At 32.2% G+C, this 72,089-nt stretch overlaps 1 protein-coding gene across 1 annotated transcript; it reads left to right on the top strand.

The window, feature by feature from the left end:
* Positions 1-33,016: 33,016 nt before the first annotated feature.
* Positions 33,017-70,822, top strand: LOC143226744 (uncharacterized). The gene is made up of 19 exons (XM_076458114.1): positions 33,017-33,148; positions 33,916-34,333; positions 35,678-35,760; positions 36,591-36,711; positions 37,409-37,660; positions 38,316-38,434; positions 40,023-40,124; positions 41,973-42,099; positions 45,206-45,407; positions 48,412-48,556; positions 49,714-49,878; positions 51,137-51,204; positions 60,544-60,625; positions 61,098-61,167; positions 62,096-62,318; positions 62,684-62,774; positions 63,942-64,055; positions 65,021-65,211; positions 67,600-70,822. The coding sequence occupies exons 2-19, from the start codon at positions 34,046-34,048 to the stop codon at positions 67,698-67,700; spliced, it is 2,544 nt and encodes an 847-aa protein (XP_076314229.1). The 5' UTR covers positions 33,017-33,148; positions 33,916-34,045; the 3' UTR covers positions 67,701-70,822.
* The last annotated feature ends 1,267 nt before the right edge of the window (positions 70,823-72,089 follow it).

Raw genomic sequence — 72,089 nt, 5'->3', positions numbered from 1 at the left:
TCGTGTGGCGGCATAGCAACGGATAACACTTTTCTGTACATTCAAGTAACCTTTAAATTTTCCTGTCTTCTAATCAAAATATCTGAGAAGTTTGAAACTATGTTCCTGTTGTATTTCGATGTAAACTGTATTGCAGGATTTACAACATTCGCATGTCTGTTGAAATCGATTAAGATGTTAATGTGTCATTGTCATGCTACTACACATGAAACGTGTCATCAAACAAATCTGTACTTAATGCCTTTGAGTCAAACAAATCTGTACTTAGTGTCTTTGAGTCAAACAAATCTGTACTTAGTGTCTTTGAGTCAAACAAATCTGTACTTAATGCCTTTAAGTCAAACAAATCTGTACTTAGTGCCTTTGAGTCAAAATTAAACACGAACAAGTCGCAGAGGATTTGGTGAATCCAGAGAACCTACTGCCAAACATTTTACTTGCTTATATAAATTTAGAATGCCTATATAGTAACTTTATTATATCCTGTGTTTCTTCTGCCAAGAAACCTTTTGCTGCATACTAATCTGTGTGAAGTCTTCTTAGCTTCCTTATTAGTTAAAATAAAATCCAGAGAGTTCTTAACCGTATAGATGTGTGAATTACGTAATATGTTTGAACAATACACATAACAACTGAGATAACGATCTCATGTTATCTATGGTATACCAATTTTAGGTACTGTAGGTAAGATGTAAAATCTAGGTAGAACATAACATCATAAACAAAATTCTTTTTTTCTCATTAGTTCTTAACGTTTTACAGTTTTTAACTATATCTTTTTATTGCATAAAACCATAGCCTGGTCCTTATTTATTTTAACATATAATAAACCATTTACTTTAGTAACATCGTCCTCTTTATCTTGTATAACAATATGCCCCATTATTAATATAATTCCGTTTATTAAGTAAAACAATTTGTTTTCCTTTATTCGCTTTCGTGATAAGTGTATTATTGTTACCTTTCCTAGAAGTTGGCCCAGCATGGCCAGGTGGGTTAAGGCGTTCGACTCGTAATCCGAGGGTCATAGGTTCGAATCCCCATCACACCAAACATGCTTGCCCTTTCAGCCGTGGGAGCGTTACAATATGACAGTCAATCCCACTATTTGTTGGTAAAAGAGTAGCCCAAGAGTTGGCGGTGAGTGGTGATAACTAGTTGCCTTCCCTCTAGTCTTACACTGATAAATTAGGGACGATTAGCGCAGATGGCCCTGGAGTAGCTTTGCGCGAAGTCCAAAAACAAACAAATTCAAAACAAATCCTAGAAGTTAATTGTCTAAACTCCTGGACAGTAAGATTACTCCTTACATCTAAATATGATGGATTTCTTGCTACCCATGCTCTAATATTAAGAAGTTCTAAGATAATTTCAACCGCTATAATTTCATCTTCTTTAATGAAGTCATTCGCACTTGTTTCTCTCCTTTTAAGAAAAATATAGCTTTAAGAATTGTAAAGAGATTTCTGTGTGATACACTTCATACTATTATTTTAACTTACATTTTACTTTTAAATCAAGTAGGAATCACTTCATAGTTCTTACAATTCACTAAAAAAGTTAGCTGCGTTGACTTTATTGTGTGAGTATTCTTCGGTTTGCTGAATATATAGCTCAAATGTTCGTTGTCTTCAGTCATTAAATTAAAGTAGGCAATAATCCAATGTGAGGCCTTAGCCCTTTCTAACTTTCTAGATATCATTAGTTATAAGACGATGTGGGTAACTGGGATAATAAATAACCTCCAATTTTCAAATGGACCCATCTTTCTATATGACATTAGTTATAAGACGATGTTCGATGTGGGTAATAGAGCTGATTTATAAACTCCGATCTTCATATTTACCCATCTTTCCAGACAATATTAGTTATAAGGCGATGTTCGATGTGGGTAACAGAGCTAATCTTTCTACTCCAATCTTTCCAATCTTCAAATGAACCCAACTTTCTGAAAGTGTTGTTTCAACTTGGCTTTCCAAATACGTGGCAGTAACAAGCTATTTTATAAGTCATTAAAATGATCCACATTTTTATCATCAAAATTGGTTTATTATTCCTGTCACTACTGCTCTCTGACAGATCAATAATTAAAATAAAGTTATAATATCAGGTATCATGTAAAATGCTTATTAAAAACTTTATACAAGTCATCAGAACTAACTTAAAAAGCTTCTACTTGCTTCTAATATACATATCAATTCGATCTGAATGTCATCTTCACCTCTGTAGAAAGCAGTGCAACAGAAAAGTAAAAAGTCTTGCACTGATGGCTATTGTTGAGAGCCATTGTCCAGTCGCGTCTTCGTATAAGCTTTAATGATGGTAGAGTGTGTGTGTTTCCTTATAGCAGAGCCAAATCAGGATATCTTCTAATTCCACAGAGTGGAATCAAACCCCTGATTTTAGCGTTGTAAATCCATAGACTTACCGCTGTACCAGCAGGGGACTAATGATGGTAGAATTGGGTTTTCAGTCAGTGGGGAACAGACAGCAGAAGCATAGTTTACTTACTGTCATTCATGTTATTCGTTTACATAAATAATCGATTTCAACATTTGTGTAGTAACGTTTACAATCCCAACTTTTGGTGAATAATACATCATACCTGCCAATTATATCCTTGAAATTTCTGTTACCTGCAGAACTAACTTACACGTGAGACTTCTAATAACAAAAATATTACAGAAAGAATGTGTAATTTATACATAAATTGCGCTTTCCAAACGATAAAAATTATTATATCTGTTATGTTTTTTAAATGCATCTTCTACAGTCATTCTTAGAAAAGAATATAGAAAATCAGATATTCACAATAAAGAGTATAAGATCAGAAATATTTATAAAAAGATCTCTCTAGATTTGATCATTAACCAGTTAGGTAAATAAATATAAATAGATAGAGAGGTGGAATATCAGTTAGAAATAAGTAAGATAGAGTAATAGGTAGGCAGGTATAGATTTAACTATCAATTAAGATTTATAATAAAAGTTTTATGTAAGCATAAAGTCCGTCTGCATGGAGCACACGATCATTAGAAATTATATATTTTCCAATAATAACTACAAATACGAGAGAACATATAGCACTGACAGATGGGCTAAATTATACGCCTCAGCACAACAACACTCCACTGTCCTCCGGATAATACGATCAGAAAGCTTGACAAATGCGTATTTGGCGCATCGCATTCAAATAGTAGATTAAAATCTTGCCGCAGCTACATTTAATTCATCCAACTGAATGAATGTAAAGGAAATACCTTTCTAATAAGAGAGCCAACAATAGAGGCTGTCTGCATATAAGCGTAGTACCAAGAGCAACTTAATCAACCTACGTAGGAAACTATCTCTCTAGATACTCACATCTCTGTCCATGATTAGTTGAGAGGTCCCGTTCAAGCCCACAGGATCTCAGCTGAGATCGATTTCGGGTAAAAGCGTTTTCTTGTTAGCGGTTACTGCGACCTGAACGCCGAGATCTCGCCATTCGACGACCTGGCTTATCACAAAGTATTGAAGCAAAGCCTGTGTAATCACCGACAGACAGATAGACGTTGTCATTTGCACTCTCTTGTCGATAGCACTTATTTGTATAAACATATCAAAGATTTTTGTTTGTTTTTACAACTTAAAAAAACAACAAAGATATTTTCGTTAAAGATGAATATTAAATAATGTGCAACATTCCGGTTGTTGAAAGTTATATACAATGAAAATAAAGTCATTAGAATCCTGTGATTGCATAAACAAAACGTGGTGGGATTTTTAAGTTTATTGAGTCTGCTAACCATTCAATATGGTAACTGGTTGTTTTTTTTATTATTTGTTTTGGTTATTTTTGAACTTCAAGAAAGTATACATAATTATTGAGTGTTTACAAAAAGATAAAACTAGACAAAGTAAATACTTTAAATATTAAAGCTTACTGTAATTCTATAGAGGAAAACAACTGTGTACAGAAGTTTCAGAAGTTCGACAACTGGAAAGAGAAATGTTTGTCTAGTGAACGTTCTTACTCGTTGCACATCAAAATCTACGTCTCTGTTCTATTTTATCCTACACCACAGGGTTTAAATCAATGACGTAGTTCATTCACTGCTTAAATAATAGAAAAATATTCTTTTAACACAAGATATAACAGAAGAAATGACGAAGGTTTTTTAATTTATATAATTGTTAAACAATATATTGCAAACTAATGTCTGAATATTCAATATATTCAAAGCAACGAACCAAAATATTGTTAAGAAATAAACGTTTTGCTCTTACTTTTATTTAAAAAAAACAAATCTTTTTGCAAAATACAAACCTCAAGCCTACTTACGGGTCACTTAGTGGGGAAATATTTGTTTATTTTTACTATTAAGCACAAAGCGAATATCGAAACCCAATTTATAACTTAAAATCCCTCAGACTTGCCGCTGAGCCCTCGAGGGGGACAATTTGGGGAAGGAAAACTTCTATTAATGGTAAAACGTCAAAGAAAAATATGTCTCATTAATGATACGAACATAAAATTATTTTGTCGAGCTTTAATCAAACAGTTGGAATATATTCCGTTAAATGTTTAGAATGTTTACATGCAAGGTGATAAAGTATTCATATTTTTAGAACATTTTTCCGAACTGTCTTGTCATTTAAAATGAAATAAAACGTTTTAGCTTCATTTTCACTGAAACACACCAAAAGGTTTAAATGTCATAAATTTATGGGAAGTTCACTTCTATTACGTCATGGTCATGTGAGGATTATTGTTTTCATTATCTCAAAAATTTCAAAACTAAATAATATATAATTACTTGTATAAAACATACTTTCAGATCGGTTTTCCAAAAATATAACAGCAAGTAATTTTTATTCTTAAAATAGTTGTGTAATAAAAAGATTTTGTTTAGTTATTTGAAGTTATTTAAGTTTATTTCAGATTATTTTTATTTGATACGTTAAGTGTGATTTTATTTGTACGTTTTATGTCATATAGTTAATAAAACTTTTCATTCATTAAAAGTTACTTATACAACAATTGCAAAATTAAGCAGTTCGCTGCAAAAGGTTTGTGGTGTCGTGATCTCAAAGAAATTCACAGAGTTCAATGGGAATTGATTTAGATAAATATCCATAGACGATGAAGACATGTATTAATATATAGTCATCTTGTTGTTAAAAAAAAGCAAAATTTACACGGTGTTGTTCATCTTTATTTGGTAAAATTTAGTTTAGAATAACTTGAAACTCTATAGCGCAATACTTTTCTTGATAAACGAGCAGATAAACAGACAAATGTGTTCGTACATGTCTATATTCGAACGGCAATGTTTCTAACAGGATATATTTTTAAATTTGACAGCCAAAGAAATTATTTTCATATATGTTATATTAAAATTTTCGTCCTACAACTACTTTTTTTTGTTGTTGTTGTTGTATAAGACTAGAGGAAAGTCAGCTAGTCATCACCACTAACCACCGTTTCTTGTTTACCACTCTTTTTACCAACGAATATTGTGATTGATCGTAACATAATAACGCCCTCACCGCTGAAGGGGCGAGATTTGGTAGGACGGTGATTCAAACCTGCAATCCTTAGGGCTTGCTATTTTTTAAGTGGAAACCTTGTATTGCTAAGAATTTTTTCAAATCCTTATTAGTTTGACAAGAAACTTGAATGTAAAGGTAAAATAAAACATAAAAATGATTTATTTCCTAAAACTGGTTTAGATATCATGTTTGTTTGTTTTTAACGTAACGTTCCTATAGTACGTTTAATAAGCAAACCTTCTGATCAATATTTTTAAAAAAAAAAAACAAGAGGGAATCCTCAGTAGCTTTGGCGATTGATATTCTTTCAGGAAGAATTAGAATAAATTAAAGCTGCGGTGAGCGGCTCATAGAATGGCTCTGATTTTTTTTTCTCAAGTAAAACACTTTATCTCATAGCTCTGTTATTTCATGAACAATGACCAGGCATGGTCAAGCGTGTTAAGGCGTGCGACTCGTAATCTGAGGGTCGCGGGTTCGCATCCCCGTCGCGCCAGACATGCTTGCCCTTTCAGCCGTGAGGGCGTTACAAGTGTGGGTCAATCCCACTATTCGTTGGTAAAAGAGTAGCCCAAGAGTTGGCGGTGGGCGGTGATGACTAGCTGCCTTCCCTCTAGTCTTACACTGCTAAATTAGGGACGTCTAGCACAGATAGCCCTCGAGTAGCTTTGTGCAAAATTCAAAAACAAACAAGCAAATTCTTGAACAATTTAAGATTTAATTACAATTTTCGACCCAGGAAGTCAAACACTTTCGACTGGTTATTCGGACACGCCCAAGGCCTTGTGGATTTATTCACTCTGATATTGCCCATAAGAATTTCAAGTTCCACAAATATTAAGGATTCCCTCCTGCTTATTAGCTGTATTTTTGTGCTCCAGCAGTACTATCCTTGGGGGGCGCGTATACCCGATTCAGTTTTATTACTCATCAGGATTTCTATAAAGCCACCCTCAAACTGAAACTCTTTTAGGCAGGATTAAAATAAATTAATCTATGAGACTTTGAACGTGATGGAATACATCAGTTGAAAGGGTTTGACGACATGAGTCGAAAATCCTAATTAGAACTCAAAGTACTCAAGAGATGACGGAGTTGTGAGCTAAAAGTTTGTTCTTGCAAAACAAAAATAAAAAGCAATTCAAAACCGTTCTATGAGTCGCTATGCTGCGGCTAATATAAGAACTTAACTATTAATATTACAGATTAAATTAGCAGTTGATAGCTATAGAATTCAAAAACATTATTATTAATAACATTTTATATTATTGTAAATTTTATATATAAGTATTAGAATGATATAAAATTATTAGTGATCTTCCATTACTCAGTATGACAAAATATATATTTAGAGAAATACCTTACACATAGTCATTTACATATATAACTGAATATTTCTCTGTTTGTTTGTTTATCTGACGCGTTGCTGACACAGGTTACACCTCACACGAATATGTGCAAACATTTTTCGTTTTTATACGCGTCTGTCGTCTGTTACAGAACCGGTAATTTTAAAGTTAACATATACATTACACGAATGATTTCTACGTAGACTTGACATTGTTTGAGTTAACAATTAATTTAAAAAATTGCATTATAGTCCTATTTAATTACAGATTATTAACTATACATCTACTAATACATAATATATTTAACCTCACACACAAAATAAATGTATGCAGAATTGGAATGGTGTTTGTGAAAGAGCAAACAGTAGGCCTAGCCTATAAAATATAATTCTTATTTTATTAGCATTATTCTGTGTAGGCCTATATAGTTAAGGATTATTAATTGTACATCTACTAATACATCATATATTTAATCTCACACACAAAATAAATGTATGCAGAATTGGAATGGTGTTTGTGAAAGAGCAAACAGTAGGCCTAGCCTATAAAATATAATTCTTATTTTATTAGCATTATTCTGTGTAGGCCTATATAGTTAAGGATTATTAATTGTACATCTACTAATACATCATATATTTAATCTCACACACAAAATAAATGTATGCAGCATTATAATGGTCTGTGTGAAAAAGTAAACAGTAGGCCTAGCCTATAAAATAAAATTATGCTGGCTTCCATAAAGTAAACTACGTGAAAAGCTTTACGTTATAATACTTATTATGTAAAATGAGATCAAAGTTAAGTCAACGAATGTATTTTATTCTACATTTTCTTTTCTCTAGGTAGTTTGATGTCTAGAAATTGATTTTTTTCCTTTTGATACTTATAAAGTATGATATTGTATTCTGTTTGTAGTTTATTTCATACGTCAATGTGAATTCTGTATCACATTCATGAAAATATTTTAAATTTACATTTAAACAAATTGAAGATAATATGATATACATATTTACCTTTGTAGTTTTAATATTTGAGGAAGAACGACATGGAGGATGTGGGCTTATCCTGTAACAGGATATGTTCATACATATATCGAATAATTTTGTCAGTAAAGGAAAAATCATCGCCAATAAGGAAGCTCAGATTTAAAACAGGTTCGTTGTTTATTTTCAAAAATCAAGCCTGCGGTTGTTGTTTATTTCATAAATTCCCAAATATGGAACGGGGTAGCAGAGAAAGTAAGGTTTATCTTCCAAAACTCGGTCAATAACTGGAAATGCTGTTAGTTAGTTATAAATACGAAATATCTATGAAATGTCTGATTTACAGTTATCGTACTTTTGGATTGATGTAGACCTTAATAACAAATATAATTTACGTTATAACTGTGTTTCAGCTTTTGTTTATAAGTTTATTATTACTGATAACTTTACAATTGTATAAATTATAATTTATAAAACATTCTTGAGCAATAATATAAATACAGAGTATATATATATATAATGTACACACACGGTTTAAACTTTGTAAATTGTGACTTTATGGTGTTACTACAAAATAAAACTTAGATGAATATATGTATAATCAAACGAAACCCTATCACAGGTTGGAGCTGGTCATGGACCAGTGATAAACATGCCTGGATTGTAAATCCAAGAGTTTACAGTTGCTCCATAACCACGCTCTTCACTCTGGGGCCGTAGGCATGACACAAGAGTAAAGGTCAAATCCCACTATTCGATCAACTACAGAATAATCCGCTGGCGATGTATGATGTTGAGTAGTTGTCATTCCTCTACTTTATAAATTGAAAATTAGAGACAGCTACGCGCAAATAGTATTTGTGTAGCTATATTTTGCATATACTGGAAATGCTTTATTGGTGTTTTACATAAAGTTAATCAAAGGGTTAAAAAAAGTTACCTCAAGGGACCCAATCATTACATTTGTCTTTTTTTTCAGCTTAAAAATAGATTTATTTTAACACTAATAAAAAACAAAGCACATGCAGTTTTGTTTAATTATAAATATGTTCAAACCATAATTAAAGAGGTAGGTCCTATTAATACTCTATCATATGTCATAACAATTTAGCTCAACAAGTTTGCCTGTTTTGTTTTGTTTTTAAATTTCGCGCAAAACTACACAAGGGCTATCTGCGCTAGCCGTCCCTAATTTTGCAGTGTAAGACTAGAGGGAAGGCAGCTAGTCATCACCACCTACTGCCAACTCTTAGGCTACTCTTTTACCAACGAATAGTGGGAGTGACTGTCACCATTATCACGACCCCAAAGCTGAAGGAGCTGGCATGTTTGGTGTGATGGGGATTCGAACCCGTGACCCTCAAATTACGAGTCGAGTGCGTTGATCACTTGACCATACGGGGCCGATTTATCTTCTACAAGTTAGAACTAGAATTGTTCAAAATTCTTGAAAACATATTTTCAATGGGTCATGTTTTAACATCCCAGACTATATGTAAAAGTTAGACATGACGTTGGTACTCTAATATCTTTTGTAATTAATTAATGTTAAAGTAGTTTCTGTATGAGCTAGAAACTGGAATTATACGAAAATTGTTTCAATCCTTAAATTTGACTTCAGACTTTAATATCGAAAAACTGCTTTGAACAACCTACTCGCGAGCTTTAAATACATTGGTTAATTCATTATCATTTCATAACATTAATTTCTTACTTTGTTTCTAATTGTAAAATTTATAAACTCTTATCTGTTCCTATATTTATAATAACATTCTTAAACTTAAAGCTTACAGACAGGTTATAAATATTTCTATAGGTGATAATTTTTCTTAACATTGATAATTTACCTCTGTATATTTTTGTGAAAGTTTATTTATGAAACAAAACCCTTAAATTCTGATTAATTTACCTTTTCAACAAATACTTTGACGATGTAATTAGTTTAAAAAAATGAAAGTAATAATAACTACATTTGTATCGTATATCTCAATGAATAGAGAAAATATTTAATATCTCATTTTTAAATATGTTTCTTAGACATAACTGATCTCGCGGATGGACAACAGTAAGTTTACGGACTAAATATGGTGGTCAATAACCTAATGTGGCTTCGTTCTAAAACAAACTTAAGACTTAAATATGAGTAATAGTTCTGTGGATAAATATAATATATTTAGAAAACTAAAAATTTTCTTCAGCTAATAGAAACATTGCATCATTTATACGTGAAAATGTCGTAATTTATCAGCTACTTAGATATTAGGAATTTATATTAAACTGGAGTTTCTTGTCACTAATGTCTATCTAACTAAAAGTTATAAGGCTTAACAGCGTGTATGATTATTTAAGATTGTCCATATAATTGAGTAACTTATGCTTTTTGTTTTTGAGTCCCGAGGCGGCTCACGACCCAGATAATGATGCATCATTAGTGATTCTTGAGCAGATAGCAGTGAACGAATAAAGGAAAGGCAACTAGTTAACATCACCCACCGCCAACTCTTGGGCTACTCTTTTTCTTTTTTGAACAGTGGGATTGACCACACATTATAACGCCCTCACGGCTGAAAGGGCGAGTATGTTTGGCGTGACGGGGATTCGAAACCACGACCCACAGATTACAGGTTGAGTCCCCCAACCACCTGGCCATGCCGGGCCTACTCTTTTATTGACCGTTATGTTATAATGTCCCTACTGTGTCGGGTATTCGAAACCGTGACTCACAGGTTGCGTGCGAGTCGAGCACCCTAACGACAAGGCAAATCCATGCCAGGTACCTGCTTACTATAGAACTTATGATTACGGAGAAGGGAAGATGCTCTACTGATATGCACCCTTGTGCAAATTAATTGAAACAAAACGGAAAATTCTAGATTCTGAGAATCCAAAAATTACTCACAAATTAATACATGATATGACCGCCTTTATTTTTCAGAAGATCATTAATCCGATTTGGCATCGAGTCCACGAGTTGACTGCAATCTTTACTAATTATTGGATTACGGTACCACACCAAAATTATGGCCTCACTTCACTTAGCTTTCGTAGTACAGTCTTTTCCTTTTGAATTACTTTACATCTTTACAAAAGATTTTCAATAGGATTTAAGTCCGGAGAGTTTCCAGGCCAATCCAGCACCTTTATTTACGTTGTAGTAATAAAATTCTTCACATGTTTTGATGTGTGGCACGGAGCCAGATCTTACTGAAAAATGCCAGATCCATTTGGAAATATTTTTTTTCAATTCTGGAACGTTTCTTCTCTGCAAAACTTCGATGCAGTGTGGTCTTCGCATCATACCTTCTACGATATGTAAGCCTACGACGCCATAGGAGCTAAAAAAGCCCCAAAACATCTTCTTTAAGGGATGTTTTACGAAGTGATTGATGTGAGATTCTCGAAGTTTCTCACATCGAGATCTGCGAACATGCAGACTTCTTTGACCCTGTACGAAGAAATGAGTCTCGTCACTGAATAACACCTTCCTCCATTGTTTTCGCATCCAGTTCTTGTATTTCAGACCACATTGATACCGTTTTTTAATTCATTGAGTTCGTAAGAAGTTATTTTTTGACTGGTTCCTTGCCTTTCAAACGCAATTTCGAATGACGTAATATTCCTCAAAATTTCGTCATATATCCCAAAAATAGATCGACCGTACTGCAAAACACAACTAATGACGCCGTCTGTGTGAAAAATGACTATTAAAGGAAATCAGCGGGTTCAGCGATCCTACACCGGACACCATGTTGAAAATATTGTAAAATGACCATTTGTTTCAATTAATTTGCACAAGGGCGTATATATATTTTAATTTTGCGCGTATGTTCCCTTTTATATTCCTGTACTAAAAGCAATTACTAACCAAACTTTCCTAGGTTTCACCATGCTACTTTAAAGCATACAAAATATATAGGCTTTAATATTAACTAGGAGGTATATTTTACTTATAATCCTTCGGTGATCTCTCTATGGTAATTAATTACCTTTTCTGCTTGTATGTCTCATTATGAGTAACTATATTCATACATCTGGTTGCAGAAGTGAATAATAATTTTAAAGATGACGCTTTGTCAACTTTAGTAGCTCTGTCTGCTCCTCGTGTTTTAGTTCTAATGACATTTTACATATGAGGTCCACATAAAGAGGTAAAATATGATAGTTTCTGGTACTATGAGAGTTCTAATTCTGTAGACATTTTTCATATCGATGTGCATTCTATCTTTCCACATTACGGCTCGTACCACAGTATCTGGAAGCTGTTAAAATCATCTAAGGTAAGTGGTGGTCCTGATGAGTCATACTTCCTTCTCGGTAGATGTTAAAATTTACATCCACGTATACGTGCACGAAATAAATATGACAATTTTCTGACATAATATGATAATGAAAAGCCCTTTAAAGTACAACATTTATGAACACTTGGTAGTATTTTTTAATGGGAAACATTTTGTTACAAAAAATTTTAAAAAGGAAAACATATAATTTAGAAAAACTTTTATGATAGTATAATCCCTTGCGTCTTTTCAACAGTACATTTACCTTTGTATTCAGGAAGTGGGTCATCCAGGACCTTTGTCTTCAGTATTGTCCCAATGGAGGCCCTGTTGTTATGGCGACAATGTGTGAGTGTCCTCTGACCTTGACCTACACTTCCAGGTTTTCTATTCAGACTTGACGCACCTCCAGTGAAAATTCAGGAGTAGTTCATAGATCTGTACATAAAAGAACCAAGCAGGACAAATCTTCTTTGTACAAAGAACCAAGCAGGACAGATCAGACCTTCTGTGAGCAATACGTAACTGAAAAAAATCAACCTTTGGAGTTGCCTCCATCTGGAATTCCCTGTATTTTTTGGAAGATATATTGGCCAAAATACACTAACCCATTAGCACATAAAAGTACATGGCCTTCAAGAATTCAATGGTGGTTTTGAAGTAATATTATCATAGAAAGTTCAGTATTTGCTGATGCAAATTAGTCATATATCTGAATTATGTAAAGACCTTGAAGCTAGTAATAAGAACTTGATTAAGTGTAAGTTTACTAAAACCAAATAATCACATTATAACTTCAAAGCATTTATGTTTTTTCTTTTCCATTCTGTGGATTTACCAATGATAATGTTACAGTATTTCATTTATTGGTGTGTTCTGTTTGTTTCAGGTTGTACAGAATATGTTTAATGATTCCATATACTACTGTGATATCTCAAAAAGGTACATTTTTTTTATTAATGTTTGGTCATGCTTTTATAACTATTAATATCAGACCTTTATTATTAATGTTTAGTCATGGTTTTATAACTGTTAATATCAGACCTTTATTGTTAATGTTCAGTCATGGTTTTATAACTGTTAGTATCAGACCTTTATTGTTAATGTTCAGTCATGGTTTTATAACTGTTAATATCAGACCTTTATTGTTAATGTTCAGTCATGGTTTTATAACTGTTAATATCAGACCTTTATTGTTAATGTTCAGTCATGGTTTTATAACTGTTAATATCAGACCTTTATTGTTAATGTTCAGTCATGGTTTTATAACTGTTAATATATTTTAGATTAAAGTTTTTTGAATACTTCAAAACACAAGTTTTAGTTTTTTTCATTTTTTCTTTTCAGATCCTCAATCTTTTGTCTACTCTATCTCTCTCAAAGCCCAGCAATGAGTAACCTACGTTATTTATTTTCTAGATTACAAACGGAATTTTGTGTTTTATGTGGACAAATAAAATTTTAGACTCTTCACAATATTTCCTTGAAACAGAAAGGGAATTGCTTATTATTAAACTCAATACATTTATCATAGCCATAAAAATATTCTTTTCACTATTGGCTTTTGCCCAGATATGATTTAAATATTAGTGTTTATAATGTTATTCTACAATATCATGTTTTAAACATTTTTACAAAAGGATAGTTGCCATTATTTTTTTATTAATATAGTAATGTTCAGTTAAATCTGCTTTTATTATATAATGTTGTGTTTCAATTCCACTGTATTAAGGTGTTTCTCTGTCACGTGTTTCTGTCATGAGCATTTTCATATCACAGACATATATTCCACTGTGTATATCTTGTGATTTGTGAGAAGACTTATTTCTTTTATAAATGGTTATATCAGGCTAATGTTATAAGCTCATGTCTTTGTAAATAGAACACATTGATTACATTTCATTCTATTGGTTTATTATAGTTTATTGTAAGGTTACCAAATTTGAAATGTTGAGACTGTTGTTGATATGTAAGACTTTAAAACCAAAGTGTTCGCTCAAGTGTTTTGTATGGATGTTAATGTGTTATTTTTTGAATTATAAAGAATTATGATTGTTGGTTGTTTAGTCTTTCGATCAAAGGAATATATTTACATGCGATGTGTAGTTTAATGAGTTTTGGTTCACAATTACTTTACCAGTTCTAAAATATAAAACATGTAAATATATATATATACATGTATTTAATCTTGTATACTTATAGTAAAGAAAATGGTGTGTACGTAATTAACCTGTACTTATGCTCTATTCAGTTCATACAAAAAGACAGTAACTTTGTTGTTGAAAAAAACCTTCTTCAAGTGACAGAGATGTATGTTCCTTTTTTTTTTTGTTTTTGTGATAACACAGTGCCATCGTTTGAACTTACAATGAGTTTCATTGGTAGTTTGTCAGTGAGTATATGTACACACTTGTAGAATTTCACAGAGATGCATGAACTTACAAGTTTGCAACATTTTTTTTTTTTTTGTTGTCAGTTTACAGATTGTTTATCAGCATCTTGTAGCATCTTTGTTATAACAGGAATATAAGAAAGCTGAGAACTAGTACAAGTTTGCAACATTTCTTCTCTCTGTTATTGGTTGTGTTGTCATTTTAGAAACTTGTTGTTTATCAGTTAAAGTTTGCAACATTTCTTCTCTCTGTTATCGGTTGTGTTGTCATTTTAGAAAATTGTTTATCAGTTAAGGTACGTGTAAGGTTACGGCAAATTTTGAAACTTTTTATTGTTAAGTCACTAGCAGAATATCTTGAAAAAAATGTAATTAATTAAGTAAATTACTGGCTAATGTCATGGGCATTAGTTACCAGTTAGTTTACTTGATTAACAGAAGTTGACCTTTATGAAAATTAAAATGATTGGCTGAATAATTTAATAATATAAGGTTGATTTTTTTCTCTAAGTAGTGTAAGAGCTGAAGTTTTATAATGATTACAAAAATTATAAGTGTTTAAAGTTTGACAAATAGCAAAGACTCTTTCAGTTCTAAAATTAATATTTGAAACAAAGTTTTATTTATGTACATTCACAAATTTGAAACAAAGTTTTATTTATGTACTGTTTTGAATCAGCTATTTTTGGGATAATATCTGTTTCAGAACTTTATATGTGTTAAAAATATGGGTGGGTAGCTCTTAAACATTGTCTTCTCATTTTATTTTCCAACTGCAAGCCTAATTACGTAAATTTCCACAGTCTTCAAGGCTGTGTTTAGCTTTCTTTTTGTTTTCAGTTGAAAACTGTTCTTTGTTGTGGATTTCAAGATCTGTTTATTTCAAAAGAAGTTCCATGACTTCTGATTGAAATCCTTTAACTTATATATGTAAAAACAGCTTGTTTGGGTTGAGAAAATATTTTATGTAGAGGAGCCAATTTTACATATATATTTTTCTCTGCAAGTGGGTTTCTCGACATCACTGATCCTTTAACTTATCGCTTTAATGAGCATTAACAATTTAAATATGATATTTCTTCTGACTACAAAACTATTCTTTCTCATTATCAAAAGAGTGTTTATGACTTCAAGACTACTTTGAAAAATGAGATTTAATATATATATATTACAGATCTTTTTGTTTTTCACCAAATCTCACCAAATGAGAAAGAAAATATGTGATGTAAAAGCCTTGACTTGCCATATCCTCTTCTGTGGACTGCAGAAGCTGTTAAAGCTCATCAGCACAATTGGGGTCAGCAAACCAAATATATAGAATTCGACCTGTATTATAGTGGTCTTTAAAAAAACAAAACAAACACATAGGTATTAAGACTTGATATAATTCTTGTTGTTACTGACACTTTTCAATTTCTTTGACTGGAAGACACCACATGTTTTTCTCTGACTGAATTATTAGACCTTAATCTGCTCTTTTAATATTGGTTATCTCAGTAAAAACTGAATGTTATATTTGTCCTTGGTAGAATACCACTAGTTTACAGAAAAAGCTTATAATTCCTTGATGTGTTCAGTTTTAAAATTATTTTAATTTGCTTGTGTTTATCTCCTCAGTCAAGAATGTGTCAAGTGTCTTAAAGCTCATCTCTTGCTGTACACATTTTAGGTTTGAAGCACATTGTAAATATGTTAGCACTGAAAAATTATTAAAATAGAAATAAAATATATGTTTTAAATAAGTGATGCCTTGTGTAGGGGAACACATGATATAACACAGTCTGGTTCAGAAGTAGGGAAGCACACGATGTAACACAGTCTGGTTCAGAATGTGTTGAACTTTTCTGTTATTTCTTGTTTTAGGCTAGAAATTCAGGCATAAGTATGTCAAAAAACAATGGCACATTCCAGTTTTTGTGTGGAAAAGAAAGTATTCTGGCTATATTGAAGAAAGCCAAAAACCACAGTTTTCTTCATAGCTCAAGTTAAAGGCTTGTGAAAACTCACAATCTTTTATGTGGTCAGTATAAGTGCACTTAATGTTTATGTAACAAGGTTAGATGTTTGAAATCTAGTTTTATAGAACCCAACCTTCACATAAGAGGAAATGTAAAGTGTGATTGCAACTTATTATGGCTAATAAGCTTCAGTTTAAAGAAATTCGTTTTCTTTGTAAAACTAAAATCTTTTTGAAAGAGTTTCCATACTTATGAAAGTAGCTGTTAGATAAAATTTCATTTAGACTATTGTGTGAGAACAACTTATCATAATTAAGTGTTATAATAATTCTGGGGTAGCTCATTTTCTTGGTTTGTATACTGTTAGAAAATTACCTAGTTTGTAAAGCCACCCCTCAACAGTGCTTTGAGTTTATGTTTTGCTTTGGAAAGCATGTAGGCATTCTTTTAACTTGTATATCTGGTTAGTTTAAATTGTCGAATCTAGGAGCTGAAGGACTGTTGTTAAACAGTGATTTAATTGGCAGAACTTGGGTTACAATGCTGGGCTGCATGATATGAACAGTTTAAAATTCTCTGTTTTCCTGACTTTAGTTGTATCTCTGGTTGTAGTTTGAATACATTTGGAAGCAGCTTGAATGAATAAAGTGAAACCAATATTGTTCTGTTTGAGTGCAATTAACACACTTCAAGGGTATTAGTACATACAAATTAGCACAGGTGACTCTACATACTGTAGATTTCTGAATATTCATTATACATGAGAAAAATGTTCCGTATTTGTATGTGGGAACTCAAAAACTTATTAATCAGCTAAACTGCTTCACATTGAAGTCTATCTATTCTCCAGCAGATTTTATAATTATGCATTCTGTGTGCTGTTGGAAATTGTTGACATGATTGTCAGTGGTCTTGTAAAATAAGGCAGTGACCAAGATATCTGTTGGTGTACAGATCACATTTTCAGAGTCTGTTAATTTTTGGCACTTTGAAAGGAGTTTATATTTCCTCATTAAAAGTGTTTATATGGTGTCACAATATTTGTTAAATGTTATATAAATATTTTATTGAAAAGAAAAAGTTCAAGAGATGGTTGTAAACATTAAAACTTTAGTGTAATTTGTGTGGTAAATAGATTGAACAAATTTGGAATTAGTGTCAGGTGATTATTAGTGGTTAGAATTGTATGTATGTGTGTGTGTGAATGCTTGTATGTGTATTTACGTATACCATTTTTCATAAATATATGAACGTAACACAATACCACTATTGCTAATAAAAATTTCTTCCTGGAAACAATTAACAGCTTTATTCTTTGTCACCTTAAGAACATATAGAGTAAGAGTATGTATCATTTTATCAGATTGTTCAGAATTAGGGCAACATGAAAAAAAAAAACACTTAAAAATCTTGGAACTTTATAATAAATTTTTTTAATGAACAATGACATAATATTTAACAAAAAAGTGTATTTCAGCATATGCTGGTCAGGTGGTGTACTGAATTTTATTATAAAGTGGTGCATAGAACATTTGTATTATAAGCAAGAATTACAACTTCACAAAGTTTTGTAATTTAAAGTTTGTAAAGTTAAAGTTTCAAAGACTGCCACATAATGCACCTTATTAAAAGTTCCAACACTGCTGTATTGCCATGTAATGTTTGTGTAATTTTTCCAATGTTAAGTGACACATTGTGTACTTTATTTCATTAATCAAGAATTTTGTGTAAATCAGCCAAAGAATACCAGAAGAAATCCTTGTTTGTAAATATTAATAATGAGAGTTCATTTAAAACCTAATAAGGTTTTGTTAGTCTTGTTTAGTGACAGTAGATTTATGTACATGTGTTGTTATTTTGTGTTTACTGTTGAATTTATTTCTGCAGTGAGCGGTATATATGTGTTTATCCCTACAACATATATTAAAAAACAACTAATTTTATGAACATTTTTAGAATAGTAAAACTTTAATTGTGGTGGGTGGGTAGAGTAATCTTACTTTTTCTTACTGTGTTACTTTTAGTGTTATATTAAATTACAGGAAGTTAGTTAAGAACAGGAGATTCTCTTATAATGAGTTGAAAGTTAACAGATGGGTAGTGACTGAAAAACAGTAAAAGAGAAGTGCCATTTTTATGACTAATACAAGAGAAGGTGATATTGGGATAGAGTGTAAGTAGAAAAGTAATGGTTTATGTGCATCATTGTTAACTGAATAAAGTCATAGATAGTGATGGGATTGATTGTTATCAGAAAGAGGTTGAAGTAGTGGTTTGTGCTGCCATGTATATGCCACAAGCGTGCTGCATCCCTACACGTATTGGAATCAAAGTTGTATGATGCTTGTGATTCCTTCTGTGCAATAATACCAAACCATCACTTCTCATCTGGCAGAGCTCAGGTTAAGACATCCTTCTTTCGTTCCAGTTCTGCTTTGATTGTTTTCCTTAGTTTGACTTGCACTTTATTTTCAAGAAATTTTCCCTTTTATATTGCAAGCATTTACTTACCTGCATTTTGTTGCCAAATATTTTGCTTGTTTTCTCAATGTCAAGCATGAATCCCGCAGTTAATGTTACCACTTCAGGTCCATTTTTGGTCATCTGATGCTATTACTTCAAGCCACAAGTGTGGGAGACCCCTGTGGGAATTATCAACATTTATTCACAGAGAGATTGAACATTATATGTGACAACCTTCATCTCCTCCCATTGTCTCTCTTTTTCCTGGTCATGCTGCTGGCAAGGGCTTCGGCTGTTTGTCCCCACCTCCGAGATTGGCCGTGCCCTCCCACATCCTGCTTGAGGATCCTGTTCAGATTTTATTTCTCAGGCACGTGATGTCTTTTCTGTTGCTTCTGTTTCTCATTTTATGTAATCCTGCATTCTTGCCTTATTTATTTTTTCCCACATGCCCTGATATTCAGGTTCACAATGGAAGTTTCATCTCCCGGCTGTGTGGCAGCATTTTTATGCCTTATTCCACACAGGCTTTGGATTAGTCTGCTGTCTCTTATCATTGGGTGGACTTTCCTTATCTGGATCAACAGTTGTTGGGTTTGGTTCTGCCTGTTTGGAGGGCAGGTCCAAAATGTCTCATCTGGCAGCCTTCATTCATCAATGGAGCCCTTTCATATCCAGTATTTGTGTTCACAGTGTATTGTTTGAATGTTGCAAACATCCCATTTTTTTACACCTCCTCCCATATCTAGCATGCCTGTTTCCTTTCTTCCTCCTCAGGATCCCTTGTCGTGCCAATATTTTTCTGAGGTCATCTCACACAACAGGCTATTGAACCTTTCTCATACATTTCAGGGAGGTTTTCTGCCTCTTTGTGGTTCACAAAAAAAACAGACTGGAGGCCAGTCATCAACCTACCTGTTCTCAATCAGATAGTTTATGCCCCACAATCCCCATGGAATCCACCTTATGCTTCACTGGGTTTTTTTCTCTGGGTCTTTGAATGACCAAAATGTACGTCTCCAATACTTATTTGCATATTCCCATCTTGGAATGTTCTTGTGCTTATCTTTAGTTTGTCCATTGTGAATTAGTGTACCAATTTTGCACCCTATCCTTCAAGCTTGCTTTTGTACTATACATATTTTGTCAGGTAGTGAAAACCTTTGCTCCCCTTTTGTGCTTTCACTTCTACATGGACTACTGGCTTTTTTTACTCATTCCAAATAAGAATTTGCTTGTCATACTTGTCAGATTCTTCTTGAAGCTGCTTTGATGGGATGATTGATCAAATTGGAGAAATTCTTCATTTACCTTCCAAGTACCTCGTTTGTGTGGGCGTTTTCTTCAGCACTCATCTCAGTCAGGCCCAACGGAATGGGCTAATTGCAATGCTCTGTCTGCTCCTTCACTTTCAGCTTGTGAGGTTCTGCCACTTTGGGGGATGTGGTCTTCTTTGATTCCTGTCACACCCCTTGGTTAGGCTCATATTTGGCCCCTTCATTGAGTCTTCCACAACCAAAGGAACTTTGCTCTGGATCATTTGGATTCTTCCATCACCCTTTCTTCTTACATTATGGATGATCTCCAAAGGTGGTTGAACAAGGCCTATACTTTAGAGAGCATCCTCTTCCTTCTCTGTGGCCAGAGTTACATGTGTTCACAGATCCATCCCTTCAGAGTTGGAGTACTTGGATTGACCAACGAGCTGTTTTGGGTTATTGATCTGTGGAGGAATGTTTTATTCATATTAACATTCTTGAACTCCTTGCTGTTCACCAGACCTTGAATCATTTTCTTTATATCTTCAGGGATCACTTGATCATGATCCACTCCAACAGTATGGCAGTGGTGGCTTACATCAATCACCAAGGGAACATTTATTCAAGATCCCTGTGTTTTCTCATCAGGGATATTTTTTTGGGACTTACAATCATCACAGCTGTTTAATGGCATGTCGTTTACTAGGTATATTCAACCTTGTGGCAGATCATATTTTCTGACCAGACCAGGTTAACCTAATGTTGTGGTACCTTCATCTTCTTGGTTTTCAGTGTGGTAATCCTCATATCAATCCATTTTATACCTTCATCAATCATTAGTTTCCCTTGTTTTGGTCCTGTATTTCCTGTGTTTTTTTTTGTGTGTGTAGATTTTTAGTCTCCTAGATATCTGGTTATCAGGTAACTCTATCTCATACTTTATGTTTTCCTCATTACAGCAGAGTCTTTCTTCCCTTATTTTTACTCCTTTGATCCATTATTTTCAAATACTTTAGCTGCCTCAGCATCCTGTACTTCATCATTGCAACATTAATGTTGTACTTCATTCCCTTACTTTACTTCCATTTGAACCCATTGCATCATGTACTTTCTTTCATTTATCCCTTAAGGCATATTTCCTTCTACTTTTGGCCTTCAAGTGGTGTGGATTAGATATATTTGCTATCAATGTTACTTGCACACTGTACCCTCCAACATATCTTCTCCTTTATCCAGATTCTTCATTCCTTCCCAAGACCTCAGCTTTCCTGAGGTTAATTCTTCCTTTATTCCCATTTCCTTTCCTTCTGTTTCTTATCTCTACCCTCATTCTTATCTAAATTGACTTCTGTGTCCTGTGTGTGCAGAGATTCCTGTTCCTGTCTCGTTATTTCCTGGCATCCCTCTTCTTTTTGTAATCTATCTTCCTTTACCAATTGGTTTATCCTTTAATCCACTTGGCTTATTTCTCTTTGTCTCCTTCTCAATGTATGTTATTTTGTGTTACCTCCCATCAAATCTGCCATCTCATGTTTTTTCCCTGATTCTCTTGGTTAGCCTCTGGAGGAGATTCTACAGTCAGGTATGTGATCCACCTGTCGGATATTCACCTCCATCACATCGTGATGTCCACAGCTGTGGTTATACCCAGGCTTCATTGAGGTTGTGACACTGGGTAAGTCTTTATTAATGCTTTCTTTTTTTTCCTAGACCCTTGCTTTGAATTTTATCTATTAGATCCTGCTTTGTGGTGTGAGTGGTGCCTGGCAAGGTTTTCTTTCTAAATAAATCCTCACTGTATGCCATGCTGATTATCACACACTTTTCCTGACTTCACATGCTCACCTTTGAGATGTGGTGTTTCACAAAATTATTGAAGGGCCAATAACCCCGTGATATATATGCTTCGTAAATATATCTGTCCCAGACAATACCACATATGGATGACATAGGCAAAGCAGAGGAAGATAGCTGCCCCTCCCTGCCATGCCTTGATTGAAATATAGGTATGGTTTAATATTCATCATAGAGTTTTGCAATCACCCATTAGGTGTAGTAGTCCATCTGTCATTTCCAACACTCTCCTCCTCCCTACTTTCAGTGAAGTATGAGAGTCCTTACTACTATCCTGCTCTGAAATGAATGGTTATAGCCTTCTATGTGGAACCCATCCAGCAGGACACCTCCATGGTAAAACACCCCAGCAACTTGGAACTGGAAAGTGGGAATGCATACCATCTTCTGAATTTAATGAAACATACAATAGAGTGAAATGTCTCAATGCATTTTACACCTGTAACTGGGTGCTTTCATCCTACCCTTGTGCAGATGTTGGTATTCTGTGAGTTAATATGGTGTGAACCAATCAACTGAAGTCCTCACACAAGTTTAGAGTTGTCTATCTTTCTCCACCAATACTTCCCTCTGTATAGTGGATCATGGAGGATATACTTGGGTACTTTCTGATTCTCTCTTGTGATGGTTATATTATTGATCTTGCAACAATTCAGGCCAGTTGCACTTTCATGAGGGTTGGTTGCAAGTGGTGGACTTTCTTTGGATTCTGAATAACACATGCCCTGGAATCAGTCCTTTCCTAACATTTCTGATTTTAGGGCTAGAGGTGAAGACAATATGATACTCATCCTATCTTCATGCAGCTGTCTGTACCCAATGAGAAGGTTTTGAACATAGTTGACTTACAGAGTACAATCTGCCACACTCTATCCATTCTACATCATGGGAGGCATTCTCCTTTACCCACTTCTCTTCTGTGAGATTGAGTTATTTGTTTATCTGATTGGGATCACTTTCCTGACTTATCCACTCCAATTTGGATGTGCTCCTTTCCTTTTTTTCCATATGTATTCATTTCTATTCATTGTGAAGAGACATCTAGATAAGAAGTGGTGCAATGCCCATCCTCAGATCATTTGATCTTTTTCTCTCATCTACAGGAGTATCCTCGTGACACTTTTGTGGGGTATGTCTGTTCTTCTCTTGCACCGGTCCCACCTTCTTTTCAGTGTGGGATTTTAGCTAATCTTGTGAGTAGATGGAAGTATTGTATTGGGAGTTATAATCTTCCTACACTGAAAATGTATTTCTTTTAGGTTTGTCTCTCTTCTCACACTCCTACAATCTTCCATTGCTTACGTGTTCTTCCAAACTTCTAAGTCATGTTTTGGTAGTGGTGCACAGAGGAAGTCACATCATGATGATGCTCTCTTAACAGTGGAGGTATGACACATTTTGATTTGCATGAGGGATGTATTGGAATCAAAGATTCAAGTGGTGTGGAGAGTGCAGAAAACTTGTGGCATGTGCTATAAAAAAGTTTGCATATAGAGGGTAGCACAAAATTAGAAAAGCTAAACTTGTACAAGGGAAGTACCTATTGGAAATACAGTTTCAATATAGGAAAATTATACCATTTGTTTATGTGTATTATCATTATCTGGAGAAGGAAACTGAAAATGATGAGATTGGTTGTTATCAGAAAGTGATTGGATTGATTGATCTGTTTATGTGTATTATCATAATCTGAAGAAGGTAACTGAAAATGATGAGATTGGTTGTTATCAGAAAGTGATTGGAATGATTCGTTTATGTGTGTTATCATAATCTGGAGAAAGGAACTGAAAATGATGAGATTGGTTGTTATCAGAAAGTGATTGGAATGATTCGTTTATGTGTGTTATCATAATCTGGAGAAGGGAACTGAAAATGATGAGATTGGTTGTTATCAGAAAGTGATTGGAATGATTTGTTTATGTGTGTTATCATAATCTGGAGAAGGGAACTGAAAATGATGAGATTGGTTGTTATCAGAAAGTGATTGGAATGATTCGTTTATGTGTGTTATCATAATCTGGAGAAGGGAACTGAAAATGATGAGATTGGTTGTTATCAGAAAGTGATTGGAATGATTCGTTTATGTGTGTTATCATAATCTGGAGAAAGGAACTGAAAATGATGAGATTGGTTGTTATCAGAAAGTGATTGGAATGATTCGTTTATGTGTGTTATCATAATCTGGAGAAATAACTGAAAATGATGAGATTGGTTGTTATCAGAAAGTGATTGGAATGATTTGTTTATGTGTGTTATCATAATCTGGAGAAGGGAACTGAAAATGATGAGATTGGTTGTTATCAGAAAGTGATTGGAATGATTTGTTTATGTGTGTTATCATAGTCTGGAGAAGGGAACTGAAAATGATGAGATTGGTTGTTATCAGAAAGTGATTGGAATGATTTGTTTATGTGTGTTATCATAATCTGGAGAAGGGAACTGAAAATGATGAGATTGGTTGTTATCAGAAAGTGATTGGAATGATTTGTTTATGTGTGTTATCATAGTCTGGAGAAGGGAACTGAAAATGATGAGATTGGTTGTTATCAGAAAGTGATTGGAATGATTCGTTTATGTGTGTTATCATAATCTGGAGAAGGGAACTGAAATGATGAGATTGATTGTTATCAGAAAGTGATAGGAATGATTGATTTGTTTATGTGTCCATTGTTATCTGAATAAAGTAATAGATAGTGGGGAATAGAATCTAAGCTGTGTGATACATTTGTTTTTTTAATGTGTATGTTTACTGTTTGGAGAAGTTGGCGATAAGATATTTGTATAAGGCACTGAAATGATACAAGGTCGTGGAATAGGTGTTATATGGAAAGTAAGCATGTAGTTACAATAAAAGACACATTTAGTACACCATATTATTGGATGTTTCATATTTTTTCTTTCAAAAAAAATTATTCCATGATGCATTAATTTGAATCTCTTTGAAATCCAAAAATGACAGTCTTTGTTTGGTGCGAAAAAATTCAAAGTAACTAATATTAGTTCACAAATTTCCTGTGTAGTTTTTGCGAGTTCTTTATTACTATTAACCTTCTTTAGAATATGTATCAGAATTGGATGTTAACACATTATTCATGGTGTTTTTAAAAGAATTATTTTGAAAGTATTTGTCACAGTTTTGTTAAAATTTTTAACATGAAGAAATTTCTTAATTTTTAATTGTTTTATAATAATAAAATGGTTAAGACAGTCAATTGTGACTGAAATTTGATTTAGAGGAAAAGATCATACACAGATATGTTTATTTATTTTTGCACAGAAGATTAGGAGTTGTAAACTGGTTTAATGTAATGATAATATTAGATGATTTTTTTCTTTTACAATTTTATATGTGTGATACAATCTGATGAAGAAAGACTAGTGTAATATGGTTTTAGTAAACTTTACTAAAGAGTGGTTAAAGATGTTAACTGTTGACCTTGAAATACGTGCAATTTTATTATATTGAAATATATATTTCTTATGCATCGTGTAACATGTAATCAAGTCAAGAATTTGTTAAATGTTTTATTGTGTGTAATTTTGAGTTTCAAACAATGTGAACTATTATAAGGAAAATGTGACCTTGCCTCAGAAGGAATGTAATAATATTTGATGCAGAATGTCATTGATTCAAGGTTGTGGTAAATTATAATAACTAGTTAATATGCACATATATTACATGATATCCTTGTGCATTCATTTAAAAAAAGTGTTGTAGTAGTTTTACTTCAGTGAAAATATAGAATGAGTTTCATGTGTGTGTGTGTTTGCCAGTGAAATGTTTTATATTGATCATATGAGTACATTAGTACAAAAACCATCATATAGGGTGTCTCAGTCTGGAAGAATAAAGTTTGTACTTTGTATGGATTGTGTTGGTTTCTTTTGTTGTTTCTAATGAGTTGTTCAATAAAGTTATTGACAGCCTATATGCATGAGATTTTTTGCTGTCCTTCGAACTGGGATCAGTATTAGGCCACACTTCTTAAACTTTCCATGGACTTTTTATTGTGGTATACATTGTTTTTTAAGAGCCTGTTTAAGCACACCAAAACCACAAAGTCGAGCTTGCACCCACAAGCCAAAGTGAAAGGTGTGTAACTGAACCTAATTGTTGTAGTTCAAGAGTCATTATTTGAACTTACAATACACAACTGCACTATTATATACAAATTGTTCACTCAGAGTGACTAGCCTTCTAAGCTACAGGATAATAAAACAAGAACAGTTCAAAAATTAGTAATTGATAGTTCATGTAAAATTCCATTGGCTTTAGGGTAATGAATTTAGTCTGAACATTAACAAATAATTCATATGTACCTTCAGCTTGGGAGCTATAAACTTAGAACATTAATAATTGGTTAGCACATTTCTCAAGTTTCAGAATTATAAACATAGAACATTAAAAATTAGTTGACATATTTATTTAGCTTTAAAGTTATAAACATTAAGGAGTAGTTAATGTATTTCTCCAGCTAAGGAGTTATAAGTTCATAACAATGATTGATTGATATGTTTCTCCACCTTAATAAATATATACCTGTTTATGGTATTGGTTATTTAATGTTTCTTGGGCTTCATAGTTATAAACTTAGAATTTTAATAATTGGTTAACATGCTTCTTCAACTTTGGAGTTATAAAGTTAGAACATTAGTGATTGGTTAACACATTTCTCAAGGTTCAAAGTTATAAATGTAGAACATTGATGACTAGTTAACGTGTTTATTTAGCTTTCAAGTTATAAAATTAGAACATTAATTAGATTGTAATTACAAAATATCCTAATATTTTCAAGTAAAGGTAAAGTTAATTATCCTATTGTCCCCTTCATTTTTGTATCCTGAAAATTATCTATAACAACAGCTATGGATCTCCAAACTTCATTGACTCTCAATGGGCTGGGTGTGTCATTAGCATGCCATTCTGTGAATCATAAAGTTGTAGGTAGTGTAGCTGTAACATCTTTTCAGTAACTACATCCATTCTGCTAGTGGTATTTCTCTTTGTAGTATATCTTCCTAAACTTTCATCACAGTGGCATTCTTCATTTGAAGAATTGTTGCTGAGTTATGATGACACATTTTCACAAAACGTCCTAACCAGTAAACAAGAGTCGGAGTGACATGGCAGTTGAGCATAATGGAAGTGGTAAGGGTTCCCAGCAGTTTACTTATTTAAAAAATGCTTTATAGGGGTTAAGGTTTTAACTTATTTTTTTTCTTCTTCTCAAGTTTGATGGTAGAATGCTTGCATAACATTCAAGACATACTGTGGGTTCTTTTCTAGGAGAACTACTGTAACTTGGTAACATATCTTTTCCATATATAACACAATTCAACCTGTTTTAAGTTTGTTGCCATAGCAACAATCCAGTGGTGTTGGGTAGAAACCACTTACTTAAGGAAAGAAGAAACCATGTTTATTTTATACATTTATTTTATGTTACACATTTCCATGTGACATGTACAAGAACTTCAATCGTTTTGTCTCATTTGCATTGACATATATATAGGAAGGACAGTTGGCCACTCAACAGTACTCAAAACCACTACGTGTAAGTTCATATCAGAGTTACATAAGTTTAATTTTTTTTTTAAAGAGGTCGTCTAATAATGCTCTGTCACGAGTCCTATTTTTGCCTGTTTGTAAGATAACTTTAACACTTTGGGCTTTCTTTAGTTTCAACTATGTTTCAGGAAAGGGCCCATGAAAGAGTGCCCTACACATATCTCTGCTGTAATATTATACGAGCAATGTGAAACACTATTTATGTTGTGATTTAGTGCTATCTTTTCTTCATGTAACGTTAGTTGGACTGGACATTTGAGAGAAGTTGCAAAATATTCTTCTCTTGAAACTTTTAGAAGACTATAAATGTGTTTTATAAGAGAGACAAAACAAAAAGATATTTTGCCATAACTAAAGTGTATTAAATGGAATTTATGATGGCATCGTATTCTTATTTGTCTGAACATTTTTATACATGTCCTACTACATATTTTAGTCATTAAAGTTTTCTACAAAGACAGGAATGATGATGCACTTTCTATATTAAATTTTCGGACATTACTTATGAGATTACCTGATAATACACAGACATGCTTAAGGAACAACCAATCGATCTCTGTTGTGTTGTGCAACATGCAGTTATAATATATGGTTAGTGTTCATTCCGACCATTTCTGTTAGATCAAACAAACTTACCCAGACACAAGCTGACACAGTGTATTATCCATTCTGTTAAGCCATCAAACTGAAGATGATAAGGCGAAGTGAATGTCCACACATAACCCAACACATTACACAACTCAGAGAATAACTACCAGTTGAAATTACTTCTCTGGTTCATGTGAATGTCTGAATGTAGCAAATTAGCCATTTAGAGCTCTTATATTGCATGAGTGAAAGGCAATACTGTATTCATGTTTTGGTTAATGAATGTGCTTCAACTCATTCTATTTCCAGGAAATACTTGGTTTAAATTTTACAGAAAGCTTCATGAGGGCTGCCTGTGCTAGATATTCTAAATTTAACAGATAACCACAAAATAGTGAGATTGACCATCACATCATGATACCCCCCATGGCTGAAAGGGTGAGACTTTTTTATGGTGAGAGTTTATACCCTTAATATTCACATTGTGAATCGAGTATCTTAACCACTTGGCCATTGCAGGTCTATTCAAGAAAAGGACCAGTTACATCCAAGATTTTCTGTACTAGAGTTCAACCTTGTTGAAGATGTTTTTTTCTTCTAGGGAATATACACGATACAATATTTACACTACTGTTTAATGTCTCGACTTGATTTGCGTCAGTAAAATTGTAACCATAGGTTAGTAAGTCTATGTGTAATGTTTTAGTATTCTTCATTATCCACAGTGTGAAAAGTCTGAAGCAGTTCTTGCCTAAGAACTCTGGAGACTACAAGCAGCAATGCAAGAAATCAAACCACATCTTATGGAGTGATATCAATGGTAATGTAAACCCTTCTTCACTTACAGCTACTCATACAAGTACCAAAGGCTATGTGTATCCATGTTACATTTCCCAGTTTGTACTGGCCAAGCTTTATGTTGTTACATAGCAAGAAGTCCTTCTGCTATGTTTATGTTCTATGGTTGCTCTTCCTGGAGTTCTTAAAACATGGAAATTCCTAAAGTCGTCTGGCTTGATAATACCACAGAAGAAAAGGCTGTCACTCTCTCACAGTATCCAGGGTCTCATCATATGACGAGATAATATATCTGTATTTTAATGTTTGGGGCTTGGGTGATGCAGTTCAGAAAATTACACTCTCGCAGCTCTGTGATCCAATTTAAAATCGTCATTCTGGACATGTACGTGAGCCACTTAAATCATGCATTTCTACATGATTGGTGAACTTTTTTAACATACTGATAGTGTTTTATGAACATTGCAATTGAAATCAGTTCTTTTCTTCTATTATGGAGTATCTGTGTTCAAGAGAAATCAATACAAAACTAGTATGCACAATCATTCTTCCATTATGTGCTGTAACTTTACTACCAATAACTCTAGTTTCACTTTTGTTGACATCAGCATCTAATAAGAATTCACAGTCTTGTTATGGATATGATGTTAAAGTACATTTGAATGATTACAATGAATGGTCGCTTTTAATCAGATTTAGTGAGAAAGAACAACATTGCAGTGGTCTTCAAAATGTTAACTAAGAAATGTCGATTAGTGTGAAATAAAACCACTAATACTGAACCTTTTATTTGGTGACAGGTTGAGACCAGTGTTAAGTTACTGCAAGTTTGAAGAGTCAGTAAGTATTCTATTTCTAATCACAGTATGACTGCAAGTTACACACAATTTTAACCTATCATTCTTCAAACCATACCCATGAACACAGATCTGTCTAATGGGCGAAGAGGCCAGTGATAATTCCCCCCCCCCCCCAATGGCATAGCGGTCAGCAAACTTACAATGCTAGTAATCGGTTTTCGATACCCGTGGAGGGCAGAGCACACATTGTTTACCGTGTAGTTTTGTGCGTAATTCCAAACAAACAAGCCAGGGATATTTCCCCAATGCACGCTACCCACGGGAGGGGGACCATGAAAACTGCAAAGAAAAACATACAAATTGCATCAAATCAATATGTAACATTTAAATAATATTTAGCACGCTCTCGTGATGCCCGCGTTATCTTTACAATAACTATTCAAGGTGGGCTATAGTGCTTCTTTCACAGGACTCGTGATAGCTCTCAGTGATTTTGCTTGGAGGTTTGTCACGAATTTAAAAAAAAAAGAAAAAGAAAACGATATTTTTGTGTATCAAAGTCTGTTATTTCTAAAATTAACACAGTAAAAGGTTTTACGAAATTTCAAATGGATTGTTCTATTGTTGTTGTTTTTTAGAAACTGTACTTTGCGAACCTGACGATGACCGAAGAAGGTCGAAACGTTGTTCACTCCTCTACGTAAAAAATTTCTCAACGCAAACGAGCCGTTTTTACATATATATTTTTCTCTACAAGTGGGTTTTCTCGACATCACTGTACTAAATTTCGTTCGTCTTTTTTTTTTTTTCTATTCATTTCATAACACATGAATAGATATTGCTTGCAAAAAAACTGATACTCCATACGCTATGAGGTTTGGTTTATTTTGCATTTCTCGCAAAGCTACAAAAGGGCTATCTGCGCTAGCCGTCCCAAATTTTGCAGTGTAAGACCAGAGGTAAGGCAACCAGTCATCACCTCCTACCGCAAACTCTTGGGCTACTCTTTTACCAACGAATAGTGGGATTGACTGTCACATTATAACGCATCCACGGCTGAAAGGGCGAGCATGTTTGGTGCGACGGGGATACGAGCCCGTGACCCTCAGATTATGAGTCGAGCGCCTTAACCACCAGGCCATGCCGGATCACGGTATGAGGACAGATCTTGTGAAAATCAGTACCTGTACTTTTTTAATTAAGGAGAATGTTTTCATTCTCTAGAATTACTAACGACTCATAGGCTGCAGTTAGTTATTTAACACTTTTTTTATTACCAACGTACCAAATTGCTTTTGTGGTCCTGGCTTCATTGATTACAGAGTCCTTAAAAACCAATAAATGATTTAACCCCTTTCCCCTCTAGTAGTACAGCAGTATGTAATTACCCTTAACTAACAGTTATTTATTATCCAAATAAGTACAACTATTATCACATTTTTGTTTATACCATTTCTATGAAAAAAAAAAATGTCTGTGGATCTACGACGTTAGAAATCGCGTTTCAATACCAATGGTGAGCAATGTCCATATAACCCAATATGCAACTTTGTACTTAACTATAAAAAGTAATCAGTATTTATCTATCTTGAAAGTAAATATAAACAACGTGTGACAAAGAAATACTTTAATGATTAAAGAGATTTGAAAAGGATATACAATTGTAGTATTAATGTAAGAATATAAATAGTGTTTACATTTTTGTCCTAAGTATGGCAGTAATGACTGAAAGTGCTTGTTTGGTTGTTTTTGAATTTCGCACAAGGGCTATCTGTGCTAGCCGTCCCTAATTTAGCAGTGTAAGACTAGAGGGAAGGCAGCTAGTCATCACCACCCACCGCCAATTCTTGGGCTACTCTTTTACCAAAATAGTGGGATTTGCCGTCACATTATTCACGGCTGAAAGGGCGAGCATGTTTAGTGCGACTGGGATGCGAACCCCAGTGTACGAGTCGCACTCCTTAACACGTTTGGCCATGCCGGGCTAACTGAAAGTGAACAGACTGTTTATACAACCTGTCAACATAAAGAGAAAACTGCAGAAGCCCATCAGGTAGAACACCTAGTGGTCACTTCCATTGACTGATCTATATTTATCCAGTACTAGAGTTATGAAATGTATACATCAAAAGAAAAATAACTCCTTGGCACATCCCGAACCATTCCTAGTTGATTAAATTATATTTAACAGGTTCAAATGCAAATGCCTAGGAAAAGTTAAAGGCCAAACAAACAAACAAACTTTTCTCAAATAATAGTTTGATGATGCAATATGCTAACTTATAGCAGTGATAAATAGTGTGAAACAAGTCGACAATTTAAAGATTAAAGAAAATATGAATTCAAGAACTAATGTTTTGCTATTAAACGCTGTTCTCATTGTTTCAGTATGCCAGAAAGAGGTTCGAGATATTACATCCTGACCAAATGCTACGAATAATTAAATAATGCAATTGCATAGGTCATTGATTAGGCCAAAATTGGAGTACTGAGATTAGTCTTTGTCTCCTTAGATTAAAAAAGACATTGAAGTGTTGAAAAGGGTTCAAAGAAGGGCTACTTCTAGTACTAGTATAGTACTTGGGATGGAAATATTCATGCGAGAATAAGGTTAAGAACTATGAATTTTTTCTCTTACGAGAAATACGATCGAGGTGTTCAGATTGTCGATGTGAATAAGTGTTTATGCATTATCCTTTTTTTCACTTTTAATTATGAGAATGGCAAGGATTGAGGATATATATATGTATATAAATGTAAATTTTGACAGGGTAGGCGTCATATTTAGCTGAGACAACTTAATCATTCTAACAAGGTGGTTGGCCTTTAGAACTGGTTGCTTTCAGATGTGGTGGATGCAGTTGATTTGTATTCGGATATTAAGGACTGACTTTTAATGTTTGAACGTTCAGTTTAATTTAGTGCATGGAACGACTTATAGGGATAAAAAGATATTTATCTGGCCCTATAATATTACATTAATTCGGATGATTTTGTTTTAAACTTCTCTACTATATTTAGTTATAATTTATACTTATATTTTCCTAAAGTTAGGATGACTAAACATGCTCGTATACTTTAAATGATTGTGTGTAAATGTGGTCCAAACATAAGACTAATGTTAGTACATTTAAAAATACATTGTATTACAAAAATATAATTACCGACTAGATGGCAGTAGTGACTTACTTAGCAGGTAAAGGTACGCCCCTAAACTTGTGTTCTGATGTTCATAGTAGTACAATTAGTAGTTCTATGTGTTATTTGTCAAATATAGATTTCTTTGTTTCGGAAACTTGTTTATACATTGTTCATATTTGAAAGTAAGTGAAAAAAATGTTATGCTGAGAAAGAAAAGTACTAAACTTATTGCAGTATCAGGGTTGTTTAGCAGTTGAAATAGTGTTTATTGTATTTAGTTTTAATATTTTATTTATAACATCTTGTATCTAATTTATTGTCTTTAAAGTAAAATAAGTTAATAATACTTAAATGTAAATTGATATCAATAGCATTCACGCGTCAGTATAACTGCTATTGAAGTTTTAAATCACTAGTAGTAATTTACTGGTTTACATGCTCCCCAGCGGCTCAGCGGTATGTGTGCGGACTTATAACGCTAAAATCCGTGTTTCGATACCCATGGTGGGCAGAGCACAGATAGCCCATTGTGTAGCTTTGTGCTTAATTTAAAACAACAACAACCGGTTTAGACAGTGTTATGACTAAACTTTTTAAATGTTAATTACAATTGACTAATTTTCTTAAATGTTATCAACTGTTAGTCTTACTTAAGCCACAAGTAATACTAGTAGAAATTGTATGCAAGTAAGTTTTTAATATTGGCTGCAGATGAAAAGAGAGCAGTATTAAATGTGACATTTGTCTTTTAATACTTCTGTTAACATTTGTAAACTATTTTTATTGTTTAGTACTAAAGTAAAAAAGCAAAGGTTGGTGAATTACACTTATTAGTTGTAGATGAACTTGTCAGATGCTATATACGTGAACCTATATATACTCTATATATATACTGAACTTGTATTCTTTATTTAGCTGTTGAATAAATTTATTGTTTGTTCTATAACAGGGTTAATCAACATGTTGTACTTCACTGCATAATAAGCTTGTTTATCATGTGATTCAAATATATCACAAATTCTGCATGGGTTATTTCTTCAAAGTACAGTTAGAAAATAGTTAGAAGCAGCTGTGTGATCATGGACACACCAGTACCTACTCCCAATGGACATCCAAATGAAAGCCAGCCTACTTTTTGCAATGAGAGTGGTGAGCAGACAGATCAGTGTAATCCAAAAACAGACCTTCAGCCTTCAAGCAGCACCAAAACGAACTGTGAATATGTGAGGACAGATGCTTTGCCTAAATTAACCAAAGAATATTCTGTTCATTTCTCAAAAGCTAATGATTATGCTGCAATAACAGATGAAAGTGGTGTTGGTGATTGTTTAGATTCTGTTACAGGTAGTCCCGAATTGAGTAAGCTGGTACGTTCTAAGAGTATTTTTATCTTAAAAATCAAATTTATACCAAAAATTGGATAAACATAATGTAAATAAGTTTACTTAATTAATTGTTAAATGTTCATTTAGAAAAGACATTAGGTGAACACTTTATGTACTGACTTTATACCATCAAACTTTCATTAAAAGATTTTGTGTTGTAAAAAGTCTCTAAAAGAAGTCTTTACTATAAAAGGAATACAAGAAAAATAAACAATAGTAACCCAAAGAAAATGATAAAACAAAAGATACTATATTAATACCAAATAAGAAAATTTGGAACAGGCAAAAATACTGAACATTCAAGGTAAAATGACAATTGTTGCCCAAGTGGCTTCTTTTCATTTTGAAAATTTTAAGATGACATAAATGCAACTGTTTGGTTCATAGAAGACAATAAGGTAGTATTATATATGTTATTGGCAAGGGTTGAAAAAGATGTGATGAAGTTAAGTTTTCTTATTGAAACAGGTCTTACTGTAATTTATGTTGAAATAAGTTAATTTTGTATGAAAGAGGAGGGGTGAATAGAAACATACCGTAAGGAAATATGAACTTATACTCAACTTTGCATAAGAAAATACAGTGTGGTGAAAATTTTTTGTTTCTAAAATGCTTCATATACAAATATATTTTTACCTTAAGATTGTTTGGGTTGGAGCAATTTGTAATATGTTTATGTAACTTCATGCTTTTATCACTAGTTAAAACAGGTTAAATCATTAAAAAACAAGTTTTTATCAACATAATTTAAATGTTCTATCACTAATTAAACCCTTAAAACATTTTTATTGTGTTCATAAAAACCTGTAAAAATTTCATTATTTTGATTGACATTTTTAAAACGCTAGTAAAAATCTGCAGCATTTTTAATACATTAGTGAAAAGTATGCATTGTTAATATAAACAGCCTGGCATATCCAGGTGTTTAGGGAATTTGATTCGTAATTTGAGGGTTACAAGTTTGAATCCCTATCATACTAAATATATTTGCCCTTTCAGCCATGGGGGAATTATAATGGTACAACCAATCCCACTATTTGTTGGTAAAAAAGTAGCCCAAGCATTTGTGGTGGGACAAGCTGCCTTACCTTTAGTCTTACAGTGATAAATTAGGGATGGCTAGTGCAGATAGCCCTCACACAGCTTTACACAAAATTCAAAACAAACAATCAATCCCATTAGAAACAGTATTCCATAGTTTCAGTGAGTTCATAGAAGTGGATGTGATAATACTATTTGTTCATGGTTTAGAATGTTAGCTCAGGACTGAGTTGTAAACACAGATGTATTGACATGCAAGTTGACTGAGTAACCTTCTCTTTCAAGGATCTCCTCCTGGCTGCTACTTTAGTGTCTGATGCAAAAAATGGAGAACATTCTGATTTTGAAATGTCAGACAGAGGTGTAAGGTAAATAAATAAATACTGTATGTGAGAAAATTAATGTAACAAGCAAGAGTGTGATTTTTCAGAGCACATGTCGAGTGAGTAAGATTTAGTTTTTTTGTTGATGACGAGAAACCCACTTAAAATAAAAATGTGTCTCAGAATGGCTGGTATGGCTGTTAACACTTTTATTGATAAAAGGTGTTTTCTACTTATAAATAAAAGTGTTAAAGCATCTTTTATTCTAAAACAGTTTTTTAGTATATGATTTTGTGTAAGTCTTTTAACACAGAAATAACTAATAAAATTAGCACCACATTTTTATTTATGACAACATTCACAAAATATAAAAAGACATCATTAGCACAAGTGGGTGTACACTCACTTCATTCTCTTGTTTCTTCTTTCAGAGAAGCTTTGTACCTTTTTTTTTCACAGACGTCTTCCTAAAACTTAGATGTTTTAAACAAATATTTTACCTGAGCTAATGATATATATATAATGTTATATATATATATAACATGCTATTCCACAGATGCTGTTTCCTCTGTACTCCTACTGAGTAGTTGGTTGTAAGATAAACTTAATATATATATCAAAAAGAATAAATTTAACAACTGGAAAGTAATTTGTCTTTTTTTATTTGTGTGCTAATTAGCAGGTTCAACTAAAAATTCTCAGACACTGGGATGTTCAATGAGGGAAAAAACAAAATTGTGTTTTGTAGTTTAAGTGTTCATTGTGCAAATTGGGATTTTATCTAAACATTTCTCAGATTGGTTATGAAACTATCTTGATATACTTGAAAATCAGCTAATTATTTTTATTTTGAGTTTTTATCCCGTGTTTTCCAGACTCTACCTTATTTATCATCATTGGGGTCTTCGATACCTGTTGTACTTTTTTATTTTTGTTAATCATGCTGTTATTTTGTTTGAGGATCCAGCCTTGAATGGCTACTTACTACCTTATTGGGTGAGTATAAATTGTTTAATTTAAAAATAATAATAATAATAATAAATTAAATATTGTTACAATGTTAGCATGAATATTTGGTGTAGTCTTAAATGTTTACTCCATGACTTGTGTTCAGGGACATTATTACAAGTGTTACACTAGTTTTAGTACTTTTGTATAACGTAGATTAAGTAAACATAATTTAAGCATTACTGGAAACTCAGCCCACATAATAACAGAACTAGATATAATGACCATGCTGTTAACTGGTGCTTATTGTTAGTTTATTAGACTGAAAAAATATCATATATTATGCTTAATTTATCACAATGTACACAAGTTTGTTGGTCATTACAAGTAATCACAAAATGTCTTACTGATGAGAAACCCACTTGAAATAAAAATGTATCTCAGAACGGTTGGTATGGGAATTAACACTTTTTGTGATAAGCAGAGAACAACGTTTTGATCGTCCTAGGAAGGTTGAAACATTGTTTTCTGCTTATCATTAAAAGTATTAATACCAATACCAACTGTTCTGAGATACGATCACAAAATATGTTAATACAAAATTAAATGTATAATACAAGCCTACTTTTTAAATTGAACATTAGCTTGGAAAAAATTTTCTGAAAAACATATATATATATGTGAAAGAATTTAATTTCAAAAGATAGCTATCTGAAGTATTGATGTATGAATATGATTTTTACAGGTTACCATGGGGATTGAGTTAGCCTGTTTATTGTTTTATGTGTTCAGACTACTTCATGCTATATCATTCATACCTACCTTGAGGTTCTGGAGAGATAAGAAAAACTTACTGGTTATTGTTGTTGTCTTTCTCACCATACTTGACATGGGAATTTACACTGGTTTACATGCCACAGGCAGAGCTGCTAAGGCCTACAGATGGTCACGACCTCTGAGACCTTTATTCTTGGTGAATTTCTCTGAAAGTAAACAGGTATACCAACTAACATTGATATAATTTTAAATAATGCCTTGTAAAACCAAAATGGCTAAGAAAAAAAGCCAAAACATAAGCATCGGGCTTCATATTTTGCTGATGTTCATGCCAGAAGATTGAGGTTTTAATTTTAAATCAAAATGGCTAAGAAAAAAACCCCCAAAACATTAGCATGGGGCTTCATATTTTGCTGATGTTCATGTGTGATGATTGAGGTTTTAATTTTAAATTAAAGTGGCTGAGGAAAAACCCAGAAACATTAGCATGGGACTGCATATTTTGCTGATGTTCATGTGGGAAGATTGAGGTTTTAATTTTAAATCAAAATGGTTGAGGAAAAACCCAAAAACATTAGTATGGGACTGCATATTTTGCTGATGTTCATGTGGGAAGATTGAGGTTTTAATTTCAATGAAACATTGAACCTTGTATTTGTGTTTTAGTTTTTAAAGTTATAAGCTGTTTTAATTGTTTGGATGCTGTTGTTTAATTCATTTGGGATATTTCATTTTTCTTTTGTTAAATATATTTATTCTTGCAAAACTGATTCCATTTTCTCAGCTGTAAGGCACTGAATAATTGAGTTACATGAGTGGTAATGAGAGATAGTAATGTTCTATGTAATTTGTGTTATTGATTGTAAATTTTCCAGATTCGAAGAGCTTTCAGAAATATCCGAAGAACTCTTCCAGATATCTTGAACGTACTGATACTGTTCTTCCTAAATATTGCTTTATTTTCGCTAATGGCACAAAAGCTTTTTATGAAGAGGTAAGACTTTTTCCCATTGGTGTGGTTTATTAGAAGAATGCATTTTAGTGGCTCAGCAATAATTTGAGGGCTTATTGTTAAAAAAAAACAACTGGGTTATGATACTCAAGGTGGCAAAAGCACAGCTAGCCCATTTTGTAACTTTGTACGTAATAATAAACAAACAACTAAATATTATAAGAAAATGTTTGAATCTGGAAGAATTTTTTGTTGACTTAAAAAACCCAACACATATAAACAAACCCAAGGTGACATTAAATGCAGAAATACAAAGTCAAATGTGTATCTGTCGTGACATGAACATTGTATATATAGTTTCGTGTTGTATTTAGTTGAAAAAAATTCAGATCTTTGTGTTCTACTTGTAAGATAGTTATGAAGCTTGGGCAAATAGAATTTTGCAACTAAAATATTAAAGAGAAATAAAACTGGCTTTAAGAATATCATTTATGAGAAAATGTCACAATGGTAACTAAAACAGTGGAAAACCAACTATGAAACCAGACTTTGATAATGGATCAGTGATGAGAAAATCACACATTTATAATCATCGTAGGTGGGAAAACCACACTATGGTAACTGATTGATAGACTGATAGACAGTGGAAAACCAACTATGAAACCACACTTTGATAATGGATCAGTGATGAGAAAATCACACATTAATAATGATTGTAGGTGGGAAAACCACACTGTGGTAATTGATAAGTAGTGGGAAAAGTGGATTACACTAACCACTGAACAGTGGAGAAACTGTACTGAGATAATCTTTTGAAAGTGAGGAAACCAATATGGATAACTGACTGATAAAGAGAAGACCATAATAATTAATTGGTAACTTTTCATAATAGCTTGTTGGATCTCTCTCACTGGAATTCTGCAAATTTAAAATAGCAAGTTTTTAAGTGATGCATAAGTTTCGTATTGTATAGTTTTTTTATTTCATAAGTTTAATCATAAGATACAGTACTAAAGAAATGAAGCTGAAAAAGAAAACTTTCTGAAAATTCATGCCAGTTGATTAGTTATATGTTCTTGGGGCACAAAACCCACAAATTATTTTTTCTGGTGTCAGTAGGTTTGATTCAAGTTCTGAAATAGAAATGAGGAAGAGATAAGGTTATAGATGTTGAATAGATGGTAGTTTATAAACTCCGTGCCTGTATTTTGACCTTCAGAATCATTTTGATTATACAAGAAATGAGTTAATAAAACATTTGTGTTTGCTTGTGAACTTCATAATAAATTTCTTGAAATTGTAGATGAATATAAATGTAAGAACTTGTCTTCTTAGTGTTATGATTTCTTTGGGTTGTTAGTGTATTTGCCATGGAGGTATTGGTAATTCTGATTTTTATTTGTGTTGGTTGTATCTTTGTATTAATTGTCACAGAGTTATTCATTGTATTGATGCTTTTGTGTATTGTTAGTATCATTATAATATCATAGATGTATTGATTATACTGATTTTTTACATGTCAACAGTATCTTTTTACTGGTTGTTCAGGAAATATTTATTATGCTAATATTTTTTGTGTCATTAGTATCAATACTGGTTGTCATGGAGATGCTTATTAATTGTTTTCCAGATCTCTGAAGTATCCTAATGGTTCACCATACTTCCAAAACTATTGGGATATATTTTTTGATCTTTACGTCCTGGTAACAACTGCCAACAATCCAGATGTCATGTAAGTAAAGCCAACAATATTGGCATTACAGACACCTTATGAGGTAAGCTTATAATTCCAACAATACAAATATAAAGTGAGATCAGCAAATAGTTTCAACAACTGTTAATTGAGTTATTATATGATAAATCTGTGACTCATAAGTTAAACTTATGGCTTAAACATTATAAATAAGGTGATTTAATGATATGTCTGAAATCCAGTTGCTTATATGAATAGTAGCAACATAACTGGATTAATGCATTTTGATATTGCATTTCTAATCTAGTTAGAAGTTCTGTTATGCAGTATGAGTTACAACGTTTGATGTTATGTAAATGTAAAGATGTAATCAGAACTTATGTGCTATTGCTCTATTGATTAGGATGCTATTTTTTTTTTAAAAAGTTAGTTGTAGCCAATATAGAAGTCGAATAGAGGCCTAGAAATGCAAAGGTTTAAGTATATTATATCATAATGGTTTTTGAGCCTTACCAAATTATTACAATATGTGTTACCATGTTTTGTAATGCTTTATCTCATGATTGTACATTTTTGACAGCAGTCCTGCAGAATATTTTTTGTTGTAAGAGGTTTCGTTATAAGGCTGTTAAAGCGCACCATTCCCTGCCTAATTTCCATGTTCTGTTTAGTGTATGAGAACAAAGGTTTTCCAGCATCCCTTTCTAAAGTGTACTGAGACAAAAGTCCATACAATGTACAGCAACTTGACTGTTATGACTTCATGTGGATACCTGTGTTATCTCTAGCAGCTTGAGGTCAGACAACTTTGTAATACATGACTTTGTCATCTGTCCATCAAAAATTTTTCTTGATTATGTTGTTTGTTTGTGTTGCTTGGAGCATGTGGACAGCGTTTGCCACTAACACATTGACTAAGAAGGTTGAAACGTTGTTCTATACTTGATTTTAATTGAAGTTTTAATTACCATGCCAGCCGTCTTGAGAAACACGATCTTTGTAAGAAAACGTTTTGTGCAGTGTACTGCAATACAAGATATCCAGCAATAACTATGTATTTGATACCAAACAGTGTCAAAATATAGTTCTGATACATGTTGTTCCACTGCAACTTTATACTGGCTGGAGTTGTTACATGATTTGGTGATTTGTATATTAAAATTGTTTTAATATAATGCACTCAGTCCTTTATAATGTTTTTTTTTGTTTGGGAATTTCGCACAAAGCTACTCGAGGGCTATCTGTGCTAGCCGTCCCTAATTTAGCAGTGTAAGACTAGAGGGAAGGCAGCTAGTCATCACCACCCACCGCCAACTCTTGGGCTACTCTTTTACCAACGAATAGTGGGATTGACCGTCACATTATACATCCCCACGGCTGGGAGGGCGAGCATGTTTAGCGTGATGTGTGTGCGAACCCGCGACCCTTGGATTACGAGTCGCACGCCTTACGCGCTAGGCCATGCCGGGCCTATAATGTTTTTTATGTTTTTTATTTTGGTCAGACACGGTTGAATGTGTTACACGAATAAAGCCTGAAACATTAATGCTAGTTTTAATGTCTTCATTAAAATATTACCTTCGTGGACATTAAGCGGTAGCTGAAAGTCAAACATCCATAAATACTGTCTTATTTCATCATACCTTTTAATCATTATTTGTATATAAAATAGATGAGATTTTAATTTTTCATTTGGTTTTACTGTTTTTCAACTTGATGATACTTCCAGCCTTGAGTTATGGAAGTGTTGAGAACTTCCAGCTGATACTTCCAGCCTTGAGTTTAAGAATTAAAGCATTCAGAACACCTTTTGTAGCCAGGTTATGTTGTGTGAAGTTTTAAAGCTCGGTAAAGGTTGTAATTAACACTAAATTGCATTATTTTTAGGATGCCTGCTTATGACGAGAGCAGATGGTTCGCAGCTTTCTTCATTAGTTACTTGATCCTATGTTTGTATATCTTCATGAATATATTCCTTGCTGTAATATACAATAACTATAGAAAACATTTAAAGGTTAGTAACTGTTGTTTATATCCATTTAACTACCATTTATAATGCTGTCATTGGGCTCAAACATACTAACATAGTTAAGTAAACAGAACTTAATATCAAAGATAAATACACACACACACACAGATACATATAGTTTGAGGTTTAAATTATACCTTGTTTTGTGCTATCAAGACACCTTAACATAAATTGTAGTTTCAAGTAATACCTCTAACCTATCATGGATAATCTCATGATAAAAAACTCTATCTCATATCTTCTTATGCCATAGTTGTGTTATGATACAAGCTGTGTTTAACTGCTGAACATACTAACCTAAAACCCATGTTAAAAACATCTTCTTATCTAATTATATCTTAATAATTTAATCTTGAATCCATAAAAAAGATTATTTTAACTGCATACAATAATTTTGATAACTCTGTACCAAACACTTGATAACAGAACTCCCTACCTGGTATATATTTAGATAAATTTAAACACTTGATAACAGAATTCCCTACCTAGTATATATTTAGATAAATTTAAACACTTGATAACAGAGCTTGATACCTGGTATATATTTAGATAAATTTAAACACTTGATAACAGAGCTTCATACCTGGTATATATTTAGTTAAATTTAAGCACTTGATAACAGAGCTCGATACCTGGTATATATTTAGATAAATTTAAACACTTGATAACAGAACTCCATACCTGGTATATATTTAGATAAATTTAAACACTTGATAACAGAATTCCCTACCTAGTATATATTCAGATAAATTTAAACACTTGATAACAGAGCTCCATACCTGGTATATATTTAGATAAATTTAAACACTTGATAACAGAGCTCGATACCTGGTATATATTTAGATAAATTTAAACACTTGATAACAGAACTCCATACCTGGTATATATTTAGATAAATTTAAACACTTGATAACAGAATTCCCTACCTAGTATATATTCAGATAAATTTAAACACTTGATAACAGAGCTCGATACCTGGTATATATTTAGATAAATTTAAACACTTGATAACAGTCCCTACCTAGTATATATTCAGATAAATTTAAACACTTGATAACAGAGCTCGATACTTAGTATATATTCAGATAAATTTAAACACTTGATAACAGAGCTCGATACCTGGTATATATTTAGATAAATTTAAACACTTGATAACAGAATTCCCTGCCTAGTATATATTTAGATAAATTTAAACACTTGATAACAGAGCTCGATACCCGGTATATATTTAGATAAATTTAAACACTTGATAACAGAATTCCCTACCTAGTATATATTTAGATAAATTTAAACACTTGATAACAGAACTCCATACCTGGTATATATTTAGTTAAATTTAAACACTTGGTAACAGAGTTCCATACCTAGTATATATTTAGATAAATTTAAACACTTGATAACAGAATTCCCTACCTAGTATATATTTAGATAAATTTAAACACTTGATAACAGAGCTCCATACCTGGTATATATTTAGATAAATTTAAACACTTGATAACAAAGCTCCATACCTGGTATATATTTAGATAAATTTAAACACTTGATAACTGAGCTCCATACCTGGTATATATTTAGATACATTTAAACACTTGATAACAGAGCTTCATACCTGGTATATATTTATTTAAATTTAAGCACTTGATAACAGAGCTCCATACCTGGTATATATTTAGATAAATTTAAACACTTGATAATGGAGCTCCCTACCTAGTATATATTTAGATAAATTTAAACACTTGATAACAGAACTCCCTACCTGGTATATATTTAGATAAATTTAAACACTCGATAACAGAGCTCCATACCTAGTATATATTTAGATTTTGTAATTCCATTTGCATGTTGAAAAGGTATTGGAAACCTGTAATTGTATCTCAAGCACATAGTAAAAAACAGGAGTTTATAGCAATTAAAACGATGACAGTTTAATTATTACTAGGATAATGAAATACATTAGTTTTAACAGCAGTGTTATGTTTTCTATACTTTAACATCTAACTTTAACAGATATTATTTTAGTTCATAAAAATGCAAATTGTCTTTATTTTGATCCATAATAAACAATTCTTTGTTTTCACAGTCACTGGAAATAATAAAATAACATTTATTATTCAAAAATATGTTAGTCAGGAAGATTTATTTATTTATATTTTTAACATTTGTTTTAGTGATTTCCTTTTCCCATTCATCCAGTTACTTAGACTAACGTGGTCTAACTCAAACAAGTATTGACACATCAATCTTATTGTAAAACTAAACTTGGTATAGTCAAGTGTAAAAGGACCTACCTAACTTCACCTCACTCTACAAAAAGACATTTTTCGTTGTATTTTAATGTTACAATTCAAATGAACTGTAAAATGTTTAGGTGTCCTTTTCACAAGTTTAATAAATGAAGTGGGTCAGTAGAAGTTGTTTACAATACAGAACTAAGATAATCTTTTACCGTTTTCATCTTTATATGAATCCCATTGAACTGAAACCTTTTTGGTTTTTATAGTCAGAAGGAATAGAAAAAAAACTTATTTAGATCAGTAGCCTTTGATTTCTAAAACCTGAGATGTAAATAGTTACATCACATTATAACCAAGGTTGTGAAATAGTGATTGTCTGAATACCAATAAAACTACACATATATTCAAGTTAGAGGGACAAATGAATGCTATTTTGGTATTTCAAGTTTTCTCCATGGGGACTGTAAATGCCATGTTATACTAAGAAATGCACAAACACAAATTATTTCATTGAAAGCATGGTGAAATCAAGCCCAGCTTTAGATTTGTAGTTTTAAAATAAAACTGGACATGTTAAACTTCTGTTCAGTTTCAACTCCAAATTTTTTTTGTACTTTTAATGTTTATTTTGTAAAATGTTTTTGAGAATCAGTTGTACAGATTTCCCTTTCAACTAGATATTACACTCATCTGGTCTTGAAAGAACAGAAAAAATTGGCCTCTACTGAGTGTTATGTATTTTTCAGTTTTAAAATTTAACACGTTGTGTGTTTTTAATATTTTGTTGTCAGTTTTTTTCACCTCAGTACTGATTTCTTAACATTGCAATGTTTCACAAAAGGATTCTGTATTTTCAGAATGAAGTCAGAAAAATGGTTTATATGAAAAGACAGAGCCTTTCAAGAGCATTTAACTTTCTGAAAGTAAAAGTAAACAATAAAATGATGCTGACATATCAACGATTTAATTCTCTCATGAGGAAGGTTTCCCCTGGGATAAGCCCAACCTTAATCCAAGTCTTCTGGTTCCTACTTGATGGTGATGGAGATAATCTTGTGGGTTAGTGTTTTAGTGCAATTAATACTGAAAGTATTACTTATCTCTCTACAGAACAGATAGCTTATATGTTACACCACTACCAAAAAGATTTTGTGCACATGCCAAGCCTTTGAATGAAACACCCACCACTATAGTTTATATTTCAGCCAATAGTACAGTGACATACCCGCCATCTGCAGAACTTCCATTGAGCAGTTTGTGTGTACCAAACTTTCATCCTTTTTCTTTGTCGTTGCAGTGTTCAGTCGTGTTGTTTTTTTCATTAAGAATTACAGAATTTCTACACTTACTGTTTTAAGCTTTTAGTTAACATTCAAAACGTTAATATTTTTAATTTTAAGAATAAAAGATAAAAAAAAATAGAGGTTTATTTTACCCCAAACTTCCTGTATGAATTACTTTCTTAATCAGCTGTAGTATTTTGGAACTGAGTCTGTGATGCAGTTTGTTGTTTGTTTGTTTTTTTCACAAATGTTTCTCTGCAGTTAACATCATGTTTTGGTTTCAATGTTGTCAATACAAAAATGACTGAGGCCTATTTAATGAAATGCCAGAGTAAATAATGTAACTGAATAATAATAGTATTACTATTTTTATTTTCCTTCAGTTCTATTTTGTGGGTCCTACTGTATGTTTTGTGCATGCACATTTCTCAAACCTAAACTCCAAATGCTCCTTTGCAGAAGTTCTTTAACTTAGAGTGGTAATAACAACTGTAATTGTTGTGATGAGTAGTGCTACCATGGTACATTACCTGGTTGATTCTATTCTACATCTTTTATCTCTAACCCAGTACTCATAGTATCCTACTGTAGTAACTTCTACTGAGCTTTTCTTGTCTTTTCACACAACCTACTTATTCTTCTTCTGTTCCTGAGGAGGAAGAATCATGCAGTATTGACCTTTACCCTTCACACCTGTGTTACCTTAGATATGCGACATTTGGCATTTAGCTGCAGTTGTTTTTGCTGTTTTTCAAGTGAGCCTCTTAGATGCATCTCACCTCATTAGATATTTAGCCCCTCTTACTTTATCTCTTGTCCAGTTGATGCATTATTGGTAATTATTTGTGTCTTTGTTTCATGTTATCTCCCTGAAATTAAGACTCCTTTTATTGGCCTTTTATTATCTCTCTCTCTTTTTTGTATTTCTGTCTCTTCTTGGGTAATTTCTTATTTTTCTACTTTGAATCTCTTTATTCTTCAACCTGCTTATCTTCATCTTTCTTTTGTTTACTCATCTTTTCAGCTTGTTGCCCTCTTTATTCAATGTTATGAACCCAGTAGCTTTACAGGGCCAGGCCACTCGAACCTGTTCATTTTACTGTTTAGCTGATGCCCAGTTCTTTTGTCTTCTTTCCCAATGAGATCTGCTTCATAAAGATGCCTTCTTTTCTGGAGTCTTCTTCTGGAACTTCATTTGCTATTCTTTCTTTATGCTGAAGTTTTATGGGGAGCTGCTGGTCCTGTGGCCATTTCTTGGTGTTTCACTTCCAAGAGGCCAGCTACCACAAGGCCTGGTGATCAGTTGTTTATGGAACCACCCCTGAGCTTTGATTCTGTTCCACTATGGGAGATAGCTCCTTTCATCTTTATCATGTCATCTCTTGTACTGTTTGGTTATTATACTTTCCAAGACAGGCTAGTATTTCCAAATGAAAAGAAAACACCATTGGATATGGTTCTCTTTCTGTCCCTGTTCATGATAACCCATTGCACATTCTTAGCTTGAGATCTTATGCAGATGATAGATTATTCTAATTTGGTCAAAGCATGCTTTTCTCTAGTAGTCTTCATTATATGAATTCTTTCTTCATAGTTTCCTCCAGTTGAGCAAAAAAAACATGGGCTTTCTGAGGACGAAGCCATTGGAAAGTTCAATATGGAGAACCCCGTTAATGATCAGTGTAGTCTTACTGGTGTGAGATCAGTGGATGCACCCCTTGATTGCAAGTATGACAAAGGGTAGTTACATGAAAGTGAAGTACAGACCACCTCAACACCATGAAGAATCTAACCATTCTCCATGGTTGTAATCAGTTGAATGTGTCTTGTGTTCTTTAAATTCTGCTCATTCTGGTAGGTGTTTCACATAAGTATTTCTCATTTACTATACAGTTTGACTCATTGTCCTATCTACAGTACAATAATTTGTTTGCTGACCCAGTGAAATAATACAAGCCATTTAAGCGATGGTTATATTCTGCTCACCTTTCTATGCTTTAATAGCATTCAAGTGGTCCATTTCAATGATTTTTTGCACTACTACCTGAGATGGATGTGATCGCCCACCAAGTGATGCTTCCACTAGGACGTCTTCATCCAGTGGGTGACACATTCCATTTCTATCAATATATTCTCAGAATAAAGTTACCTTTTAACTTTTTTTATCTCCATCAGTCCCTCATCAGTGTGGAACTCAAACCATCTGTTCAGTGGAAAGGTGAGTAGTGTTTATGAATTTGAAAATTTCTTTACCTGAAAACTTAACTTGGATAGATACTTTACTTTTCACAGAACCACCATTTTCCTAAAGCTCATTCCTGAGGGGAAGTAGTGTGTATGGAGTAAGTGTAACTTCCTGTTGATGATGGAGTGTGATCTAAAGCTGATTGTATCACAGAGTGTCATGCTACATATTATTATGGTAGGAATAGACGTTTTGTTCAAGGGCTGAGCACATACACAAAATCATTTTGCCAGTGATGCATAATTCTAGCTATTTTTTCAGTGGAGAGGTATCTATCTCTAATACATTATAAGGTAAGGAAAATGTTAATTTTGTGAAACATTCATTCATAAAAGATTAACATGTGTCTGTCACCTGTGTAAAGCTTTCTATTAGACATTCAAAGAAGGTGTATTGTATTATTATTGTGTATTATTTATTAGATGATACAAGTGTTTAATATGTGCACTTTGATTTATTTTTATATTTATCATGTTGACAACTTTATTCCTTTGTGACATGTATAATTAAAAGTTGTCGTTTGTAATTTTTACAGAAAAATCAGACTTTCTTCAGCTAGCCGACCTTCTAAATGTTTCTGTATCTGAAGTACAGGACAGAAAGTTCTTTATTGCCAAATTTTTACCAAAAGTTTACAACTCGAAACCTTCAAAATTATTGCGAAGATTGGTTGCCCAAAAGTAAGTAACCTTTCCATTGAACCTGTACAGGAATTTAAAATTAATCTTAACATACACAATAAAACAGATTGACTCATGTTTTAGTCCTAAGTTAATATAGTTTCATTCCAGTTATTCTCTGACTTGATAATTTTTTGAATAATTTAAGTTTATATGACACATCAAAGAATGAATTTTTTTACTCACATTTTTGGTCTCTTGGTACCAAATTCACCTCTGGTCTTGATGAGTAATGTTTATTTAAATTTGAGCAACCTTTAACAATAAGCTGAACCAGTAATCCGTGATGATGAGAAAACTCACTTGTAGAGAAATATATATTTAAAAATAGCTGGCTTGGGTTGAGAAAATTTTTATGTAGAGGAGCGAACAATGTTTCAACCTTCACTCCTCTAAATAAAAATTTTCTCAACCCAAACCAACCGTTTTTAAATATATATAAGCTTAACCAGTTATTGAAACTGATTACTGTGGAAAGTTCCATACATTACCTTGTAGATAAAGACATAAACATAGGCTCTTAAAGTAGAGAAATTTGTTTATTTGCAGGTGGAAATACTGAGTACTATGGTAGTTAGAGGGAAGGGATGTTATGACCACACGCGGTTTTGTACAAACAAACAAGGGAGATAAATATAATCCTTGTAAGACATAAAAGAATTTCAATAGATTGTTGAATCCTCAGCATATACCAGTATGTGGTTGTGTGTTGAAATAACAAAATTATTATTGTAGATTATTGCTGTCTATATTAAGTGACATTAAAATTGATTGACATTTTCCCCATTGTAAAATCAGTAGAATGTGTTGAGATAATAAAATTATTATTGTAGATTATTGCTGTCTATATTAAGTGACATTAAAATTGATTGACATTTTCCCCATTGTAAAATCAGTAGAATGTGTTGAGATAATAAAATTATTATTGTAGATTATTGCTGTCTATATTAAGTAATATTAAAACTGACCTTTCTCCTACTGTAAGATCAGTATTACAGTATTTATTTAAATATTTACTCTAGACTATTTGTAACACTTGCTCTTGCACTAAGTTTTGAATAAATGTTAAAAGTTGTGTATATTTTTAAAGCAGTATTTAAATAATTACATAATCGTTCTCTTCAAGTTATATACCAATAGTGTTATGTTTTCTGCAGGTATTTCAGATACTTCTTTGATTTGATGATTCTGATAAATGCTGTGCTTATTGCTTGTGACGTTAATGATGCTGAGTGGTTCTTTTTGGTTTTCTTCACCTTGGAAATCCTCCTAAAGATATACACATTTGGAATTAAAGAGTTTTTTAAAAAATTTTGGAACTGGTGAGTATATATTCAGTTTCATGTCAATGCATACAATGGTTTCAACATAGTTATGTTTTTGATACAATCATGGAGAAATTTGTGGGAAAACATGAAGTTCTTTCCAATTAGATTAAAGTTAAGTATTTTTTGACTGTATGCAAAGTATTCAGGTAAGTGTTAGTAAAATCTTAATGTCAATAAATTATGTTTGAGGTTTACTGAAAATATGTGGTAAAGGTAACAATTTGTTTAAATAGAACAACTTGTCACTATCCATGCTTCCAGATTTTGATTTAAAACTGGTATTGTGTTTTTGGGTAGTAAGATGATAGTTTGTATTCTATCAGAAGAATTAGCTAGTTAGGTTACGACTTGAGACTGTATCACTAGTTTTACCTACTCAGGTTGTGAGTTGTGCCTGTATCAGTACAGTTAGCTAGTAAGGTTATGACTTGTAACTGTATCAGTACAAATACCTAGTAAAGTTATGACTTGTGACTGTATCAGTACTTTTACCTAGTCAGGTTATGACTTGTAACTGTATCAGTACAGTTAACTAGTAAGGTTATAATTTGTGAATTTATCAGTACAACTACCTAGTAAGGTGTTGACTTGTGACTTGTATCAGTGCAACTATCTAGTAAGGTTATGACTTGTGACTGTATCAGTACAAATACATAGTAAGGTTATGACTTGTGACTGTACCAGTACAGTTAGCTAGTAAGGATATGACTTGTGACTGTATCAGTACAACTGCCTAGTCAGGTTATGACTTGTAACTGTATCAGTACTTTTACCTTGTAAGGATATGACTTGTGACTGGATCAGTACAATTATCTAATCAGGTTATGACTTGTGACTTTAACAGTACAATTAGCTAGTCAGGTTATAACTTGTGACTATATCAGTACAATTATCTAGTCAGGTTATGACTTTTGACTGTATCAGTACAACTTTCTAGTAAGGTTATGACTTGTAACTGTCAGTACAATTAGCTAGTCAGGTTTTGATTTGAGACTGTATTAGTACAAATACCTAGTCAGGTTATGTTTTGTGACTGTATCAATACAATTAGCTACTGGGTTATGACTGTCTTCCTTTTAGTAACATTATGACTTGTGTCTTTATTAGCTTCAATTGATAGTATTATTATAACTCATATTTTTGTGATATAGATGTTCTGTCCTATGCTGTGAATGTTTACTGAATGAGAAACTGTGTTTTATAACTGATATGGATTTAGCTGTGTATTTAGTTTTTTGTTTTCCATTTATAGGTTTGACTTTTTAATCATTGGCTCTGCTATGGTTGCTACTATCATTGAGACAGCCATGGGTGATTCAGGTGTGTTCCAAATAAAACTTTGATATTCTAAGTGGTAAAGTGTATTAAGTTGTTTCTTAAAACTTGTTTTTGTACAGGGTGATGCAGGACCAGAGTTTACTCGGTGAAAACAATAGAATGTTATTAAAACTTGTTTTTGTACAGGGTGATGCAGGACCAGAGTTTACTCGGTGAAAACAATAGAATGTTATTAAAACTTGTTTTTGTACAGGGTGATGCAGGGCCAGAGTTTACTCGGTGAAAACAATAGAATGTTATTAAAACTTGTTTTTTGTACAGGGTGATGCAGGACCAGAGTTTACTCGGTGAAAACAATAGAATGTTATTAAAACTTGTTTTGTACAGGGTGATGCAGGGCCAGAGTTTACTCGGTGAAAACAATAGAATGTTATTAAAACTTGTTTTTTTGTACAGGGTGATGCAGGGCCAGAGTTTACTCGGTGAAAACAATAGAATGTTATTAAAACTTGTTTTTTGTACAGGGTGATGCAGGGCCAGAGTTTACTCGGTGAAAACAATAGAATGTTATTAAAACTTGTTTTTTGTACAGGGTGATGCAGGACCAGAGTTTACTCGGTGAAAACAATAGAATGTTATTAAAACTTGTTTTTTGTACAGGGTGATGCAGGACCAGAGTTTACTCGGTGAAAACAATAGAATGTTATTAAAACTTGTTTTTGTACAGGGTGATGCAGGACCAGAGTTTACTCGGTGAAAACAATAGAATGTTATTAAAACTTGTTTTTGTACAGGGTGATGCAGGACCAGAGTTTACTCGGTGAAAACAATAGAATGTTATTAAAACTTGTTTTTGTACAGGGTGATGCAGGGCCAGAGTTTACTCGGTGAAAACAATAGAATGTTATTAAAACTTGTTTTTGTACAGGGTGATGCAGGACCAGAGTTTACTCGGTGAAAACAATAGAATGTTATTAAAACTTGTTTTTGTACAGGGTGATGCAGGACCAGAGTTTACTCGGTGAAAACAATAGAATGTTATTAAAACTTGTTTTTTGTACAGGGTGATGCAGGGCCAGAGTTTACTCGGTGAAAACAATAGAATGTTATTAAAACTTGTTTTTTGTACAGGGTGATGCAGGGCCAGAGTTTACTCGGTGAAAACAATAGAATGTTATTAAAACTTGTTTTGTACAGGGTGATGCAGGACCAGAGTTTACTCGGTGAAAACAATAGAATGTTATTAAAACTTGTTTTTTGTACAGGGTGATGCAGGACCAGAGTTTACTCGGTGAAAACAATAGAATGTTATTAAAACTTGTTTTGTACAGGGTGATGCAGGGCCAGAGTTTACTCGGTGAAAACAATAGAATGTTATTAAAACTTGTTTTGTACAGGGTGATGCAGGACCAGAGTTTACTCGGTGAAAACAATAGAATGTTATTAAAACTTGTTTTTGTACAGGGTGATGCAGGACCAGAGTTTACTCGGTGAAAACAATAGAATGTTATTAAAACTTGTTTTGTACAGGGTGATACAGGACCAGAGTTTACTCGGTGAAAACAATAGAATGTTATTAAAACTTGTTTTTTGTACAGGGTGATACAGGACCAGAGTTTACTCGGTGAAAACAATAGAATGTTATTAAAACTTGTTTTGTACAGGGTGATGCAGGACCAGAGTTTACTCGGTGAAAACAATAGAATGTTATTAAAACTTGTTTTGTACAGGGTGATACAGGACCAGAGTTTACTCGGTGAAAACAATAGAATGTTATTAAAACTTGTTTTTTGTACAGGGTGATGCAGGACCAGAGTTTACTCGGTGAAAACAATAGAATGTTATTAAAACTTGTTTTTGTACAGGGTGATGCAGGGCCAGAGTTTACTCGGTGAAAACAATAGAATGTTATTAAAACTTGTTTTTTGTACAGGGTGATGCAGGACCAGAGTTTACTCGGTGAAAACAATAGAATGTTATTAAAACTTGTTTTTTGTACAGGGTGATGCAGGACCAGAGTTTACTCGGTGAAAACAATAGAATGTTATTAAAACTTGTTTTGTACAGGGTGATGCAGGACCAGAGTTTACTCGGTGAAAACAATAGAATGTTATTAAAACTTGTTTTTTGTACAGGGTGATGCAGGACCAGAGTTTACTCGGTGAAAACAATAGAATGTTATTAAAACTTGTTTTTGTACAGGGTGATGCAGGACCAGAGTTTACTCGGTGAAAACAATAGAATGTTATTAAAACTTGTTTTTGTACAGGGTGATACAGGACCAGAGTTTACTCGGTGAAAACAATAGAATGTTATTAAAACTTGTTTTTTGTACAGGGTGATGCAGGACCAGAGTTTACTCGGTGAAAACAATAGAATGTTATTAAAACTTGTTTTTTGTACAGGGTGATGCAGGACCAGAGTTTACTCGGTGAAAACAATAGAATGTTATTAAAACTTGTTTTTGTACAGGGTGATGCAGGACCAGAGTTTACTCGGTGAAAACAATAGAATGTTATTAAAACTTGTTTTTGTACAGGGTGATGCAGGACCAGAGTTTACTCGGTGAAAACAATAGAATGTTATTAAAACTTGTTTTTTGTACAGGGTGATGCAGGACCAGAGTTTACTCGGTGAAAACAATAGAATGTTATTAAAACTTGTTTTTGTACAGGGTGATGCAGGACCAGAGTTTACTCGGTGAAAACAATAGAATGTTATTAAAACTTGTTTTTGTACAGGGTGATACAGGACCAGAGTTTACTCGGTGAAAACAATAGAATGTTATTAAAACTTGTTTTTGTACAGGGTGATACAGGACCAGAGTTTACTCGGTGAAAACAATAGAATGTTATTAAAACTTGTTTTTTGTACAGGGTGATGCAGGACCAGAGTTTACTCGGTGAAAACAATAGAATGTTATTAAAACTTGTTTTTTGTACAGGGTGATACAGGACCAGAGTTTACTCGGTGAAAACAATAGAATGTTATTAAAACTTGTTTTGTACAGGGTGATGCAGGACCAGAGTTTACTCGGTGAAAACAATAGAATGTTATTAAAACTTGTTTTGTACAGGGTGATGCAGGGCCAGAGTTTACTCGGTGAAAACAATAGAATGTTATTAAAACTTGTTTTGTACAGGGTGATGCAGGACCAGAGTTTACTCGGTGAAAACAATAGAATGTTATTAAAACTTGTTTTTGTACAGGGTGATGCAGGACCAGAGTTTACTCGGTGAAAACAATAGAATGTTATTAAAACTTGTTTTGTACAGGGTGATGCAGGACCAGAGTTTACTCGGTGAAAACAATAGAATGTTATTAAAACTTGTTTTGTACAGGGTGATGCAGGACCAGAGTTTACTCGGTGAAAACAATAGAATGTTATTAAAACTTGTTTTTGTACAGGGTGATGCAGGACCAGAGTTTACTCGGTGAAAACAATAGAATGTTATTAAAACTTGTTTTTGTACAGGGTGATACAGGACCAGAGTTTACTCGGTGAAAACAATAGAATGTTATTAAAACTTGTTTTTTTGTACAGGGTGATGCAGGACCAGAGTTTACTCGGTGAAAACAATAGAATGTTATTAAAACTTGTTTTGTACAGGGTGATGCAGGACCAGAGTTTACTCGGTGAAAACAATAGAATGTTATTAAAACTTGTTTTTTGTACAGGGTGATGCAGGACCAGAGTTTACTCGGTGAAAACAATAGAATGTTATTAAAACTTGTTTTTGTACAGGGTGATGCAGGACCAGAGTTTACTCGGTGAAAACAATAGAATGTTATTAAAACTTGTTTTTGTACAGGGTGATGCAGGACCAGAGTTTACTCGGTGAAAACAATAGAATGTTATTAAAACTTGTTTTTGTACAGGGTGATGCAGGACCAGAGTTTACTCGGTGAAAACAATAGAATGTTATTAAAACTTGTTTTTGTACAGGGTGATGCAGGACCAGAGTTTACTCGGTGAAAACAATAGAATGTTATTAAAACTTGTTTTTGTACAGGGTGATGCAGGACCAGAGTTTACTCGGTGAAAACAATAGAATGTTATTAAAACTTGTTTTGTACAGGGTGATGCAGGACCAGAGTTTACTCGGTGAAAACAATAGAATGTTATTAAAACTTGTTTTTGTACAGGGTGATGCAGGACCAGAGTTTACTCGGTGAAAACAATAGAATGTTATTAAAACTTGTTTTTGTACAGGGTGATGCAGGACCAGAGTTTACTCGGTGAAAACAATAGAATGTTATTAAGTATCACGTGACTTACCAGAACTTATCAACTGATAATAACGAGTAATTAAGCTGGCTGTATGTTGACAGTTGTGGCATGCTGTTCAACTGATAATAACGAGTAATTAAGCTGGCTGTATGTTGACAGTTGTGGCATGCTGTTCAACTGATAATAACGAGTAATTAAGCTGGCTGTATGTTGACAGTTGTGGCATGCTGTTCAACTGATAATAACGAGTAATTAAGCTGGCTGTATGTTGACAGTTGTGGCATGCTGTTCTAGGATGTTAAAAATACTAGACTTCATTAAACATTTTTCATTTTATGCTCAAGTGTCAAGAACTAGTTGGCCCCTCAATGGCAAATTTGTAGTCTTTTCATGCTAAATGTACCCCTTGTTGGCACAGCACTGATTGCCCATTCAATAGCTTTGTCCTTAACCACGAGATGAAGTTTTTATTTCTTATTAATTTTTTGTTGGTTTACTTGGACTATATAACTAGTGTACTAAGCCACAGTTTGTGTATCCAATAATTGTATGCATGTCATATTTGTTATTGGAGAAACATTGATGTTAATTTGCATACAGTTTATATTATTCTAGGCACTGCTGTTTATTATAAGAAGTCCCCTGCTGGTACAGCTGTAACTCTACGGATTTACAACATTAAAATCAAAGGTTCGATTCCCCTTAGTGCACTCAGCAGATAGCCCGATGTGACTTTGCTATATGAAAACATACACAGACACATTATTATAAAAAAATTTTTTTCTAAATCATTCTGACCTTAAACGTTTATTATTATAATTAATTCTTATTATAATTCCACAAATAATTCTTATTGCATAAAATGGTGATTTTAACCTTGTATAAATATGTATAAACCTTGTATAAATTGACTATCAGTATGATTTTTTAAATATTTTATAACCATTAGAATCATGTTTTAATGTATTAAAACTTTTTAAATATGTTTTTCAAACACATAAAGTGATGAGCAAGGGACCGTATCAAGTTGTTTTATTTGTTACTATATGAGGCCCTCTTTAATATTTGCTTTCTTAGAGTAATAAATAACAAACATAAAAATATATACAAATTTAAAAATGTGTTTAATTCAGGCCAATCTGTGGCATGTAAAAAAAGTTGAATTTATGTTTTGATATTTCAGTCATCATTACCAGGACAGAAACTGCAAGATACAAAGTGTCATATTTATATCTTTGTTACCAGGTCATGTGATCTGCATTGTAGGTTTACTATTTCTTCATAATTCTTAAAGCTATGCCTGTCATATTTTTACACAGATATGCACTGGACCTTTGTCTCTATTTATTACTCAAGATTCAAAGCATTATTGGCTCTAATACCTTTGGTTGAACCAATATTACTATTTTTCTCATAATATCTCATGTTTTTGCACATGTTCTACTATAATTGAATATTCAGGCTTCTTATTTCTTACACATACCTTATTTTCTGCCAAACAATATTTTAAATTACATTTTGTCTGTCCACTATCAACACTTTCATGTTCACATTTAATTTTACAAATTAAAGCTTTTCCACTAATTGCATATTTTTTTCATAAACTCTCATATTAAAGTTTATTATACCTTATTTATGGGTTTAACTATGGGTTTGATGTTTTTAAACTTTTTAAGTAAACTATTAGTTGAGCTTGCAGTGTATGGCAGAATTTAATATTCCTTTTAATCTTATCGTAACTAGATTTTAAGGTAAGACCTTGATTCATTATTACCACGTTAAAAAATTTTTAACTTCTAAATATGTAAAATTCAAGTTAAATCTTTCAACTGCTGTATGTTTGTAGCAATTTATTTTTAAAGTTCTCTTGTTTCAAACAATATCTTAAAATTCTATTCACACAAGTGTAAAACTGTCATTTTTTTGCATTTCAGTATTAATGATTCATAGTGAAGTGGCATAAAAAGTAAAAAAGATTTCCAATAAAAAGTTGTTTCTAAATAACTTTATTAATTCCATTTTACCAATAAATCTGGAAAAGACAAACTGTTATTGGTATCAGTTTCGTAGGTGAATTGTGTATTAGATTATATCCTTTTCCAAATGCAAGATAACTGTTAATGCCATATCTCCACACCAGGAATGTCACATATGTATTTTATTCAAATATCAGATTTACATTTTCCATCACTTGTAGCTTTTATTTCAGATTCATCCATATATAGGTGAAGAAAACAATGGTGAAAAGGGAGATCCCATTGCTAACCCTTTCTTTTGTTAATAGAAACCACCTGAAGAAATGGACTTTTTACACACACATTTGTTAGATTAATCACAACTATAGTTTCAACTGCTGAGGGTTTATTTTGTAACAGTATATTTTCAAAAAACTTTATTTTTTATTTTTTTTCAAAATTTGATATTCTAATATCAAAAATTGTATGAATTAACCCTAACGAAGCTACAAGGGCAAAACATTGGTTAAAATTAAAAACAACAAACTTCTTTTATAAATATCTGGAGATTGAAGCTTTCTGAACTTTTTATCAAAACATCTTCTACTAGAGAGTAAATGATTGGTCTAAATTAGGAATTTTTTAATTGTGAAAAATCAGTGCTGTGTGTTTAACGTTATACACAAGTAGCTAGAAATCAATACTTACTTGTTCCACTCTTCCAATCAACGATTGTGATTTTGTAACTCAGTCAAAGTTGTCTGATGCAGCAGATCAAAGGATAATTTAGTCTTCTGAGTCATGTTTCCTTCCATGAAATTCATGTTTTTCTAATGAAAAAAAATTGATAAAGTTTCCATAGAATAAATATGTGCATAAGCAAATAATATTCTGAGACCTTTTCTCAGGACATTACAGTTATTTTCCACTCAATTTTGAATCAACAAATATACATTATTTTGCACTTTCAAAAGGAAATTATAGTTTTCAGAAGCCATCCAATTATTCCAATAGCATGAGTTATTATGGTTTATTTCAAATTTTGAGCAATTTTAAGTTCAAAAGCTAATTTTCTTTCATATTTTTTGTACTTCTGTGTAAATCCTTATTTGAACCTTGCTCTCTAGTTATGTTTGAACTCTGTGCTCTAATTGATTGATTACATTATGTTACACAAATTTTGTTTCTAGATAGTATGTGTTATTTCTTAATTGCTTATGTTGTAAAAGTACAGAAAATGATCATTATTCCCTTCAGATTTTACTTTTGTGTCCTGGATAATGAATTTTAGAAATTAACCTATTTTATGTGTAAAAATGGGCATACTTGCACATTTTCTTTTACATAAAGTCTTAATAAAACAACATACAAATCAAGATTTACATTTATTTATACTGAAGTTATATAGAAATGAACAAAAACGTTTAGAAGTGAGTAGTTTTTCAAGATTTGCGACTGTAACGTAAATCACATTAACATATCAGCCCCCAAATATAGTCTCCCATCATGTTTTTGTTATACACTCCCATGTCACAAAAGCAAACTTTGAAGACAAAAATAGACCTTTTCCATTTACTTTAGGCATAAGCAATTGGGAAATAACACTTTCTGCCCAGGAACAAGAAAAAGTAAAAATTTTGTTACATAATGTTTTTAAAACTAGTTTTTGTTAAAAGTCATCACTCTTGTATACATTTCTTTACCAATTTTATTTAGAAGTTGGCAACTCTTACTTCAGTTCAATTGTAGATAGATTCAGAGATAATAGAACTTCAGTACAGTGGCTGTAATTGGTTGCTTCCTTTTTTAAAGTGGAAAAATAATAAACAGCTTTTGCAGAATGCAGTGTGTATTTTTGATAATGTTAACGGATGGGTTGTTATTGATACCAACAGTATCTGCTGACAGTTTTACTGATCTCGATCAAGTTCTTAGACACTGTCTAGATCACGCAATAGAAGTTAATTTGTTTTTATACAAAAACACGTGCATACTAGTTTGAGTTGTTTTTAATGTAATTAATTTAGATAATTAGTTCTCTTTACAGAAAATGTTTTTTATATATTAGAAGAAAAACTAAAGTAATTCACATTCTGTAAAATGTTGCTTTAAAAATTTCCAGTAAAGAACAACCTTTAGTACTTTTCTCATTGAGTAGTAGTGACTTACACAAAATTTGTTATTTATGTTGGGAAAAGAAAGGTATTTCAAGTACAACATGCAATTTAATTGTTTATGTTTCAGTATAGTGCCAGTATACATCTTAAGCTGTACTGTTTCAAATGATGCTGCTGCTGTTATACTTTTATTAGACCTGGCACCACAAAATCCCTGGTCCTGATGTGACCATGCCTTTTTTTATTATTATTATTGAAGTTTATAAGCAAAGAAAACAAAGTTTCTACAGTTCATTGTTGGGTTCAGAGTACGAAATTAATTTTTAATATCATTATGTGTTTTGAAAATTTTGAAGATTTTTTTGTCAGAGTTTCTAAAATGTATCAATAAAATATAATTCAGTCATCATTCTCAAGCAACAAAGTAAGTTTTTCTTGTTGAATTTGTTCTATAACTGACTCCTGAACTTCATGTACTGTTTCAGCTAGCAGCTGTACCAGTGACATTTCAGTCATAGAGGTATTCAACATGGTAAATACCATGTCCCTTCTTTCATTTTTTGTATCTATCACACACTCTGTTCCCTGTTAGTACAGCAGTAAGTCTATGGATTTACAATACTAAAATCAGGGGTTCAATTCCTCTCAGTAGGCTCAGCAGATAGCCTGATGTGGCTTTGATATAAGAAAACACACACATCACATACTCTGACAGTTACTATTGTTTCCACACTTCTTTACATCTGATTGAAAATCTGATAGTTGTACTGAAATCAGTTCAACTAATATAGCTAAACATTTTACTAATAATTAATATCATGCTCTCGTGATTGTGTGTTTAGTAGTGTTTTTTTGTCAAAGTTTAGTGAAATATCTTATTTTTTCTTGGCCACAGGCCTTAAAATGTGGAACAAATAGGTTTGGCTTTATTATTGGTTCTTAAATTATATTTTATTTACAGAAAAGTGATTTGTAAGTGAGTAAGAGTATCTGACAAAATATTAGACTATTATGTTTCGGCTTTTAATATTTTTAAACACCTCATTTCATTTAAAGACCTTTTAGTACATTTTTTCAGCTGATGAAAAGAATCGAACTTTGGACATTCTTATGGTATTGAGAGTTTTGAGGTTGGTGAAAATCATTGGTAGCATAGAAAGGTAAGCTGGCTGTTGTATTTCGAAATCTAAATGGATTAAGAACTTTTTCTGGCCAATATAATATAATATATATACATTTATCCTGTCACTTGAACATGAAAAATAATGCATTTACTATTATAATGCTGTAAACAGTTTTTATAAAGGTTGTTTTCCTTTTATTCCAACAATTATTATGTGCATTTAAATTACTGGATGGATCAAATGATGAGAGGTTTTATTCTTTAACTTATAACTTTTTCCTACAAAATGATAAAAACCTATAATCCAAGAGCTTTCAAAAGGCTTATAGAGTTTTTATCACTTTGTATAGTATCAAGAATTATTGAACCTATGTGTGTTTCTGACATCACGAGTTGTTTTTTTTGTATTGCTTATCATTTATTTTACTTCAGTTGACATTTTGTTAATTGATTTTGGTTTGTTTTTCTTATGTTTGCATGTGAAATGTGAATGTTTTTCCTGATGTCAGGTTTCAAGTTATCGTGATGACTATAATGAACTTGGGACCTTCCATTTTAACGTATGGAGGTGTTCTTTTTGTAAGTGTTTAGTCACAGATTTTTCTCTGTCAATAACTAATTCTTGTATTAGTAACTATGATTTCCTGATTGTGTTTAGCTAGATATAATTCATTTCAGTTTATTTGTTTTTGCATGAAAGTTTTGTATTTCTTAGTACTTATAAGTACATGATCTTGTACTACATATAATCCAATACTTAAGTATATAAGTAAGTTTTGTATATGTAAGGAATATTTAACTTTCTCTAAGTTGAAGGTACTTATGATGAAAAATCAAATATATGTGTTTTTTTTATTAATTTTGTTTTCCCTCTGACTTTACATTTTAGACAATTTGGGGAACAGTGATTATTTTGGGATTTATATAACTTAAATAATTCTTTCGCTTTTCTTAAAATTGTTTTTAGAGAATACATTTATGAGAAACAAGTTCACATAACTAAGGATATGTTCTTTAATGTTAGTGTTTATTTCAAAGTTAATATGTTGAATGTATTTAAGTAAATACATTTAAGTAAGTGAAACTAATAACAATTCTTACTGTTTAAAATTCGTATCTGAGAGATAACTTATGAGATTGGCCTAAAGGTTAGGGTGCTTGGCTTACAGTCTGCAAGTACTGAGATCAAAATTGGTCACCAGATCTACTTTTTCAAACACTTGGTGTTATAAGTTGTGATCAATCCCATTATGAATTGTTAAAAAGCAGTACAAGATTTGATAGTGTTAGCAAGCTGCTTTTCGTGTAGTCTATTGCTTTAAAATTAGAGACAGTAGAGCCTTTGTGTTGCTTTGTATGCAACCAACAAACAAACAACCATATTTGCTTGATACAAATGTGAAAGGAGTTAACAGAAGAAATGTTGTTTGAATGTTAGTTTTTATTGGACAAGATGTTCTTAAACTGGTGTTTTAATCATTTTTTTATCTGTTCCCAATACTGTTAGGTTGTTTTTTATATGTTTGCTGTCATTGGTATGGAAATTTTCAAGGAGAAGATTCAGTATTTTGGATATGATTCCACCTTAGATCCATCTCTACTCTATTGTGGAAATCCAAAACTTAACAATACCAGTTTCTATACCAGTCATTATTGCAGTAACAACTTTAACAACATAATGAACTCCATGGTAGTCCTGTTTGAACTAATGGTTGTTAATCAGTGGCACGATATCCTTTTCTTGTTAAATGTATCGTTAACTTAGTAGATTCTTTTAAACCTTTAATTCACACTGTTTAAAGCATCACGTACAAGAAAAGTGAAGTTGTTTAAATAATAAATCTAGAGCATAATGTATACCTCCTATTGTTTTAAATTGTTAAAAAATTTGTGGTTCACCTGCCTCCTTTTATTTTGGCCAAAATGTGCATTTATCATAAAATTTCTTGATGTATTATCTATTATTTTTTTCTAACCATAATTAATACATATGAATGTGTGTCTATACAGTTTTTGGTTATGATAAATTTTATTTTGAATTCTACAATTTACAATGATGTAAAATCACTTTTTTAGTTTTCTTGACTTCAGAAACTTCTGACTAGTGGGTTTGTGTTAGTGACTGGCAAGTTTGCACGACTTTACTTTTTCTTGTTTCATCTAACATGTGTCATTATAGTCCTAAAGTAAGTAGATGTGGTAAGATTTTTTAGTTAATTTTGTTAAATAAAAAATGTTTTAATATATCTCGTAGAGTGAAAGCTGTAATGTTTATTTGTCATAATTCTTTGAAGCTTATGGCAACTTTAATTGTGCTAGGAGTTTTTAAATAACTGCACTTTATCAAAAAAAGAAAGAAATAATTTTTTATGTAAATCTTTGTAAAGTTTGTCTCTAACCAACAACTGATTTTTAAGTTGTGTAATGAATATCATCCATTTAAAACAAATGTAAAGATTTTCTTAGATACAGTTCTCTTCAAAGTTCAATAAATATTAAATTGGGAATTTTAAAATAAGAACTCAATTTTTACTCAATAAAATCATTGTTTCATAGTATGTTAATAAGTTGTTAATTTTGTAAGTTTGCTTGGTATCTTACGTTCATTCTTCCACATTCTGTGATAAAAAAATTAAATGCAGTCTTAAATCAGAAATCTTAAATTGTGACAATGCAATTGTTTTGCAATTACTTTAATAAGTAGAAGTGACTGAATTATCATTGTACTGTTAAATGTACCTGGCAATGCCAGGATTAACACGATACCATGAATTGGGCTTGGGCCTTCCATAGCCACTATTTTGAGCTGTAGAACGTGAACTGTTTATCATATGTAATGGACCCAGTGTTAAGATAGCATTAAATATCACCTTTGATTATATTGGCTTCACATATTTTGCTGTGACTACAACACTCAAACTATTTATTTGATGATTTATCCATTTAAATATGACCTCTAGAAGGCCCACCTGAGCTCCATTACCAAATTTTATTGAAGTTGATTCTACCAATTCTTCACTAAAAGATAACACCACATAGATAACCACTTGCTACCAAAACATATTTTTTTCTTAACCATTAACTACCAAAACGTTCCTGAACTAAACAGGTTTACATATTTTGTTTTAACAAAGATTTTTTCGAATTCTTGATATGCAAAATCAAAATATATATATTAGATGATTAAATTATTTGTGAAATAATTTATTATAAATTTACGTGCATTCAATTAAACTAAAGAGTACTGGAAAGTTTACAAATGTAACCTGTATATGTTTCTCTTAACACCTTCCGTAAATCTTTAATTAGCTTTACAAATTATCAGATATATTTCCTTTTTTCTTTTTTCCTAGCATTTTTACGGCATTTGTACTAGAAGCTTTTATTCTTGAATACTCATTTTCCAAAAGCAGACTGGAAAGTGCCTTAGAAAAAAAGATCAAAGAAATGGGTCTCCAGCTAGGAAGGTAAAACAGCTTCATTGTGCAGGTGTCTGTTTTGCTAACATAAATTCCAAGTTCCTTTAATTATCTTTTATGTCTGATCTGAATATTTTTTATTTGTAAAAGTAGTAATTGTCAGTAATAAGAAACAATTGAATGTTTGCCAGTTTTTCTTTTGTGGGAATGGTTTATTTGTTAAATGTGCATAGAAGTTATATTTTAATGGTTTTACACTTTAATTTGTTTCAACTTTAATTTTGTTTTTCAGCTTAAAACATATTTTAGGTGACTGTAACTGGTTCTTTATACTTATGACTGAATGCAAACGTTAAGAAGCTAAAAGTAGTAATTCCAAATGAGATTTTAATTTTGAACTTTAAATCCAATTACTAATGATTTTGTATATTTGTTTTAAAAACAAAGAACACATATACTAATAAAGATGAACTTTGAAATGCTTGTATTATTAACAAATATGAAGGTAGCTATAAAACTGGAAATTAATGAACTCTGTAGACCCTTTTATTTTTTCAAGAAAAGTGAAGTTTTTTAACAAAGGGCTGAATTCAGCCCATTGTTTAGTGCATATAATATGGAATTGAGATTCCATGTATTGCACCTTGTTACTGAAAAATAAAACAAAAGCAAACGTTCTTTACATTTTGGAGCTATGGGTGTGTTCAAATTTCACTATATGATCTGAGTATGATTGGCAGTGGATAGTGTTGATTTAGTCTGTCACTTCAAAATTAACTGTTTTGTAGTTTTATCTAAAATTCAACAGAAAAATATTTTTTGGGGGAACTATTTTTTTTTAAATAAAGATATGTGAATTAAAAATAGAGCTTCCTTTTTATAAAAATGTAAACATTTTACATCAAAAGTAAATTGCATAGAATTAGAATATCATCTCTCACTTTAAGTAAAACCAGCAGTTTGATTGAAAACACGTTCTGTTTGTTAAGTTAATGAACCTTTGTTATTTTTAGAAGACAGTCTAGAGTTTCAGCGAAAACTGACAAACAGGATTTGGTTGAAGAAAACGAAACAGAACTGGAAGTGGATAGTGACCATAATCCTCACTTCTTGGAAGTTGATACCAGTGACTCTGTACCAAAAAGAGCTTCTGCTAAGCTTGGCTTCTTGGAGGACAATAATGTCAGGTTTCATTTGTCCAAAAGTAAGTTAAGTGCCTGCCTTAAAATCACTTAACCCTCTGCCCAGATGCCCTTTACTGTGCTTGTTATGAAGTTTTTATTAACTTACATTCAAAATTGTATTAACCTGCTTTTTGTTTATATTGCACAAATTAGTATAGCATAAACTCTTAGTTAATAATCCATATATTAATTTTAAAAATACTATTTTTAACAAATCTTAAATTTTCCTACCATGTCACATTGTCTCTGGGTACGCCCTCTTCTCTATTTTATCCACCACCCATTTAATAAGTTTGAATTTTAAGGTAAACAAGCCATTATAAAACTGTTATTGCTCAAACAAACCATAATTTTTATAATCTTCAATTTTGTTTAGTTACGGAGCTATCAAATAGATAATCAGGCCCCCATTGGATGGGTTTTGTGCATGTCCCTCCTGTTCTCTAAATTTGTAGAAGGTTCTTGATCATGCTGTAGCGTAATTCATGTTTAATCACATGAAATTAGGTGGGAGTTGGTTCAAGGATAGTGGCATGCAAATCTCTCTTGACAGACATGCAAAGAAGATAGTTAAATCTGTTACACTGAAAAATATCTTGGAAGTACATTTCTGGTGAGGAAAATGTTGACAATCACATGGTACACCTAGTTTATCTAAAGTAATAAGTTTCTGATTTTCACACTTGAGTTGCTTTTGTTATGAAAAATTTAACAATAAATGAAAGATATACTAGAAAAAAGAAATATTGGGCAGGAATAAAAATTGAAGTCCATTTCAAATATTGGACTTGCATAAAAACTGAAGTCCATTTTAATAATTTGTAGTCAAGAATGTATATTTTTAGCATCATGTTGACTCTGTACAAAACCATTATTGCCCCTTTCAGATGTGTATTTTAGAATGAAAAAAATTAATTGGACACTAGAATATAATTTTCCAAATTATTACAATTTAAATGGCTTTCTAACTGAGCCATAAATAGATAAACAAATTCCATTAGCTGCTTAGAGCAGAAAAGAATGACACCAAACAGCGAAGTTGAGACCAAATGTCTATTTGTTGGCAACAAATGAAATGACTGTATAGCAGATCTTGTAAAGAAAAAAGTTGCTGTTTCTGTCTATTATAAATAATCCAGTACCAAAGTTAGAGAATTATTAACATATTTTAAAAGACAGAATGAAATAGAAGCACATCCTGAGGGCTTTACATTTTCCTGTTTCAAGCTTGTGAGTATAGGCCCAGCATGGCCAGGTTGGTTGAGGCACTCGACTCGTTAATGTGAGGGTCACAGGTTTGAATCCCTGTCGCACCAAATGTGCTCGCCCTTTCAGCTGTGGGGATGTTATAATGTGATGGTCACTATTCACTGGTAAAAGACTTGCCCAAGAGTTGGCGGTGGGTGGTGATCACTAGCTGCCTTCCCTCTGGTCTTAAGCTGCTAAATTAAGGACGGCTAGTGCAGATAGCCCTTGTGTAGGTCTGTGCGAAATTAAAAACAAGACAAAACTTGTGAGTATCTTTAGTATTTGCTTCTAATTATTTGTACATCCAGAGAATCATATAAGGTAAAAAAACAAAATCTAAAAACTTTTTGATAAGGAGAAATGAAGATTATAAATTGATTTCAATATTTACTTTTAAAATGAAATTAAAACATAGAAAAAATATGAGCAACGTTTTGAAGCTACTGTTTTAATTTCTTTACTTAACAATAAATGCTCATGGAAGACTAAAATATTTAAGGCTTTTGATAGAGTTTCAATGTTTTCAAAGTGCTGTTTTAAGCGTGTGACTTTCTCTTTCAATTAGAGTTATAATGCCATATTTATTCTAAAACTTTTGCTTATTCTCAGATTTCCAAACTAAATTTTAAACCCCAAACTATCATCACACAGGATATATACAAATTACTTCAACTAACTTTTCAGTAAGTATTGACTTGAAGAGACCCAGCATGGCCAGGTGGTTAAGATGCTTGACTCATAGTCTGAGGGTCACGGATTTAAATCCCTTTCACATCAAACGTGCTTACCCTTTCTGTGTTATAATGTGATGGTTAATCCCACTAGTCATTGGTAAAAATAGTAGTCCAAGTGTTGGTGGTGGGTGGTAACGACTAGCTGCCTTTACCTTTCACCTTATACTGCTAAATTAGGGACGGCTAGTGCAGATAGTCCTTGTGTAGCTTAGCATGAAGTTCAGAAATAAACAAAATGACTTGGAGAAGTTAAATGTAGTTTATTTTTAGGATTCATTGCACTTTCTTTCAATGATAAAAGTATTTTAGTGCTATTTAGCCCTTATGTAATCACAGATCTTTACATGAAATTAGATGTTTGTAATTTTTGTACTGAAATTAATTTCCTTGTTGTTATAAAGTTGCATTATTATTTGTTTTCAACAGATAAAAATGTGGAAAACTTACTTCAGAGGATGTTTGAAAATGAGCTAGATGTGGAAGACATTGGTCCTGCAGATATTAATGACCTTGATGGCGAAGAATAAACTTGAATTGCTAACTGATATTTGATTTTAAAAATTATAAGTTTTAAGCATTATCTGCATGATATGATGGTGTTTATTAACTTACACTAGCTTTAAGAAAGAAACTTAGTTTTTTTATTCTTATCAAATGTTAGAAATACTCAAATATAAATTTATTATCTTGTATATTTCTATGTTTAATAATTTCCTTTATGACTATACATATATTAATCTTTACAAAGCTTTGGTATAATTCTGTAGTATATTGCACAGACTTGAGTATTCCAGTTATTTTTACTAACTTATTAACAGTAAGAACTTTATGAGAGTCATTAAGTTTCTCTGCTATATTAGCTTCATGAAATGGATTATTAGCATTAGTGTGTGCCTTTCCTAATTGGTTAAAGTTCCATTTAATTAATGTAAGTCTTAAGTGCAAAAGATTGGTGATTTTAAGTCAATTCACAATAGGATACTTTTGTTTGATTGTGGAAAAATAATTTGTGGAGCTTACAATTAATTCTCAGTAGAAAGTGGTAAAAGGAATGACAAAAACACTTATTTTAATGTACCACTTATGATAACAGGTATTTTTTTCTTACTTTGTTGAAAACAGTTGTGACATGATCCTCATAACATTTTTATTATGGTATTTTTTCACATTGCTAACAAGTGATACATTCAAGGTTTACTGTAAAGTAATTATGTGTGTATATATATTTACTCTCCCCAGTTCCATAAGTTATTTCTAAAAATTAGATTTCTAGATTGTTAAACCTTAACATGTATTTGGTGCTCTCTGTGGTTTAGTTCTAGATTTTACAGTACTGAAGTCGTAGCAGAAATCCTATTATACAAGTGATGTCAGTTTAACCAACTCATGTTCAAAAACCTAATATATTTTTCTGAATTTCAAATCCTGAAACTTAGTTTTGGAGTATTTTAGCAACTACATCCCTCTATTTGTTACCTAGCATCAGAGATCATGCTCTATAGTGAACAAAATTATTGTCTGAAAAACTGTTAGTGTTTTTACTATGGCTGGTAGCTAATTATATAAATATACATATACGAGATTTATTGTTTAGAAATCATTCTAATAACTCAGGTAATTTTATGTGTAAACTTTGCCAGATTTATGGCTAATAAGTGCTTAACACTTCTGCTCCCAACAACATAATATACATGTCATTAAGTGACTAATGTAGTGTCTCAACAAAAGATATAGTTATTCATAGCTATTAGCATTATATTTTCAATGAAGTTATTTTCTACTTATTTTTTTAAAATAGGTTAGTCATGTTGTTGTCTATGTTAAAACTTACAAATTCAAATGATCACTTTTATATTAACTTCATTTCATTGAATTTCTGAGAACACTGTGAACATTTTAATGTGTGATAATAATCTAGTTTGTTCTGTGGAAGAAACCTGTAGATTCGAAAATCAGTTTATGCTTAAAATGTTATATATCAAATATGACCTCTATCTTAACATTCCATAACTGTGCTTTACCTAAAATTATTTAAATTTCAGTTTTTATTTTTAATGTATTTTGATGATAAACATTCCATGTTTAGAATGATGATATAAAGAATGCATTCATCTATTATCAGGTGAACATTACATGAGTTAGTGGACTAATATTCACATGTGTGATGATTGTTAATAATTTAACCATGTTGTTATAATGTTTGAATATACTCAAATTAATTTTTTGTTTTATAATTTTCATTTATATATAGAAGTTAAAGAATGTTCCATTATCAAAAGAACTGTCTTTGATTCTAAAAGGTCTCAAGCCATTTCTAATTCAGAGATTGTTTTGTCCAGGAATTTTTATCAAGTGGTTTATTAATTCATTATGTTTCTGGACATAAACAACTAAAGTAACATTGATGCTGTAATGGCTTCTCAAGTTAATTCAAGTGACTATCAACTGTTCTACTGAGAACTCTTCCAATTATTAGCTTTTAGCATAAAATTCTTCAAAAGAAAAAGTTAATGTTATGTCGTTATCTAACCCTAGAAGATTCATGAAACTTCCAAATACCATTTTTATTCTGGTTTCTTATTGTGGCTCACCTTCAAGATTTGGGAAGATTAAATAATTATCAATTGGTGTCTTCTTGATCGATTGTAACGGGAATGAATTGTCCAAAATCTTTCTTTTTTCTCACCACTTTTGGTCACCTTCGTTCCTTTTAATGTTTTTCTAACAGCCTAAATAATATGTAGATTACTGTAGTTATTCAATGATCTGATAATAGTTTTTTTAAAACATTAAGACTTGTATTTAATTAAGATTTAAACTGATTTTGACACTGCCCAAGTTATGTCAAAAGATTTTTTATTAGAATTTTCCTTGTAGTCAAATTGCTGTATATTAGTAGATATTATATGGTCCTCACTGTTTAAGGTTAAAATGAGGAGAAATTAAAACGAAAATCTATATTTTTGTAATATTCATTGCAGTGTATATAAATGTTTGGGGACTTAGCAGTTATTATATGAAATGAGTAATAGTACAATCCTTTCAGGAAAAGAACTACAAATTTATTTTATGTGGATAATAACAATGTATTTTTGAGTACTTAAGCTTTATAAACACTGTTTATTCCTAAACGTGCTCAAATAATACATTCCGTTGTTTATGGTTTTTTTTATTTTTATTACTTTGTTTCAAAGGATACTGGTTGTTTATTTGTTAGCATATTTTATCATGACAATCTCAATTGACGGTATTAAGTGGATGTACTTACTGACTTCTTATGTTTTGATATCCTTGTGGTAAGAATACTAATATATTAACAATTAATATACCATTTTCTGACATAGGATAGACATTCCTTTGCATTCTGTGTTTGAAAATTCGTAATTCGAGCTAAACTTAAGTCTGTTCAGTGATCTCATTTCTTTAAGTTATTCTTAGGCACTACAGTTTAGTAATTGGTTGGTGTGACTTTAAAATACCACAGTATACATATAATTTCTTGAATTATTGTTTTTGAAATAAATTAGAAATATAACATTATATTGTCTGTTTTGTATTATTATATATATTTTTGTGTGTATCACAGTATGTCTTTATTAATTGTATATTGTAAGTGTTAAAAATGAAATAAAATCATTGGGAAAGCCTTATAGTAGTTGAGGAACTTTGTAAGAAATTTCACAAAATTCTTTTGCAGCCTTTTCAAGTTACTAAATTCTTTTAGTTAGAGATATAGTGAATCTATGCTTATTAGTCAACATTATGAGGCTGACTGAAATGTTTCACTGTATTTAGGGTTTATTATGTAAAAGTATGTGTCTTTTTCTTTTCAACTTTTTTTACTGTAGTTCATATACAGAAGCAATACCTTGCACCATTAGGTTTAGTCCATAACCAGCTTTACACACTGGGTGTAGGTATTTGTTTGCTTTGATTTTCACGCAAAGCTACACGAAGGTTATATGGGCTCGCCGCCCATTATATATAATTAATATATATAATATATATTTAATATAATTATATTAATATATATAATATATTAATTATACAGTGTAAGACTAGAGAGAAGGCAGCTAGTCATCACCATCCACTGCCAATTCTTGGGCTACTCTCTTACCAACGAATCGTGGGATCGACTGTAATAATTGTAACGCCCCCACGACTGAAAAGGCGAACGTGTTTGATGTGTAAGTGTTCCTAAACATAATGGAAAACAAAATGATTGTCTCTTGAGGGCAGGTTTCAGTAGTTGTTCCAGTTGAAATAGAAAATATTTTTTCAGGAAAATCTGAATTCGAGCTGACTCTTTGTCCCTAAACTATATTTAGTTTTGTAAGTTTTAAAATTTCAAAGTTTCTTGTCTGAAGTAGTACTGTCAAAATTATAAATGAAATAGTAGTTAACACTTTGATTAGGCCCATTCATCACAACCAGAACATAAATTCTGAAAGCTTTTTTTCTTCTTCTAATTTACGAGTCAACGCTGTAGCCGATTTTTAAAAAAAATTCTAAGGGTTCTGTGAAAGGGGTGCCATGGATTATAGTTTAAATACATCAGATTTTCTTTTTATTAATTGAATTTCATTCATCACTCACTACTACATATTGTTGTTTGCTACTTGTTTCGTGTTTACGTCTGCAATTTTAAAAGACTAATACAGCTTGCAGTTTTCATTTTTAACGTGGGTTTTTTATGTGTAGAAATGCCTTCATTTAACATATTGCTGCAATCGTTAAAGAGCGTAAAACGCCTACAAAGTTAAAAAAATTACATTCAATTTTTTTCGAGTATATTCTAAACGTATATTATAAATATTAAGTTTCTTGAAGCGCCATTATGTTAGTTAAAGAAATATTTGAAACATTGTCAAGGATATAGTTAAAAATGTACGGAGTTATCTAAAGATAAATAGTAA

This window comes from Tachypleus tridentatus, chromosome 9, assembly GCF_004210375.1.
Source record: "Tachypleus tridentatus isolate NWPU-2018 chromosome 9, ASM421037v1, whole genome shotgun sequence".
Lineage (NCBI taxonomy): Eukaryota > Metazoa > Arthropoda > Merostomata > Xiphosura > Limulidae > Tachypleus > Tachypleus tridentatus.
The sequence above is the reverse complement of the archived record's forward strand: the minus strand, read 5'-3'. Positions and strand labels throughout refer to the sequence as shown.

What these genes read in the sequence shown, in the direction of transcription:
- LOC143226744 (XM_076458114.1), top strand. Translation starts at nt 34,046, where the DNA reads ATGGACACACCAGTACCTACTCCCAATGGACATCCAAATGAAAGCCAG. An exon ending in ATTTCTCTGAAAGTAAACAG is followed by an intron (nt 37,661 to 38,315) that starts GTATACCAACTA and finishes TAAATTTTCCAG; the next exon opens with ATTCGAAGAGCTTTCAGAAA. An exon ending in TGATGGAGATAATCTTGTGG is followed by an intron (nt 45,408 to 48,411) that starts GTTAGTGTTTTA and finishes TAATTTTTACAG; the next exon opens with AAAAATCAGACTTTCTTCAG.